Source organism: Miscanthus floridulus, chromosome 7 (assembly GCF_019320115.1).
Source record: "Miscanthus floridulus cultivar M001 chromosome 7, ASM1932011v1, whole genome shotgun sequence".
NCBI lineage: Eukaryota > Viridiplantae > Streptophyta > Magnoliopsida > Poales > Poaceae > Miscanthus > Miscanthus floridulus.
In genome coordinates, this window is record NC_089586.1 from 118065805 (window position 1) to 118136454 (window position 70650).

The following is a 70650-nucleotide window of genomic DNA, read 5'->3' on the forward strand; positions in this document are numbered from 1 at the left end:
CATGTCCAAAGGATCACTTTTCTTTGCCACGCATAGACCAGATAGTCAACTCCACCTCGGGTTGTGAGGGACTCTCCTTTCTGGATGCCTACTCGGGCTATCACCAGATCGTGATGAAAGAATCTGATCAGTTCACAACCTTGTTCATCACCCCTATGGTTTGTACTGCTATGTAACCATGCCTTTCGGCCTAAAGAACACTGGCACCACCTACCAAATGTGCATGTAGCAATGCTTCACTGACCAAATCGACTTACTTGATCAGTCTGATCAAGCCGAGCGGCCGAAACCAACAATCACCATCTATGTCGATGACATAGTGGTCAAAACGGCTCAAGCTTGCGACCTAATCGCAAACTTAGCCACAACGTTCGCAAACCTCCGAAGGTTCAACATCAGATTGAATCCCGAGAAATATGTTTTTAGGGTTTCAAAGGGGAAGCTGCTAGGATACATTGTGTCCGAACATGACATCGAAGCCAACCCCAAAAAAATCATGGCCATTTCCAACATGGGCCCCATACGCAACGTCAAGGGTATGCAAAGGCTCACCGGCTATCTGGCCACTCTAAGCCGGTTCATCTCTCAGCTTAGCAAATGAGGGATGCCACTCTACAAGCTCCTCAAAAAGACAGATGCCTTTGTCTGGACCGAGGAAGCTCAGTAGGCTCTAGAGAGCCTCAAAGCGTCCCTGACGTCGGCCTCAATCCTCGTCGCTCCCAAACGGGGAGAACCCCTCCTCCTCTACGTCGCGGCTAGCAACCATGTGATAAGCGTTGCCCTGGTCGTCAAGAGGGAGGAACCAGGACACCACCTTAAGGTCCAGCGGCCCATATACTTTATCAGGAAGGTACTCACCGATCCCAAGGTCCGGTACCCATAGATGCAAAAACTCCTATACACCATTCTGATGGTGACCCGGAAGCTTTTGCACTACTTCACTGACCACAAAGTTGCCGTCGTCACTTCATACCCGCTCAGAGACATCATCCGCAACTGTGATGCCACGGGATGGATATCTAAGTGGGCACTCAAACTCATGGGCTATGACATCGGATATATCCCTCATACCGCCATTAAGTCTCAAGCTCTCATAGATTTTTTTGCTGAATGGATGGAGGTCCAGCTACCGACCCCGGATGTCACCCATGAGTACTAGACAATGTACTCCGACGGTCAGACATCCATGTACTAACGGTCAGGTCGAGCGTGCCAATGGCATGGTCCTCCAAGGACTTAAGCCGCGCATCTTCGACTGACTTAACAAGTATGCTAGGCGATGGGTTGCAGAGGTCCTAGCGATCCTCTAGAGCCTGAGAACGACCCCGAACCGATCCATAGGGTTCACACCCTTCTTCCTAGCATATGGAGCTGAAGCAGTATTGCCCTCTAACCTCAACCACGGCGCCCCAAGAGTGAAGGCTTTCGACTATAACCGAGCCACAGAGGCTTAGTAAGACGCAGTTGACCTACTCGAGGAGGCTCATGAGACGACCATCATCTGCTCCGCTCGCTATCAACAAACTCTCCATAGGTACCACGAAAGGAAGATCAGCGGGAGGATCCTCAAAGTCGGTGATCTCATACTCCAGAGGACCCAATCAATGAAGGAAAAACACAAACTCTCTCCACCATGGGAAAGATCCTATATGGTGACCGAAGTGATCCGATCGAGCACCTACTGACTAGAGGACGACAATGGCAACATTCTCACCAACACTTGGAACATTGAATAGCTATGTCGTTTTTCCCCTAAATTTGATCTTACCACTTTTTAGTCAACACTTGCTCCTGTAAAGCACACCAGCTCGAACACTTTTAGGCAGGGTCGCTGGGGGCTCCATGAGGGTACAATACTGAATACTACCTCTCTTTTTTACTATCACATGGTAAACAACTTCATCCCCAAATAGAAGCGCATTCTATTCCTTTGATTGCCCTATGTGACTTTGTTTTTACTCCTAACCGAACGCACCCCTCCATGACCTATGGTTACGAGCAGCTGAGCCCTGTGGGCCATGCCCAGGTTCTCAAAGGCTGCAACCTATGGAACTAATGGGTAGGTATGAAAAAGAAAGGATAAAAACAAAAGCTATGCTAGGATAAAAAATAAGGAACGGATAGTGGTTCTATCACAAAAACAGAACTGATGTATTTATTGATACAAAAATTGTTCACACGGGGGCTCACCCATGAACTCAACTATTACATTTTCTAACTACTTCTACTCCAAATACTACTACGACCGCTCGACGACATCGCCTAACACCAAAGGAAAGGCCACGGCACACGCCGCCGGACATAACCACCGCCATAGGGGCCCCGCCCGGTTCCGCTCCCTCGACTTCGGCGAGTGCAACAGGTACATCAAGGGATCCACCTAGTTCTGCTCCCTCGACTTCAGCGAGCACAACAGATACCTCAAGGGCATTGCACCCATAGATGCTCAGTAGAAGAGCATAGAGCTCTGGACCTTCTCATGCGGTCAAGGCAGCTCCTAGGCAAGGATGCTACCACCAAGGTATGGCCATCATGGCTAGAAGAGATCTCATCAAACTTTATGAAGTGGCCAACCTAAGCAGCTATAGGCACGGAACCCTTCAACAGCATGATCCTGGGCAACTTCCCCTCTGACAAGGCTTGCCCGGTGAAGATCCACCAGAAAAAATCCACACACGGCTCCATCCTAAAAAGGCCTCGTAGATGAATCCAGCGCGCCACTTCCTTCGGTGGAAGCCACCCCTTCTCAGGCAAAGATGGCCAGCACTGCCTCGAGCAGCCTCTAGCTTGACATCACGCTCCAGATTCATGATAGGATCTATAAGTCCTCCTCCTCGCTTACCCTCTCTCTCACTTAGGAACCACCGTGGCATACATGCACTCTTGGTGAGGAGGAAGAAGGAGGAGAGGCAATAGTCAGAGAACATACAAAGGACTATGACAAAAAGGCCCCTCCCTCCCCCTATTTAAAGAAGAAACATGATAGCCAAAGAAGGGCAAAGGATCAGAGTGAAAAACTCTCTCACTTCCCTCATTCAATGCGGATGGGAAATGATGGGACGCATCCTGACCGAGGGGATGCACACTGACCAACGGAACGATGCCTGGTCAGATGAAACGATACCTGGTCAGACGGGACATGGCCTGGGTATGGCCCACCACTACCGCACGTTGGGCGCAAAAACCAAAGCGTCGCCACACGCAGGTGGCTCTCCGCCTCCCTAGGTGGGACTTGGAAAACCCAAACAAATGGGATCTCTGCCAGGACAGACCACTGGGCTTCCTAAGTCGATCGAATGACTTAGAAACACACACCGAGAGATAGGTAAGAAGCAAAGGGACGCCCCACATAGGCCATGCTGACTCCATCATGAACAACGAGCATGGGTCCCGGTCGGACATTTTCGACTAGAGCTCTTCAAACCCTATCACTCGAGTCATCAAGGTAACACTACCAACCCTAGCTATTTCTTTATATAATAATCCATACATTCATACACACATTCATTCCATACGCCCGTACCCCTCGAACGATTCGAGCCCTGAATCGCCTGGGGGATCGGGAACTAAGCCATCGCACGTGCAGCGAAATGCATCACAATGCTCCGTGTTGCATCACGAAGCGGCAGTTGCCTCATTCGACATGAGCAACGACCGACTGAGGTTTGAAGGCCGGACCACAAAGGGCTTGAGGCCGCCCCATGTCAAATAGAGCCAGGGGAGAAAATGCAGATGAGCCTCGTACGGTCCTCGCCTAGTCTACCCTAAAGCAGACAGGGTCATCTCAACCTTCTTGTTTGATCCTAAACCTCTACCAAGCCCACAGAATCTCCATCGAGGGAAGGCCAGTAGGCTACCTGGGTCGGTCTCTAGAATGACCCAGGCATCTACCAGGATTGCAGGTAAAAGAGCAGTGGAATGTCACAAGAGGGCTATGCTGACCCCATCACGAACGACGGACCTAGATTCCACTCGATCATATCCTGTTAGCGAGCTCACCGAGCGCATCACTTGAGCCTGAGCGATCGAGGCAAGCGATAAAGCTCAGCCCCTCTAGTTATGAGAAACCGAGGACTGGGGTAACGCACACAACTCAAACCTGACCCCTACCAAGTCCCTAATGGGGCTCGGGGGCTCAAGACACCAAAACACCTAGGTCTATGACCCAGAACTCGCCCCATCCCTCGGCTATGCTTCGACTACACACCAAAATGCCTAGGTCTATGACCCCAAACTCGCCCCATCCCTCGGCTATGCTTTGACTGCACACCAAAACACCTGGGTCTGCGACCCCAAACTCGCTCCATCCCTAGGCTATGCTTCGACTGCACACTAAACACCTAGGTCTATGACCCCAAACTCACCCCATCCCTTAGCTATGCCTCGACTGCACTCCAAAATGCCTGGATTTGCAAGCTCAAACTCGACCCATCAGGATCCGCGAGCTACGCCTTGTCCGATCCCTAAACTAATAGACTAACTGCCTCAGCTACGCGGGCTACACCGAGGCTAGGATCCATGACTCTAACTCACCCGATCCCACAGTGTGCATCGATGCTAGGACCCACAAGCTCCATCTCGTATGATCCCTAAACTAACTACCTCGCCTGATCCCATGACGCGCACCGACGCAAGGATCCACGAGCTCTACCTCGCCCGATACCAAAACTAACCACCTCGGCTGCATAACGATGCCTTGGTTGATGACTCCGTCTCAACTAAAAAACATGCACACATGACCGCTGAAAAACACCCCCTAGATGATTTTGCTCGAATCGCTCGGGGGCTACACCCACGGGTGCGCTCGCGCGCACCCGCTGACGAAACAAAACTTCCCCCGCTTACAACATGAAAAAACCCCAGACGATTCTACCCAAATCGCCTAGGGGCTCGGGGGCTACACCCGCGGGTGCACTCGTGTGCACCCGCTGTCAAGACAAAAATCCCCCAGACGATTCTACCCGAATTGCTCGGGGGCTCAGGGGCTCCTGTCGGGTTCATAAACCTAGGGCCCCTAACGGACCGGCCTCCCAACAAAGGCCCAGCCCAGTAGGCAATGTTGTAAACAAACATGCAACTCATGGGCTAGCCTAAATTACCTAAACAATAGGCCAGAAGGGCGATCCAATCACCGACTAGAAGGTCTGGCCGAGGAGGCATGGTGCCCATTTCTGACTCTGGCCACCTCTTCGACCGGAGCGCTCGCTTCGGTCTCTAGCCCGCCTTCGGACTACCTCTCCAACTGAAAGGCTTGGCCAAAGCACTACTTCTGACTCCGACCCATGTCTCCGACTGGGGATGCATGAAACCCCTGTTCACTGCACTTCTCCAACTAGCGCATTCAGAGTCGACTAGAACTAACTGACCGGGGATGCCCACTCGGTAAGGACTAGGGAACGGACAGAGAAAGTAAGGTAGGGCGCATAAGTCAAACCGTAATACCAGAGACCGTACCCTACGCACCTGCCAGGTAATACTCTGCAACCTCCCTAGCACAACAGAACCCAAACAGTATTATAGGCACTAACATTTTCCCCTACAGTATTGTGGGCGCCATTAAATCCCATACGGTAAGGCTCCCCCATATGCCTCTAAGCATCGACAATGTTGTGGGCGCTGGCATTTACCGTACCAGGTGAACATGGTAAAACCTCTTACATGACTCCAGGTATCAATAGTGTGGCAGGCACCGACATCTGCCATACCCGAAGAAGACAACATAACCTCCCATGTGCATCTGACATCCAACAGTGGTGTGGGCACCTACCATCATCTTGTACCCGCCGGTATGGGAAGCAAGACTTAGCAGCGAATGTACTCCCTCTCTCTCACTTGTAAAGCCATCCCTTTCATCTATAAAAGGGGATGCGCCCTCTTTCAACAAATAGGATTCATTAGATCGATCAAGTTCACTAGTCCACAACAACAGAACCACCAGGTTCAAACCACAAAGCACACGCTTGAACACTTAGCTCATAGTGGGGCTCCTATCACTCTTGGCCCTTCCGACCGAAGTCTGACCGGACCTCTTGTACCCCCCAACTTTCTCCTTCTCGATTATAACCCCACTGCAAACTTTGAGCACCTAGGCTCAATAACAAAGTCATCGATCGACTCAAACTATACGTAGGGCACATTGCCTGAACTAGTATAACCCCTGTGTCATTGAGTGCTAGGCCACCTCTAATCACAACATACGGCAAAACTACAAATATTTACGTGTTGGTCACTTTCTGCACCGACAGGTAGTGAATTCAAGAACACTAGAATTGATGAGTTATATGATGAATTTGGAATTAGATATCAATTCTCGGCCAAGTATACTCCACAATCAAATAGCCTTGTTGAGAGGAAGAATAGAACTTTGATTAACATGGTAAGATCAATGTTGAGTGAGTATAATATGAGTCATTCATTTTGGGTCGAAACAATCAATATGGCTTGCTATTATAGCAACCGACTCTATTGTCACCCCATGATGAAGAAGACACCTTATGAACTATTGAATGGAAGAAAGCCCAACATAGCATACTTCCGGGTTTTTGGTTATAAATGCTACATATTGAAGAAAGGCACTAGATTGAGCAAGTTTGAAAAGAAATATGGTAAAGGTTTCTTGCTTGGTTACTCCACTACTAGCAAGGCATAGAGTTTAGAATTTGGTTAGTGGTACTCTTGAGGAGGTTCATGATGTGGAATTTGATGAAACAAATGGTTCCCAAGAGGAAGATGAGAATCTAGATGATGTAAGAGGCACTCAATTGGTCAATGCAATGAAGAACATGGACATTGGTGATATAAGGCCTAGAGAGGTAATTGATGTTGAAGATGATAAGAATCAAGTGCCCTCTAACTCAAATATGTAAGCTAGTGGTTCTTATGATCAAGTTCAAGCAAGTACTAGTGATGACAAAGTGAAAGATCAACAACAAGTGGGTAGTTCATCATCTCAACCAAGTGATCAATTAAATACAAGCAATCAAGTGCAAGTACTTCAACCAACCAATATTGTAAGAGATCATTCATTAAACACTATAATTGGTGATATTTCAAGAGGTGTGCAAACTAGATCAAGATTGGCTTTATTTTGTGAGCATTTCTCATTTGTATCATCCACTGAACCTAAGAAGATAGATGAAGCTTTGAAGGATATTGATTGGATCAATGCTATGCATGAAGAGCTAAACAACTTCTCAAGAAACCAAGTATGGGAGTTAGTTGAGAGGCGTAAGGATCATAATGTGATTGGAACCAAGTGGGTCTTTCAGAACAAGCGAGATCAAGATGGGATAGTAATAAGGAACAAAGCCAGATTAGTGGCTCAAGGTTACACTCAAGTTGAAGGTCTTAACTTTAGAGAAACATATGCCCCGATTGCAAGATTGGAAGCAATTAAGATCTTGTTAGCCTATGCTTATGCCCACAACATCAAGTTGTACCAAATGAATGTGAAGAGTGCATTTCTTAATGGGTACATCAATGAGCTTCTGTATGTTGAACAACCTCCCGGTTTTGAAGATGAAAAGAAACCCAACCATGTTTATAAGTTGAGAAAGGCTTTGTATGGATTGAAACAAGCACCAAGAGCATGGTATAAGAGATTGAGGGATTTTCTACTCTCTAAGGGGTTCAAAATAGGAAAGGTTGACACCACTCTCTTCACTAAGAAGCTTGGAAATGACTTGTTTGTAATGCAAATCTATGTTGATGATATCATATTTAGGTCAACAAATCAAGATTTTTGTGAAGAGTTTGGCAAGATGATGACAAGTGAGTTTGAGATGTCCATGATTGGAGTGCTTAGTTACTTCCTTGGTCTTCAAATCAAGCAAATGAAGAATGGCACATTTGTGAGTCAAGGCAAGTATATCAAGGACATGCTCAAAAAGTTTGGAATGGATGATGCTAAAGCTATTAGTACACCAATGGGGACAAGTGGAAGCTTGGATAGTGATGCTAGTGGCAACATGGTGGATCAAAAGATCTATCGGTCTATGATTGGAATCCTACTCTATGTATATCAAGGACATGCTCAAAAAGTTTGGAATGGATGATGCTAAAGCTATTAGTACACTAATGGGGACAAGTGGAAGCTTGGATAGTGATGCTAGTGGCAACATGGTGAATCAAAAGATCTATCGGTCTATGATTGGAATCCTACTCTATGTGACCGCATCAAGGCTGGATGTAATATTTAGTGTATGTATGTGTGCTAGATTTCAAGCCTCACCAAGAGAAAGTCATTTGAAGGCAACAAAGAGAATATTGAGGTACTTGAAGCATACATAAAATATTGGATTGTGGTATCCCAAAGGAGCAAGATTTGAGTCGATTGGATATTCGGACTCTGATTATGCGGGATGCAAAGTTGAGAGAAAGAGCATATCGGGCACATGTCAGCTATTGGGAAGATCACTTGTATCTTGGTCAACAAAGAAGCAAAATAGTGTAGCACTTTCAACCACCGAAGCGGAGTACATTTTGGCCGATAGTTGTTGTGCTCAATTACTTTGGATGAAGGCTACTTTAAGTGACTTTGGAATCAAGTTCAAGAAAGTGCCATTGCTATGTGATAATGAGAGTGCAATCAAGTTAACCAACAATTCGGTTCAACATGTAAGAACAAAGCACATTGATGTTCGTCATCATTTTATAAGAGATCACCAACAAAAAGGGGGACATTTGTAATGAGAGTGTGGGCACCGAAGATCAACTTGCTGATATCTTCACCAAGCCGCTTGATGAGAAGAGGTTTTGCAAGCTAAGGAATAAATTGAACATACTTGACTTCTCCAGTATGTGTTGATGCACCCCCCATTATATGGCATGCCTCTCCTTCAAGCAAAGCAAGGTAAAGTTGATTGACATGTCATACATCCATTGCTAAGGACTTGTTTAGTGCATCTAGTCATTCCTATCATGTCCTAGGCTCATTCATGAAAATTAAATAAATATGATCCTTGTATGGTACCACTATTGCTTGTATGTTTAAAATAATCTAGTGGTAGCATATGACATGTTTGTGGCTTGTAAACCTAGTGTTTGATCTAGAAAATAAGCTATAAGTGTTTAAACTCAACATGATACAAGATAACCCTTATTTGGAGGTGTGAAGAAGCTTGTCCTTGGATCAAACCGAGTTAAATATCTTTTGCAAGTGATCTAGATTGAACCAAATTAGGAAAATAATCCTCATTTCAAATGGTTTCACCCCAACCTATCTATAATTTGAGCTCACCTTTTGTGCTAATTATTGACAAAGGGGGAGAGAAATTCACAAAGATAGTAAGATAGGAGGAGCAAACAAATGAAATAACATTGTAAGGGGATCAATAAAAAATGCACACAAGTAGGGGGAGCAAGCTCATAAACTTGTATGTTGCATTTGAATGTGCATTTCATATATTTACTTGCATGACACAAGTTTTAAATTTCAATATCTATGCTTGTGTGGTGTATGCTAGTTATATGCTTGAATGGTGAAATAAAAAAATTAGCATGCATAGGCTAAAGTAACTAGACTTATGTTCATTTTATGGAAACTAGACCCTTACTTGTAATATTGATCTCATGGGGTATTCTAGTTTTTGTGTATGTCTAGTTACTAATAGTGCTAAGGATGGTATATTGGTGCACTTCGATTGGTATCACACATTAAAGGTCCATCTCTTATACCTTAGCATCATTTGGTAGACATTGTCTCCTATATTTCCTATATAAGCATATGTGCAAGCTTCAATCCAAACTCTTAGCACATATGTAGGGGGGAGCAATTGCTACCATATGAGATTCAAGAAACTTGTCCATATCCTTTTACATATGATAAATATGCTTGGGCAAGCAACGTGGATTCAATTAAATCTCAATTCATATATTTGTGTAAGGGTTGTCATCAATTACCAAAAAGAGGAAGATTGAAAGCTCTAGTTTGATTTTGGTTAATTGATGAAACCCTAAGTGCTAACCTAGTTTATCAAAGTGATTATGAGATAGGTAGCACTATTCCAAGTGGTGAAGCAAATGAAGATCATGACATGATGATGGTGATTCCATAGTGATGATCAAGTGCTTGGACTTGGAAAAGGAGAAAGGAAAACAAAAGGCTCAAGGCAAAGGTATAAGTGATAGGAGCCTTTTCGTTTCGGTGATCAAGACACTTAGCGAGTGTGATCACATTTAGGTTCGATAGCCATACTATTAAGAGGGGTGAAACTCATATCAAAATACGGTTATCAAAGTGCCACTAGATGCTCTAACTCATTGCATATGCATTTAGGATCTAGTGGAGTGCTAACACCCTTGAAAATGTTTGTGAAAATATGCTAACACACATGCACGAAAGTGATGCACATTGTGTTTAGCACTTGGGAGCAAGGGTTTGAAACTCCATCGGCGCTCTGTACAGAAAAGACAGGATTTCATATAGTGCACCGGACGCTGGTCACACAGTGATCGGACGCTGGGGTCCTGCGTCCGGTTAGTGGAAGCAGTGAAGACGCTGGCGTCGGTCTTCGACCAGACGCTGGGTCACTTAGTGACCGGACGCTGATGGGGTGCGTTCAGTCCTGCTAATGTGGCAGCACACAGTGAAGAGGGTGACTGACTAGACGCTGGGTGAGTTCGATCAAGGGTGACTGGACGTATCCAATCGTGAAAAATTATCTCTGGATCCTTACTAGAAATGACCGGATGCTGAGGTCCTATGTCCGATCACTTCGAAGCAGCACGTCCGGTCACAACTTAAATGTACTGATGACCGTTGAGATCGAGCGATCAACGTTTGAAGCAGGGGCCACATGGCGTGCATTGTGCGACCAGACGTTGGGGTCCAGCGTTCGGTCGATCTGGATGGCGCGTCCAGTTGCCCCATTTTTTAGTGGACTGAGGAGCCAACGACTCTATTTCGTGGGGGCTTCTATTTAAGCCTCATGGCCGGCTCAAGCTCACCCACTTAGCCATTTGTATTGACATAGCAACCTTGTGAGCTTAGCCAAAGCCCTCCCACTCATCTCCATCATTGATTCATCATCTTTGTGAGATTAAGAGAGAATCCAAGTGCATTACTTGAGTGATTGCATCTAGAGGCACTTGATATTTATGTTTCGCTGTGGGATTCACTTGTTTCTCTTGGTGGTTGCCACCACCTAGACGGCTTGAAGCAGCGGAGGAGGATTGGCATAAGTTGGTGATTGTTCATAGACATCTCCGGTGATTGTAAGGAGACTTGTGCCTTTCCCGATAGAGCGCCAAAAGGTAACCCTAGTGGATTGCTCGTGTCATTGAGTTACCTCACTTGTGGGTAGGTTCTTACGGTGTCCAATTGTGTGGACAAAGTTTGTGCAACACCTCTTAGCCGTCGAACCACCAAGTATTGGTCGACACAACGGGGACGTAGCGTGTTGGCAAGCACGTGAACATCGGGAGAAAATTAGTTGTCTCTTGCCCTTTGGTATTCTCCCAGTGATTGATTTAGTATTCATCTTGTGATTGGTTCACTCCTCTATACGGCGGTATAATCATCCTACTCACTTATATATATTCTCGCAAACTAGTTGTAGCAAGCTCTTTAGTGTAACTAGATTTGAGAGCTTGCTTTATAGTTTAAGGGTGTGTTTGGTTGAGCTGTGTCTGTGGAAAAAAGCTGCTGTGGGCTGTGAGCTGTGAGAAAGCTATTGTGGGCTGTGAGCTATAGAAAAGCTGAAAGTTATTTGGTTAAACAAGTATAAAATATACATTCTATCTTTATCTCTCTTGAAACAACTATGGAAGAGCTTTTTATTCCACCAATTTCGAAAAGCAAAAAGCCAAAAACCAAAAGCAGGGTCAAACCAGCTTTCAAAACTGTACTACGAAAAAGCAGCTGCTTCTGAAAAAGCTACCTGGAAAAGCAGCCCCTTTGGTTGGACATTTGGCTTTTGGGGCCAAAAGCCAAAGCCAAAAGCCCAACCAAACGGACCCTAAGTTCATATAGTGGAGCTCTTTAGTGTAGCAAGTGTAAGAGCTCTTAGTGAATAGTGACATAGCAAATTGTGTGTCTAGTGATCATAGTAACTAGAATTGTTGGATAGGTGGCTTGCAACCCTTGTCGAGCTAGAGCAAGTTTGTATTTCGCTATTTGTTATACTAATTAAATTGCTCTAGTTGATTTATATATTTTTAAATAAGCTATTCACCCCCCTTTAGCCATATTAGGACCTTTCACTCGATGGGGCTAGGTCGCTGCCATGCAGGGACAAACCCTAGTACCCCACAGGTTAGACTGACTCCAACAGAGCTACCCATACCCAAAAATGAGTCTCGCACAGTGCTTTGCCTATCAAATACCGGCTCCAATGGGTGACCCATCCACACGACGCATTTTGGCTACCAACCCAAAGGAAACGCAAAAAAGTGTCCTTCTCTCTCCTCGACCCATATCTCTGCGGTGCAACGGTGTGAAGGAGTCAAGGTGGGAGCGGGAGTCCGACGCGACCGCATAGGGGAGGGAGCTTGCCGGTGAGGGGGGCCCAACGACGACGGTGAGGCGGGGAGGGAGTCGGGCGGCGCCGTGGGAGCACCTCCAGAGCCGCCGGCTTGGCTGCCTCGCCGGATCTGGGAGTGCCCTCGCTCCCGTCGCCCACCTCCAGGGTCTTTTCTCTTGATTTCTTCATTTTTAGTGGGTGGATGAAGGGAGGAGGCTAGTCCTCATCTTGTAAATATGATGCCTTCGTGATTTAGCTGTGCTTGTTGTCTAATTTCGTGCTAAATCTTTGATTCCCGTGCATTTTTCTTTTTCCTATTTTTGGAGCCCTTTTTGAGGGAATTTTTGTTCTTCGTGTTTGAGCCCGAATCTCATGGAATTGGTTGAGGGAAAATGTTGCTAGGACCTTAGGGAGCATCTTTGATATGATCCCCTCTAAATCCCTCACGAATTCGGCTTGAATTTTGAATTTCGTTTTTGGGGACTTTTTCGTGTTCTTGGCCATGATCTGTTTTTCCTAGAGATTGAGATTGGTTTGAGCCATGATCTTCTAGGAGTAGCTCGACAACTTCCTTGTGATGGCCAGTGCAAAGTTTGGGAACGAATCATTGTGATTTGACCGATTTTTGGTTGATTTTGTGTCCGCCATTCTCTGTTTGTTCTTCGGTTCGTGCGTTGTCTTTTCTGTTCGTTCTTTGCAGCATCGTTGTTCTTCAGTGGAGGCATCGCTGTTCTTCGTGCCGGATCTCGCAGCTCGGTGGCCGGCCGCGGGGAAGACGAAGACGGAGGAGCAAGCGGCACCGGACGGGCGTACCAATTTATTATCTGGTGGATCTTGTCTGTTCTTTCGAAAGTGTTTCTACGAACGAGTGAGGTAAACCCATCTCGGGATATGGGGACTGTAGCTTCGACCATGTCAAGATGCTCTCGCTGCTGCCAGTCCTTTCACCGGTGAATGTTGTCATGCGCTACTTCCCGAACTCCAGAACAGGCGTGGCGGCGTCCCGCATCGGGCCTCCGCGATCCGCGTGACGCAATCATGAACCGCACGCTTGGTCGTCTTGTTAGCTTTTGGTCGAGAGTCAAGTGGAGTGGGATGATCCCGTTCCGTCTCTAATTTGTGGAATGGGGAATGGGACGAGGATGCGACGGTTTCATTTTCTATTTAATTGATAAGGGATGAAATTGACCCGTTTTGTGTTTGTTCGACAGGATAAATAAGGATGTGATGGACGTTGGATTTGACATCATTAAAAAGTAAGGGTGCGTTTAGATCCAAAAAATTTTGGATTTTGGCTCACTGTAGCATTTCGTTTGTATTTGGTAATTAGTGTCTAATTATGGACTAATTAGGTTCAAAAGTTTCGTCTCGCGATTTCTCGACCAACTGTGTAATTAGTTTTTTTTTCGTCTACATTTAGTACTCCATGCATGTGCCGCTAAATTCGATGTGACAGTTACTATGTAAAATTTTTTGGCAACTAAATCGGGCCTAAGTAACTGTGGGTCCAATTTTATTTTAGACAGCCTCACCTGTCATCCTCAGGGATTTATGACCCAATTTTTAACGCTGCTACTACTAGACCAATCTAGCAATACGTGGACCCTACCTGCCATTGTCTACAGTAATAACTTTCTAGTTTTTTCCCCGGTCGAACTGAATAACCGTGAGTTTTCTTTCGGCCGCATCTCATCTTCTCCTCGGAGCGCCGCGCCTCCAGCCGCAAGCTCGGGCCCCCATGAGAGAGGAGCCTCCACGCCCTCTGCCCCTCCGCCCACCGCCGCCCTTCTGCCGCTCGCCCCAAGCGCCGCCGCGGCCCGCTCCAGGCCCCGCTCTGCTGCTTATCCTGTTCGTCGGCGCAGCCCCTTCCCCAGCGCAGAGTTCGCCGGCCAAGCTGCCTCGGATCTGGCCAAGCGCTTCTTCTTCTCCCCACGCCCTTCTTCTTCCCTGCGCCCTTATCTTCTTCTTCTTCCCACGCCGTCGTGCGCCCGTGACGACTCGACGCCCGCTCTCATTGCAGACGGCGTGAATCGGGGATGACTCTGTCCCCTCGATTTTGAGGGACGGGAGTCAGCCGAATATGCTCAGAATATTCCAGGCAGATGACTCTGCCCCTTGCATGACTCTCATTCAAACAGCCCAAAACCAGGTCCATCTCATCCCACCAAATCCTTCCGACCAAACAAGATGGCTGATCCGTATCGGGAAGAAAAAGTACCGCCGGCTGAAAAAATACTGTTTTAGCTAAAAATTTACGATCAATTATGATAAATCACAGCCAAATAAACAGGCTTAAAAAATAAAAAAAGAGGTTGGAGGAAATCTGTCAGGCGAGTGCACCAAACCGGATTGGAGGAAAAGCTATTGATTACTCCTTCCGTTCTAAAAAAAAATATCATTTTTAATTTTAAGATATTTTGTTTGATTATCCGTTTTATTCAAATTTTTATCTAAATATTATCTATTTTGTTATGATTTATTTTATTATTAAAGATATTTTAATAATAATTTTTTGTCTAAATATCTCGTTTGCTGATTACAATTTAGCTAAAACTAGCTGATTTTACGAGAGAAGAAATATTATAGCGACCGGTTGATGAACAGTATTTTATGAGGCGAGTCAGTCGGCTGGTCTGGACCAGCGAACGCGCCCGCCCTACCGAGCCATGCCGATGTCCCTATATCAGCTCATCAACCATTATTGGGTTTGGACTACAGGCTTGAGGCTTCCTCGCAAGTCGCACGCAATGATGCTTGCTGTCCTCTTGGTGTCCACTGCGGTGGCAGCAGCATCCTCCCATCCCCACCCGCTCGACCCACTCTCTGCCGCAGAGCTCACGGCTGTCCGCGCAGCCGTGCTTGCCTCTCCGCTCGTCCCCGCCCGCCCGCTCTACTTCCACTACGTCGGCCTCGACGAGCCCGAGAAGCCGGAGGTCCTCTCCTACGCCTCCGGCGCCGGCGCCTCCGCCACGGCCCTCCTCCCGCGGCGCGCGCTCGTCATCGCTCGAGCCGATGGCCAGTCCCACGAGCTCCTCGTCGACGTCACCGACGCCTCCGCGCCGTCCGTCCTCTCGCACGCCGTCCACCGCGGCGCAGGCTTCCCGATGATGACGACGGAGGACCAGATCGCGGCAATGGCGCTGCCGCCCACGTACCCTCCCTTCGTGGACTCCGTGCGGCGGCGCGGGCTCAACGTCAGCGACGTCGGCTGCGGGGTGATCTCCAGGGGGTGGTTCGGCGCCGGCCAGCCGGCCTACGGCGGCGGCAGGGTGGCGAAGATGCAGTGCTTCGTCACCGCCGGGTCGGCCAACTTCTACGCGCGGCCGCTGGAGGGCGTGACGCTGGTGGTGGACCTCGACCGGGTGGCCATCGTCGGGTACCGGGACAGGGTGGTGGAGCCGGTGCCCAAGGCCGAGGGCACCGACTACCGGGCGGACAAGCTCGGGCCGCCGTTCACCGGGCCGGCCACGGCGCCCGGCGTCGTCGTGCAGCCGGAGGGCAGGGGATTCCACATTGATGGCCGTGTTGTCAGGTACAGTGTCACATCAACTACTGTTCATGATAGGATTACTATTGATGAATGGACAGAGCCCACACCGTTTGTGATCTACTCCGTACATGTCCCTGCTCTATTATTATTACTATTTTTCTATGGAGCACGCAACTGTTGCATCATTCAACAGTAAAGGGATTTGCAAGTTGCAACGACATTATATATGGCCATCCTGCCGGCCCGGCATGCCCCGGCCCGCAGCCCGCAACTTCTCGGGCCGGTATGGCACGTCGTGCCGGTGGGCCATGTCAGCACGGGCGGCCTAAGCACGGGTCTGCGGGCTGATTTTTGGGCCGTGCCAACCTGACCAGCCCGACGAAAATATCGGGCCGTGCCAGCCCACAGCCCGTAATTCTATAAACACACCAGTAAATTCAGTTCTAACTTCTGTTTTTAAATTTGAAATCAAATTTCACAGAAAACATAAAGGATAAGAGATCACAGATTCACAATCGCAACTCACAATCACAAGTTCACAACTAGACCGAATTCAAAGATAACAATTAACAACTAGACCATTGACCAGTGACCAATCACAACTCACAAGTAAGAAGTATCTTAACAGATTCACAACCCACAATCATAAAATAACAATGCACAAATAGGACTTAAAAAGATAATTGAGGTGTGTGTAATGCTGCCTCATTAAAAACCTTTCTAGGTAAAACTCACCCTTGTGAGAAACCCTAGAAAGGAAAAAAGAATGCAGCACAGCTCTTATAATGATAAGTTCAAAGTTCAGATACAAATGTCACTCTCAGTTTCATCTCAACTCTCATCTCTCCTCTCAATCTCAAGTTCTCAACTCACTCTCATATCTCATCTCTCAACTCTCTCAGAACAGAGAACACTAAGTATCGGTACAAGTAGATGCAGAAGCCACTGATGTACCAGCCGAAGGAGCCCTAGATGCACTATGAATTTCTTCATCAAGATATTGATACTCGAAGTAGCTTGTCAACTCTTGGTTGTCTGTTGAATGCTACAGTCTTCGTTCTCCCAACTCCCAATCCGTGATGCAAGCAAGCATCTCCACATGTTCTGGCAACAAGTGTCGACGCCGCTCTTCAAGTATCCTTCCTGTCAAGCTGAACCATGATTCTAAAGACACAGTAGACACTGGAACAGACATTATATCTTTTGCCATTATAGATAAAACAGGAAATGTTAGTTTGTGGTCACGTCACCGGAGAAGCAAATCAAAATCATTTTCATATGCAGTGACATTGTCACTGTTCAGGTAAGCTATGAGCTCACAACCAACAGATGCAGCATATGAAGTTGGGGTAGGGGATGGACCAATAACACCAAAGGCTCTAGGGCCTCCAAATATTCTTTCCCAAGCCTGTTTTCTCTTACCAGTTTGGCCTACATGACGTGTAGCCCTTCTATTCTTAGCTGCACCAAACTTGCTGTCATACTTGGCAAACAACTTATAAAGTTCAGTTTTAACAAAAGCATAATATGAACTGTAATCAACACTAAGGTTTTCTTTTAGAATTACCAGGACATTAAACAGACCTCTCATCTTAGCTCTTGGATCAAGAATGAAAGCAAATGAATACAGTAGAGGTATATTTTCCCAGTATTTAAGAAATTTTAGTTTTATCGGATACACAACAGCTATCAAATTTTGATCCTTTTTACTTTCATGCAAATGAGCAGAAATCTCAAGCAGATGATGCAAAACAAGAGTGCTAGTTGGATAGTACACACCAGAAAGAACAACAGTTGATTCATAAAATACTTCCAGGAATTCCAATACATTTGCAGCTATATGCCAATGCCTTGGAGTTAACAATTCAGCCCCAAAATTAGCATTAATGAACACAGAAAAAACTTCCTTATATGGTAGTAGGTGTTTAAGCATAAGGTATGTAGCATTCTATCTAACATCCATATCTAAACCAAACTTCCTAGGTCTTAAACCTTGAGCATTGCAGTAGTTCTTAAATATGGCAATTCTATGATTAGAAGAATTCAAGAAGTTAATAGCAGTTCTAAAATCTTCTGTGTAAGATTTGAACATCTTTAAACCAGATTTAATAATCAAATTTATGATATGGCAAGCACAACGTTGATGAACAAGGTGATAAGTTCTTTTATTAGGATCAAAAGGTGTAGAGGCTAGATCAGAACCCAAGTATCCTGCAAACAAAGGTGTCAAAGTTTTTATTACTTTTGCATTAGAAGAAGTATTATCTAGAGTAACAGAAAAGTTCTTGTCAATCAAACCAAATTCCTCAATCACAGAACCAATTTTTCAGCAATGTTCCGACCAGTATGCTTCACCTCAATCAATCTCAACCCAATTACCTTTTTCTGTAGCTCCCAGTCAGCACTCATAAAATGAGCAACTACACTGATGTAGTCCTCCTTAGCATTACCGGACCAAATGTCAGATGTCAAACCAACAGCTGAAGCACCACGCAAAATATAATTCTTAAGCATATTACGACGTTCAGTGAATAACTTACTTAGGTCTCTAGTGGTGGCCTGCCGAGAGACCCTAGTAAAAATAGGGTTATGAGCACGTTGAATGTACTCCTCCCATGCATCAGTGTCACCAATACCTAACGGAAGATCAAGCTTAGCAATCAAGCGACGTAGCTCCTGTCTAGCTACATCAGGTTTATAGTCCCAGTTGTGCAAACCATCAGAATTAAGCGCAAGCCTAGACTGAACAGCAGCACGTTGATTAGTTTTTTCCATACATGATTTCTGGTGCCTCATCAAGTGCCCAGTTCCAGAAACAGATCTAGCAGACAAAGTAGCCTTACACATTTTGCAAATAGCTGTAGTGCAAATTCTACTGCTGTTTACATCCTCATAGATCTCATCAAAGTCAGCCCAGACAGGAGATTTACGCTTATCAACTCTGGTTGCATTACTAGAAACAGATGGAGCAGAGCTGTTGGTGTTGGAGCCAGTCCCAGCCGTCGTCGCCCCTTCACCACCGCCGCCGTCCAGATCGATCGAAGCCTAGCTGGCTCCGAGATCGACACCGAACAAGGCAGGCTACGTCCTCTTGGAGGTCGTCGCCGTCCTCGCCCTCGGGGGCCATGCCTGGTAGGACGGCATCGTCATCCGCCATGGCAGTGACCGCTTCAGCCCCGTTCCTCGACGGTGTGGGTGGCCGTCGAGCTCGCTCTACGCCGCAGCTAGAAGAGGAAGCATCGGCTACCGACCTGCAGATCAAGAAACACATCAGATGACAGAATCAGATCAAGAAAGAAGATGCTAGGGTTAGGGTTAGGGTTTACCTGCGTAACCGGAGCCCGGTGCTGGAGAAGACGACGACCCCCGCAGAGAAGATGACAAACCGTTAGCAAGGACGGCGAGCGGCGGAGGAGGGATGACACTGATAGGAACACGAACTCACATATCACTAAGAGGGGAAGGGAGAGGGGAAGAGGAAGGAGATCAGGGAGGAGAAGGGAAAGGCTGGCCGGTGGCGGAAGGCAGATCAAGGTCACCGGAGTCGATGAGGTCGGACACCGAGGAGACAGCGGCGCGGCGAAGGCGAGGCGAAGACGAGAGCGATGTGGGCGCTACGCGGCGGGTGGAGTCGAATGGATTAGCCGATTAGGGTTAGGTGAGGAGAGGGGGCGACGGGCAGCCGCGGCGTGTCCCTTATATATGAAGGGAGGGGCCGAGTGTGGGCTGGTGATGGGCCAAAATGGTCGTTGGGCTGGCGGTGGCGGGTAGCCGTTGGGGGGGGCTGGCTGCCTCGGGCCGCTGTTGGGCCTCCCTCCATTTCTCGTGCCGGGCCGTGCTGGCCCACGGGCTTGGGGGTCAGCCCAAGCACGGCCTGAGCAGCGGGCCGGGCCAGCCCGGGCCCTAGTTTCATCGAGACGTGCCGGGTTCGTGTCGGGCTTTTTTTCGTGCTTTGTGTCGTGCCATCATGCCTCGTGCTGTATGGCCAAGTATAAACGAGATACAAAAGCGGTTTATAAATGAATATGTAATTCAAGTGCCCGCTTTTATGTCATTGTTTTGCACGATATAAGCTAAATGATTTGAGGATAAAGCCATTTTTTTGTCTAGACTTATAATTTATTTCGCACGTTAGCTTTATAGAAATGGGAGGTCAATACCAGATTCTAGAAAAAAAAAAGTGGAGGTGAAAGCAACAAAGACGAAATGGGCAAATATAAATCGCCTAAATTTATGTCAGCCTAGCATTGGTGTCTTCACAGCCCCAAACTCTGCACCAGTATAGTCTTCTCTTGATCCTCTGTCTCCGGATCCACTAACCGTCTATCCTGAGTTAGCATTCTCTCTGTTTCAAAATAATTTAATATCTAGAGTTGCAAAAAGTAAGTTAAACTATTTCAAATTTACAGAACTTATAGAAAATGCACAAATATCAATGAAATCAAAATAATATCATTAGATACACTACCAAATATATTTTTCACTGTATGTTTATTTATTGTCATAGATATTGAGACTCTTCTCTATAAATTCAACCATATATAAAATATTTGACTTAAGACAACTCTAGTTATGTATTCACACCAAACGCCAAATAGAAATCCAAAAGTTTCCTTCGCTTGCCGACTAGCGTTGCACCTCTTTTTCCTCTACTTCATGCACCACCCAAAAGCTAGTTTTACTCTAACTCAAATCATCTTACATTCTTATGTTTGATCAAATTTACACAAAACTGATATTTATGATACTTTAATCATCATTAAGTTCATTATATAGATAATATTTTCACTAGCCCTTCAATCTGTGTTCATGTACGTCCTAGAATCTAAGGAGAGATGAGTATGAATTTCGTGCTTAGTATCTACAATTAATCAAAATGATTTATCTATCCATGTCCGCTCTCTCTATTCATTTCCTAATATAATAGAATATATATTCAATGTTATCTTTACCGGTTGCGATGTACTTATCAATTACACTCCATATGTTTTTTCCCTGTCGACAACCATATTTTTTCTACTCTATGTCACACAAAATATGTTTTCAATATGAATTTAGTTGAAACCAGAGTTATAATAGCTCTCGTTTGAGCTTTGTCCTATGTCAAATTTATCTAAGTTTGACAAAAAATTAAAGAAAAATATATCAACATCTACAATATCAAACAAGAGCGCAATCAAAAATATGTTTCATATCTAATGAATCCAATTTCATGTTGTATCTTTTCATGTATTTTCGTATAAAATTGGTGAAAGCTAAAAAAAGGATAATTTGGCTTAGGACAAATCTTGAAGAACTTATGATTTGAAATGGGGGAAGTATAATTTTTCGTTTGCAAGTTAAGATGGAAATCTTGTTCTTAATATACCTTTATTCTAAATCCTCCTCCTGTATTTTTATAAAACACAATAATTTTAGATCCTAAATTGCACTCTTAATTATTACTATGATGCCATAAATGACGGTGCGAAGAAACTTGATGAGAAATCCAGAGATCACCCCGTTTGTGAGGGATGGATGTCGACTCGTCGAGGGGGCCAACACGATATTACCATTTAAGCCACCTTTTTTTAGCACTAACCTTGGTCCTATTCGTTTCGTTGAAATTTAGCTTATGCTGATGCTTACGCTTACGAGAGAAAAACACTGTTCATTCGCTGAAAAATATTGCTGAAGTAGTGCTAAAAACACTGTTTATCAAAATGTTGAACTCTCTTTATATCAAATAAGTATATTTGTACTTGTGTTTTTTTATTAAAATATAGATATGTCATTATAGTGCAATTTTTTTTCGCGTGCAGGCATATATGCCCGAATTTCATTAAGAGGACGGGAATGGTCAATAGACCTTACAATAAAGCCGTTAGCTGATGGTGGCGAGATGACCATCACCAAAGCAAACCGCAGCCTAGCTACTGGATTACCAAAAGTCGTATTACAAGACCACCTAGGTTCTGCGACCATAAGCTAATCAAGTGAGCCAACGAAGAGTACCCTGCCTCGCACCAGCATTGCGCTTCTCTGATCATCCTCCTGTGCGATTGCCGCCAAGTTGGACGTGATTCGGTTGAAGACCCTATTGTTCCGCTCCTTCCAGATTGTCCAGGTGATGAGCAGTAGCAGGGTATCGAACGGTGGCCGGCTGTCAGCACTCAGCCGTTCTCTCTGTCTCAGCCACCAAATTCCCAAGCTTTCCTCTGTCAGCTGGCGTCAAGTCCTGTAACCCCAAAGGTAGAAGCAACCTATACCAGAGTTGCCTGGTAGTCACACACCCCACGAACAAGTGATCACACGTCTCGGATGCCTGGCTGCACAGGTTGCAGTCATCTGAATCCTGTAGGCCATGCCGCAATCGTCGATTTGCAGTCCAGATCCTGCGGTGAAGCACCAACCACAGTAAAAAACTTGACCTTCGGTGGAGCTTTAGTCTTCCCTAATTCCTTGGCACCAAGGAGCGCAGTTGATTCCTTCGAAAAAAGCTCTATAGGTCGACGACACGCTGTACTTCCCATCAGGCGACCACTTCCATGTGAATCGGTCTGGCACATGCGGATCGAGAACGACGACGCGTAGGATTGCCCACACATGCAGGTACTGAAGGAGCACCTGCACAGTGTCCGCACCATGAATTTCACGCGCCCACCGGTTCTGGAAGAGACCATCGTTCAGAGACATCTTCTTTCCTCTCGGTGAGATGGCAGCGAACAACTGAGGCGCAAATGAGCATAGCGAACCAACATTGGACCAATTGTCCGTCCACAAGTTTTGCTGAGGCCCCATCGCCGATGATCACAGTCATGCTGGCGTCTGTCATTGCGACTACATTCTTCTCAGCACGTGCCGGCAGTGTAGCCCAGCAGCGATCAGGCTCAACTCTGCTTAGCCATTCCCAACGTAGCCTGAGGGCCAGCCCAAAGAACCTGAGATCCAAAACACCTAGGCCGCCCAGAGATGTCGGACGACAGACAGTAGTCCAGGCCAGTTTGCATTTTCCTCCTAGCGCTGTGTCAGTACCGCACCAGAGGAAAGCCCTGCGACGTCTATCAATCTGCTCAATGGCCCAGGTCGAGAGGCAACACGCAATGCTAATATGCACCGAGATCAGCCGACAACGTGACCTTGGTCAGTAACACTCGTCCCGCGTGCGTGAGCAGTCCTGACTTCCAAGTCGGGATCCTCGCGGCGACTGAATCCACCAATGCTTGCTCCTCTGCACGTTTCAGCCTCTTTAGCGACAGCGAAATGCCCAGATACCTGCACGGGAACGGGGCGACAACACATGGGAAGGCCGTTTGCACATCCAACATCATTTCTTCAGTGCAGCGAATCGGCGAGGCGACACACTTATCAATGTTGGCTATTAGTCCAGACGCCCCCGCAAATAGCAGCAGAATCTGCTGAAGGCAGGTGAGGTCCTCAGCAGCCGGCGTGACGAAGACAACTAAATCATCCGCGTAGAGCGAGGCCCTATGCTTGATGGATCTTCCTGGCAGTGGAGCGAACGTGCGGAGACGATCAGCCTCCCGAATCAATGCATTCAGCGGCTCCATAACCATAACAAATAGCATTGGCGAGAGGGGATCCCCTTGCCGTAGCCCCTGCGCGTGTGCTATTCTCCTTCCTGGGCGACCATTGAGCAGCACCTTCGTGCTAGCAGTAGACAACAAGATCGAAATCCAATTAGTCCATCTTCGAGGAAAGCCGACATGTTCGAGGACGTGTAAGAGAAACGGCCAAGCCACTGAGTCGAAGGCTTTGGCAATATCGACTTTGATTAGCACTGCTAGGGAATTTCTTGCTATGCAACCATCGACAAGCAAGTTGCACCGATCTGAAGTTGTCGTGGATGGATCTTTCCTTGAATGAACGCGCTTTGATTCATCGCTACAATATGTCCCAGTCCTTGGTGCTAGCCTCCTCGCCAAACCCTTGGCGAATAGCTTACTGAAACTATGTATTAGGCTTATGGGCCTATAGTCCTTTAGTCTTGTCGGTGCCGAGTTCTTCCTAAGCAAAACCATCAGAGCGTCATTCAGCAGGTTGAAGCTCTGTGCATCCAGCGACCAAAGCACGTTAAACGCGTGCACGACAGTCAACTTTGATGGTCTCCCATGAGGCCCTGTAGAATGCCCCGCAAAAAGCCATCTGGCCCGGGTGCTCGGTCCAGCGGCATAGCCTTGATGGATTCCCAAATCTCTTGTTCAGTGAAGTAGGCATCGATGCCTGTAAGGTCGAGCCGTGGCAGCAGTCCATCAAGAACCAGCCCATGCGACCGCGTGAACGGCGTACCCAGGATGCTGTGGTAGTAAGTGTAAATGAGGTCCTGCTTGGCTTCATCAGCCGAGAACCACTGCCCCTCATGGTGTATTGCAGGAATGTGGTTTTTCCGACTCCTGTGGCACACCTGTAAATGAAAAAATTTGGTGTTTGCGTCTCCATCCTCCAGAAACCTGATGCGTGAACGATGGCGTGCAATCGTTTTGGCCAGTGAGGTGAGTCCCAGGCTCTGCCGCTTTAGGCCACTCCTGAGAGCAAGTTCATCATCAGTGAGTGCCCTCTCCTCTTGCGCCTTGTCCAGCTGCGCGACTATCTCCCTTGTCTCGAAGAGCTGGGTGCGCACGCAACCAATGTTCTTTGCACTCCAGCTCCTGAGGGCTTTTGCTGTAGCTCTCAGCTTGTAGTCCAGCACACGACATGCGTCAGCACCCGGCAATGTGCAGGACCAAGCCTGGTGAACGACATCCTCATATCCATGTTGGCGTATCCAGAACGGCTCGAACCGGAAACAGTGGCACTGGCCCACGGCTCAGTTCGTAGCTATAGCAGAAGAGGTGCGTGGTCGGAACAATCCGAGGACAGGGTCCTGAGATGGTGACTGGAGAAAAGGTCCAGCCACTGAATGTTGGCGAACGCTCTGTCAATACGTTCGAAAGTCGGGTGCCTTCGTTCGTTGCTCCACGTGAAAAGCCTACCATGCAGGTGAATTTCCTCTAATTGCATGCTGTCAATGGCACGCCTGAAACGCCGCATGCAGCGTAGGTTCAACCTGTCATTGCTCTTATCTGCGGCCTGATAAATCAGGTTGAAGTCACCACAGATGAGTAGTGGCCCGACGATAGCGGCGTTCAGGTCAATCAACTCATCCAGAAACGCCTGCTTCATCCCGTCGAGCACTGGCCCATAGACGACAGTCATCGACCATGGCGATGCGTCATCTGCCACCGGCTGTAGACAGAGCGTGATCGAAAAGGAACGACAGACAAGGCTGGAGACAGCCCAAGCATCAGTTTGCCACGCAACAACAATACCCCCAGAGGCCCCGACGGCCGGCAAGCACACATAATCAAGCGCCATTCCCATTAAGTCATTGGCCATAGCAGCCGACATTACAACAGTTTTTGTCTCCATGAGACAAGCGACCATGGCCGACTCCTGCACCACAAACTCCCGTACAACATCACGACGCGCTCGCGAATTTAGACCGCGAACGTTCCAAATCAGAATGTTCTGAGCTAACATAGCTAAAACATGGAAAGGACGACTCAGGCGTGCGTAGCCCTAGACCGCGCCCGTTACCTTGGCCGGCCAGCAACCTTTCCCCAGGTAGTACGTCTACATGGCCACCCTGGTCTCTGCCAGTAACGGCGAGGTGAAGGCGGTGTGGAACTCGTCAAATGATGCTGTGCCTGGCTCCTGCATTTCCACCTCCACCCCAAGCTTCTTCATGAGGATCTTCCTTGCCTGCGCTTCGGGCTTGGCCTCACGGAATTTGCTCTTTGCAGCTAGCCTCGCACTCCTCTTGGGTAGCAGGTCCTCATCATCGATTTCCCTCCCCCTTATTGGCCTCGTGGTTCTGAGGTTAGGCGTGGAGAGAATTGCCTGAGGAAGCGGAGCCCTGAATCTCGCAACGAAGTCATCCACTGGCACAGGCACGACTGCGACTGCTCCATCATCAGGTTCCTGGCCCATCAAATCCTGAGGGGCCGTGGTCTCTGGCTGAGAGGGGATGTTGTCATTCCCGGGTGACTCCGAGCTAAGGCAAGAAGTCACTGGCCCCATCCCAGTAGCGGCCCAAGTTACATCCCTGACCTTCAAGCCCGCCATGAGAGCGCACTCCTCATCCAAGCTGGCCCCAAGTAGCCGCTTCATGGCTTCAGCTGACACGTCCACCCTACAATTCCAAATCTCAGCTACATCATCGCGCATGCATGCCGCATGGCCCGCAACCATTAAAAAGTCATCATCAAGCATTCTCCCAACAATCCCCTTTTTCCGGCTGCTCAGGGCATGGGCTACCCCCGGGTCGCAGTCGATGGTGAGGACCCCCGGCTCCCCCTGGTCAGCCAGAGCTTTCGGCATGCAGCAGAGCATGGCCTCTGTGCACATCGGGTCTTCAACCAACATCTTGACAGGAGAGAGTGAATGGTCAGCTCCTGGACCGAGGTCAACTTCTTGGTCCATGGCCTCGTCGACACGTGTCCGGACCTGGCCAGAATTCCGGCTGCCAGGCGCTGCACTGGAGATTGCACCCAGCTACGACATGACTGGGCACTCCACCTGCCCCACCTCGATGATGTTGTTGGTCCCACGCGCTCGAAATTCTGGGCCGGACCCGCGACCGAGCCTCGGGTCGCCGTCGCTGCCAAACCTCATGGTGCGCGGCCGAGCACCGGCGCCGCCGCGGTCGGAGAATCCCGGCCAGTACCCATTGAAATTGTTGTCGTCACTGTCAGAGTCGGTGTCGTCGCGGCGCCTATAATCCTCGTCGTCGGACGTCGGCGGCGTATGCCAGTCTTGGTACTCAACGACGCGCAGACGCACCAGGTACCGAAGCATCGGTACCTCAGCATGGATGACCTCCTCCGGCCGGAGGAAAAGGGGAGGCCCAGCATCATGTTGTTTTTCCTTCTCCGGGATCGCCATGATCTTCTCATCAGGAATGAGGTCGGGGTGAGCACACCAGGTGGCGACATATAGCTCGCGCTCGTCGTCAGGTTCATCTACGGCGCCATCATCGGCCAGCACGACACGGACGCAGGATGAGCCGAGTATCGTCTGGGCTGTGTCCTCAGATCTGGCATGGGACGGGATGCCCTTCATGGCCACCAAGACGCGGAATCAGAATTCCCCAGCAGAGGCCATGATCATCCTCGACCATGGCCGCCACCGCAGACTGAACGGGCCACCCACCTGCGGCGGCATCCCAGGGACGAGCTCAAGGTCCTCGCGGTGACTGAAGCGAACAATGAAATCATCTGGCCAGAAACGGCGCACCGACGCCTGATTATCACCGATGCTGAAGCAGTCACGCAGATGGTCCCGCACCATGGCTGGGGAAACCGGTGGCCACGTCCCAACCACCAATGCCAGCAGGGCGAGGGAGGACAAGGCATCCTTAGCCGCCTGAATCGACATAGAACGAGGGACAACGACCATCTCCAGTAGCGGTTCCCGCGCACGTGTTGATGGCGATGCTGGTGGCTGGTGTAGCTGCCGCGGAGGGGGGATGTGCTCGACGTGGTCCAGGCCAGCGACAGGTGCGCTCGGCGCGTCACCACCCCCCGCGAGACGAGTCTCGTCGCCCCCAGAGGCCGCCTGCACCTGAGGGTGGCTGTCCTGCGGCTCGCAAGCAGGCGGAGACTGGCGACGAGTCTGCTCCGGCGACGATAACTCCGGAGCGCCGGAGGAAGCCCGGTCCGTACGAGGCACACTGGCATGGCGGCGGCTGGTAGGTGAATGGCGATGACGACGCGCCACATCCCCACGTCCACGCGCACGCGAAGGGGACCGCCCACGCTTTCCAGCCCAGCTGTCCGTGTGGATGGCGCGGGGACAGTCGCGTGCTTGGTGGCCCTCCTGCAGACATGAGAAGCACCTAGAGGGGAAGGTGCAGTTGACTCGCACATGGTCTTTGCCCAGGCAATTGAAGCACAAGCCGACCAGGTGATGCGGCACCGGGCGAGCCCTGCTGGCAGGGGCTGCGCGGCGCCACCGCCTCCGGCTCTCGACCTTGCGGAACCCGTCAGCGTCTGGCTCCACACTCAAGCGCGCAGGGTGCACGACAACAGACTTCAGCTTCTCCTGCGTGGCTCTGGCAGGGCGGGGCACCTCCCGGCATGCCGCAGCCATGAAGCCAGAAGGCTCAGCACGGCGGCTGCGGTCCCTGCGCTGGCGACGAGGACGCACAAGGGCCTTTCCTCGACAGGGGGAGGCGGGGATTCAGGCTCCTCCAGGAACTCCTCAGAGTCGGAGAAGCGGAGCCTCCCTCCCGGCGAGGCGGAGATTATATAAATTTATCTAAAGCACTAACTTATATCTGTACTTGTGTTTGGTAAAATCATTTTTGTATTATGTTTCCTTGACTATGTCCCGCCATCCGGCCGCTCGCGCGCGACTGCAGATGGGCCAACTGGGAGTTCCACGTTGGCTTCGACATGCGCGCCGGCATGGTCATCTCGCTCGCCTCCATCCAAGACGCCGATGCCCCAGGGGGCCAGCTGCGCCGACGGGTGCTCTACCGTGGCTTCGTGTCGGAGGTGTTCGTGCCCTACATGGACCCGGTGGAGGAGTGGTACTTCCACACCTTCATTGACGCCGGCGACTACGGCCTGGGCGTCTCGGCGGCGCCGCTGCTTCGCGGCGCTGACTGCCCCGCGAACGCGGTCTACTTCGACGGGTACTATGCCGACGCGGACGGCAAGCCCGTCGAGGCCATGGACGTGATATGCCTGTTCGAGAGGTACGCCGGCGACGTAGCGTGGCGTCACACCAAGTTTGGGCCGCGTGGCCGCGTGGTGAGCTGCCTTGGTTTTTTGCTGGCTCAAGCTTTTTTATGGAGTTCACGCGCGACGGACATTGTTTTATATGCATGATGATTTGCATGCATGTGATGCAGGAGACGGAGGTGAGACCAGACGTGACATTGGTGGCGAGAACTGTGGTGACAGTGGGCAACTACGACTACACCTTGGATTGGGAGTTCAAGACCATGGGCTCCATCAAGTGTGTGGTAGTATAATATATGCCCTGTCTGCTATCTATCTTGCTGTCCCTTTGTGTCACGTGATGATGCAACCAAATACGCACTCTCATCATGTGGATATGCATGCGCTGCAGGTGTCACTCAGCGGCATCCTTGAGATGAAGGCGACGTCGTATACACAGGTCCAGCAGATCAAGTCAGACGCGCACGGCACGCTGATGGCCGAGAACACGGTGGGCGTCTACCACGACCACTTCATCACGTACCACCTGGACCTCGACGTGGACGGCACCGACAACTCGTTCGTCAAGAACACCATGGTCCCCGAGCGCAATACCGGGGACCCCGCCACGGGCGGCGCTGACACGCCAAGGAGGAGCTACTGGACGGTGCGCCGCGAGGTGGCCGAGACGGAGGCCGACGGCCAGGTGAACGTCAATGGCCCACCGGCAGATCTGCTGTTCGTCAACCCGAGCAAGAAAACCAAGGTCGGCAACGAGGTCGGGTACCGGCTGGTCCCGGCGGGGGCGACCGGCGCGTCGCTGCTGGCGGACGACGACTACCCGCAGCGCCGCGCCAGCTACACCAAGCGGCAGGTGTGGGTGACGCCCTACGATAGGTCGGAGAAGTGGGCAACGGGGCTGTACGCGGAGCAGGGCACCGGAGAGGATAGCTTGGGTGCCTGGAGCAAGAGGAACAGAGGCATCAAGGACCGGGACATCGTGCTGTGGTACACGGTGGGACTCCACCACATCCCCTACCAGGAGGACTTCCCCGTGATGCCCACGCTGAGCGGTGGCTTCCAGCTACGTCCGGCCAACTTCTTCGACAGCAATCCGTTGATTCGGACCAGGCCACCGGCTGATCACAACTACCCAAACTGCTCCTGCGGCGTCGCGTCCATGTGATAAGGTTATGAAAGAATCTCTTCATCTAGTTATTGACATGAGATGGGAATTTGTCTGGATCCTTTCATTTAGAGAAATTGAAATGTACTTAATAAATTAGACTATTCTGTTTGGAATTTGACAGTCCACCACTTTACAAAGTTCACATATAAGCCTATCTCAAATTCGTAAAGTGGGAGATATAAATTGATTCTATAAATCACCGTTCTATGTTTTAACTTTGCAACTTATAACACACTCTTCAACTCGACAACATATAAGTATCTATCTCGAATAGCCAACAATAATACAAATATAGTCTATATACAATCATATTAACTTAACTAAATTATGATTATTAAAATAAATTCAATTCCAATGATCAAACGGGCCTGAGATTTTTAACTCATGTAGGATTACAAGAATATCTTAAATGCATCACAAGCAAACTGGCAGAATAGAGAGTTATAGTGAGCATGGTTATTATGGTCTGGACTTGTTTGATTTAAGTTCAAAGACAAATTTGAATTATGTGCTTCAACATAATTATCATTCATGCTTCATTAACACTTACGTAAGAAGTGATAATTGTCTACAAACATGTCGCAAAGATCAATCTCATCAAACCATCATCTTTTGTCATTGTCTTGGTACATGGCCCCGTTCGCTGGTCTGAAACTTAGCTGAAACTGGCTGAAAACACTGTTCCGGCTGAATTGTTGTGAGAGAAAAATACTGTTCCGGCTGAAAAAAGAAGCCGAACAAGTCGAATATGGGGTAAGCTGAACATGGCCAATTCACGTGCAAAATCGAATTACTATGGTCTTGATTCTGGCCTAGCAACCAAACATCTTGTTCAATATTTTTGTTGCTCCCATTCCAACACATGGACAATCGCATAATAATGAATTAACTCTTTAGGGCATGTACAGTGGAGTGACATCGTCTGTTTAGAAAAGAGAGGTGCCACATACGAAGAGAGAGAGAAAAATGTCGTATAGTCATTAACATATTATTTGGAGCAGAAGAGAGGTATTTTACATAGCAGCACTTTTTACATTGTGGAGATATTATCTATTTTTTTAAGGCAAAGATATTATCTATTATATATGGTCACATCACATATCATTTAACAATTAGATGCTATTTAGATTGCTCATAGACAAATTTATACATTAGCTTGTCTATTATATTATCTATGGCTGATGATATGAAATGATTATATAAAACAACAGTTGTCAGGCCCACTGTATACATGTTTAGAAAGGTTGAAATAGGAAGATAAACTCAAGGAAATTACTTAAAAGTAGTGGAAGAGGGTTGTTGGGGACCATTGACAGAGACCTTACTAGCGCCCCGGACAACCAGTCAAGTGCGGCCATCGTCAGTGCTGGCCAGGTGCTATGACCGCGCCGGTCCGGCCGGCCAACTTTTACCCAGAACTGAGGCACCACATCGCCAACCAGCCCAGTGACCCATCGTGATGTCCCGATTGAACTCGACGGGAAAGGGCACACAGCAACAACTCATGGAGTATCAGTCATGGGACGCGCCCACTCGGCCACTAAGCGAAAAGTCAGGAGGTCGTTTTGCCCTCTTGCGCTGGTTTGCCTCGATCCTTCCAGTGCTACGCCAATAGCAATTGTATGGGTATGGCCTCTGACACACATGTGCAAAAAGCAGTACAAAAGTTATATATTGAGCTAGGGGTACAGCATTTGGAATAACAGATCGCACTTCGAATGAGTACGAGATAAGGATGGACTGCTTGCAAGCATTAGTTAAAGGTGAGATTATATTCCATGGTTCTGACCGGATCACAAATCAAATGAGATTATCAAAGTCAAAGGAGGCGTGGCATATATTATTCTATCTAGATGATAGGGAAGCTACAAACATATATGTACTACCTTGGAAGAAGGCGTTCCTTTCCGTGAAGTTTACTCCATATTACATCGAATGTTTGGACACACGTAGAAAGTATTAAATATAGACTAAAAATAACTAATTACACAGTTTACGACTAATTTACGAGACGAATCTTTTAAGCCTAACTAGTCCATGATTTGACAATGTGGTGCTACAGTAACATATGTGCTAATGACGAATTAATTATGCTTAATAAATTGGTCTCGCGGATCGCTGACGGATTCTGTAATTTTTTTTGTTAGTATCCGAACACCCCATGACATCCGAGATGACACTCTAAAACTTTACACCTAGATTTAAACATGGCCAAAAATAACAATGATCAGTCAAGAACGCTCGGGCAAACGCCTGTTTAATAAGTATTTTCAGATCAATCATCAATACTTCAGTAGCAAAAAGAACAAGCCAGATTACGTACTGTCATGCAGTGATCTGTCAAATACTCCGTACGTACGTAGCTATTGTCGAGTTCGAGTCAATCAGTAACAATGATGAAAAATAAATAAACTCGAGAAACCTGCCATTGATCCGACAGTAATTTGTCTCTTTCTATCTGTGAACAAACTACTGTAGCCACGGTATGTTCGCTTGGATTTATCAGCCGGTTTATCAGCCAGAATCTATAATATTTTTCTCTCATAACAAATCAACTTTAATCAGCTTATCAGCCAACTTTAATACCAGCCGAACAGACCCACCGGTTCCTCTTGAATTTATCGGGGGGAACCAGTCATGGTCTCGTTTATCATGCATGCATCACCATCTATCTATCGTCACTAAGGTGGTGGGAGAGGTTGACAAGGAACAACATGCCCTGTGTGTTTATCTTATAATCCGTCTTTTTCAACTTGTTTTTCAGATAAAATAGTATTTTTCTCTCACAACAAATTAGTCAGAACAATGTTTCGGTTTGTTTTTTCAACGAAGCGAACGGGGCCAGAGGAGAGGTGTAGGCTAGGCCAACTAAGTTAAAAATTCACAGCCAAAATAAATTCATAAATCAATATTTTTGCTTGTTAGAGAAGATACTCCCAAATTCCGCAGCCCTCGCCCATTGTTTCTGTGGACATCATAAGCTCGACGCCCTACGGCATCCGACGCGCCAATATCTCGTGTGCCCAATCAAAATAAAAAATATCTCGAGTGCCCCCACATTCTGACAGACACTCCTTCTCTCACTGACATCTCAGTGGGCCATAGCCCGTCCATCCCATCCATCCATAGAAAAAATTGAAGTTTGTGCTATCATCTCGGCTGCGATAGAACTCTATTCACTTATTCAGAGAAGAAGATCAGTTGGTGCAAAACAGAAGATCAGATGATGCATGGCTCTGGCTCGCTAGCATTTTTATTCAACGATCGATCGCTTGTTGTCCACGGCATATGCAGGGCCATAACCGTGCATATGCGTGCGCAACGTTGCTTCCTCTGTATAAAAAGCTAGGAGCATGGCCTTCGCCCCAGCAGCAACAGGGAGTTTGCCCCACAGCCATTCCAAGCACATATTCCCGGCCCGGCAGCTCACCAACTACCTTGTACTGCAATTCATCTTATCACGGCACATACAGATATATAGATTCATATAATTAGTACCTAGATGCTCATTTAGCTGCAGGCGCCACGATTGGGGTGAGCATTGTCAGTTATTATAAGTCTCTGATCATGGTGCTACTGGCGCTCCTCGTCTGCGTCAGCCTGGCTGCCTCGCCGGCGACGGCCGCGGCCGGCCGGGCAGAGGAGGTGCACCTGGTGCCCGCGTTGTACGTGTTCGGCGACTCGACCGTGGACGTGGGCAACAACCAGTACCTGCCGGGGAACTCCGCGCTGCAGCTCCCCTACGGCATCGACTTCCCGCACTCTCGGCCCACCGGACGGTTCAGCAACGGCTACAACGTCGCCGACTTCGTCGGTCAGTGAATGCACGTTAATTTCACACGAACTGGCTGCCATTGTTTTCTTTGCAACCATGCATGAAACTGACAGATTTGCAAACAAAAATTCAGCGAAACTGTTGGGTTTCAAGAGGAGCCCGCCGGCTTACCTGTCCCTGACGCCGAGAACGAGCCGTCAGATCTTGAGAGGCCTCCGCGGCGTCAACTACGCGTCCGGAAGGTCCGGCATCCTCGACACCACGGTAAGTAGCAGTACACCAGATTTGGTCGTGAGTCGTTCTTGATCATTCGGTCATTACTTATCTTGATCGTTTGTAACGTACACGTATGTCGACGGACCAGGGGAACACCATCACGTTGACGAAGCAAATCGAGTACTTCGCGGCCACCAAGTCCAAGATGGTGGCGCACAGCGGCGGGCAGGGCTCGTCGTCCGTGGACGAGCTGCTGTCCAAGTCCCTCTTCCTCATCAGCGACGGCGGCAACGACATGTTCGCGTTCCTGCAGCGGAACGGGACGGCGAGCGAGGTGCCGTCCCTGTACGCTGACCTGCTGTCCAACTACACGCGGCACGTGCGGGCGCTCCACGACCTCGGGGCGCGGCGGTTCGGGATCGTGGACGTGCCGCCGCTCGGGTGCGTGCCGTCGGTGCGGGCCACCTCCCCCGACGGCGCGTCCAGGTGCGTCGACGGCGCCAACGCGCTGGCGAGGGGCTTCAACGACGCGTTCAGGGCGGCGCTGGCCAACCTCACGGCCTCGGGCGTGCTGCCGGGGGCGCGCTACTCCGTGGGGAGCTCCTACAGCGTGGTCTCCTACTTCACGGCGCACCCGGGCGCCGCCGGGTTCAGGGAGGTGGCCAGCGCGTGCTGCGGCGGCGGGCGGCTCAACGCGCAGACCGGGTGCACGCCCAACGCCACCTACTGCTCCCACCGCGGCGAGTACCTGTTCTGGGACGGGGTGCACGGCACGCAGGCCACATCCAAGAAGGGCGCCGTGGCTATCTTCTCCGCGCCGCCGCAGATGGGGTTCGCCGCGCCCATCAACTTCAAGCAGCTGGTGTCTTCTTGATGCTCGGAATACAGAGCTTTCAACTGATGACGCAAATCATTACAGCTACCAGCCTAGCACTACCAAAAGAGCTTTTGATTCTTTATTACACAAAAAATCAGTAGAGATTCATCAAACTAATAAACCAGGAAATGTAGAGCCGTAGAGGGAGGGAGCAGCATATACAAAGATTGAGTCCAGCGAGGCAAATTTCTCGCCATGTACGCTCGTGAATAAACTAGCAGGTTGCAATATTTGGGGCGCTGTGCCTGTGCTGACTCGACGACTTCCGTCCGCTGCAATTGCGTTCGTGTCGCGAAGTTGATTTCGAACTACTCTTAATCTATCTATCTTCTATCTATCATCGTACCGCCCCGCTCTACTCAGCTCGTCCCTGGTTTTTTATTTGACTCGCTCCTCCAAACCAAAATTGGATTCCAAATCAAATCAAATTGTTCTATGTATATATAAATAAAAATCCTAAAAAATATGCAGAGGTATCGTCGTACCGTCCCGCTCTGCTCAGCCCATCCCTGCCTTTTTTTTTTGTCTCGCTCCTCAAATCAGAATCGGATACCAAATCAAACCAAATCATTCTAAATCCCAATTGGAAAAAAGAAAATGGCCCTGCTCGGCTTACCTAATATTTAGCTTGTTCGACTTCTTTTTTCAGCCGGAACAGTATTTTTCTCTTAAAACAATTTAGCCGGAATAATGTTTTTCAGACAGTTTCAGCCAAGTTTCAGACCATCGAACGGGGCCAACATGGAACCAAATCAAATAAAATCGGGGAAAAAAATATAAGTCAAATACGCAGGGTATCGCCGTACTGCCCCACCCTGCTCAGCTCGCCCCGGATTTTTTTTGCCTCACTCACCCAAATCAGAATTGGATATCAAATCAAATCGTTCCAAATCCAATCGGAAAAAAGAAAATATCAAACCAAATCAAATGAAATTGAAAAAAATACAAGTCAGCGGCGGTGCTTGGCGCGCGGTGCCGAGGAGGCTGAGGTCATCGCTCGATGTGGACAATGGCCTGTTGCTGCAACTGAACTCGAACTCGATCTCGCGTGGCCTACACGAGGACTCGTGGACCGCCAGGTTTGGGTCCAACGCCACTGTAAAAATAATAAGAGCATGTACAATAACAGTCTAATTCGACTGCCATGTCAGCCATATGCTCGCAAAAAAGGAGAGAGAAAGCTATGCTTGGCGCTGGTTTCGTCGATCAGCTCGTCACGCATGCCAAGACGCTTTCTCGACGCAGAGGTTAACTCTTCCCTTCCTATCCTTGTATATTGAATAAAAAACAATATTTAGACTATAGAAGGAGACTAATTGTTATATGTGCAAGACTCTAAACTTGTCCATTGATGACTTGGCTTGGCTTATAAACAAGTTTTATTGAACTTGCTCTGAAACGCGCTCTCGCACATGACCCGATCCGGTCCCAAACCCGAGACCCGTGGGGCGAAAAAAATACACCCCTGACTTAGCAAACAATTGCGCCTTGTCGCTACCGATGTGAAGCGGAACTATTTTGTATGGTTGGAGAAAGGCGGAGACAGCTTTATATTTTCTATATAAATAGATTTATAAACTTCTTAATATGTAAACCATAACTCACGTATGTCGATGTATTTGTACATTAAATTCGTGATCCTCGTGTAACACATGGACATATATCTAGTGAAATACATACGTGCCTTGTCGAAAAAGTTTCCGGTCCATTAAAAAAACTAGATGAATTCCCCGCGTTGCCGCGGGATTTAGAGATTAAATTACAGTATGAAGGATAAATACTAAAGAGGTACAATATTCTGTCAAACTCTTCCTAAGACATACGAAGCCCAAAGTCTGCCTACAAACACATGCGTGAAAAAATTTCATAAAACCGAGTTTGACATAGCTGTTATAAAAGTGGAGAAGGCAAATCAATGCATGGTGCTGGTGGAGCATTTTGGTTGGCCTTAAAGGGAAGTGGGAGCGGTGATAGTATTGTTAATGGGAAAATATTATTTTTGGTGAAAGCTGAATTGATTAATGATGGGGAGTTGCATCTCGTCAATTTTGCATGAAAATTTTGTAATGTTGTTGTGACTGTAGAACATTTAAATATCAATTTGAAAACAAAGAACGAATGAAAAAAATGAGAAAATGATTGACTGAATTGCCTTGTCTTGTGCACGACAGGCTGTGGCCTGCTCAATGTCTATCTATTCTTTCGGAAACCTTCTTTTCCTTTTGTGAGGAGGGAAAAAAAAAGAAAACGAAAAGAGGATACTGGGCCACAACTCACTGCACGAATGTGCACCTCTTGGGCTTCGGCCTTCTTACGACCGTGAGTGCCTTTGGACGCCACACAGATATATCATGCTAAAGATCATCGATTCTCCGATATCTACTCGATCAGACGAATAGCCGTCCCCCGTCCGATACTCCTGCATCTGGCGATAGGGGTCTCCTGCATCCGGCTGGTGGGGAGGTGGGGATGGCTCGTGCCTGGCGGGCGGCCGACGGCGTGCATCCGGCTGCAGCAGGCTCCTGGATCCGGCCGGAGGGGAGGGGGCTCCAGTCGCCTGGTGGCAGCGGCCGACCAGCATAGCGCCATCGTCGTCAAACGGAAGCGAGGCGGCTGCACCGATGTAGGACCCATTGTCAGCAGTAGGACGCGGGCGCTGTGCTCGTCGTAAACTGCATCTGTGTGGTACTTCTCTGTGCCCTCCTTCTCTGGCTCTTCCGTCCTCTTATAGGAACGTCCAGGTTTATGGCAGCTCATAGGAAGGCGAAGTGGAGCAGACAGAGGAAGGCGAAGTGAATCAAGCTGTTCAGTTCGTGTACCAAAAACTAATATATGGTTGTGGCCCTCTCTGAATGACGTGGCTTTAGTGGGATTTTGTTTTATAAGAGTATATAAGATGCGGCCCAACAGAGGATATCTTCTGTCCTCGAACTAAAAAAAAACTTTCGGCTCGGCCCAGAAAACCCAGTGCGCAGCGTCTACTATAACTACACGTAAACGTCACATGACGTACTAGATTACTTCAGGTTCGTTCTTTCGTGGGCGGGGGGGAAAGCCCAGCTGCGAAACTCTGGCCGCGAACTTTCCGGCATCTTCGTGCCGGCCTCGAGCTACCCACGTTCCACGCACGGTCTCGAAGCCCAGCACCACGTGACCACGAGCCGCCCTTCTCCGGCGGCGTTGCGGTGAGCCCAGCATGGCCATGCTGCTCCGCCGCCGACTCCCGCTGCTCCGCCTCCTCCGGCTGCTGCACGCTGAATCGGCGGCTTCGACCTCCTCGTTCTCCACACCTCCCCCGTCTCTCCAGAAGCCTCACGCCACCGCCGTGGGGCCAGGATCACGCCGCCTGCGGTTCCCCAATGCCACGCCCGTAGAGTCGGTGCGAGGGGCTTCGAAATCGTCCTCCGCTGCCGCCTATCTCGCTATCGGCGCGGCCGCCGCTCTCGCGTCGTTGCCGGTGGCCTACGCAGACAGCAATGAGCAGGTTTTGTTCATTGGCTTCTCTATTGCTCGGTTTTTTTTGCAATTCTGGGAGTGAGATTTGCATGATTTGAGCTTGGTTTGTGTTTGCAGGGTGCGGTCGACACAGCAGCGAGTGCTGATCCCGCGGAGGGGGAGGATTTGGCCCGCAAAGAGAGGAAGAGGATATTGGAGCTTGTCCAGAGCCGAGGGATGCAGCGCGGGTCATACCCGCAGTTTGATGTTGCAGTGAAGGGCCAAAAGGTTGTTCTTTCCCCCAAAATTTTCTGGCAATATATGTTTATTAGCATTTAAAAAATCGTCCAAATTTTCCTCCTGTTTTCGTGGAATTAAGTATACTGTACACATTATATGGTAGAAAGAACAAAGAAGAATTGTAGGAGGATTGGGCATGATTATGCGGCAAATGTAGAAACATGTGTGCTTATTTGAGTTCAGTGTGAGTATCAGTACACGAATACTGTGAAGTAGGAAGCTTTCAAAATTTTGCATGGTTATTATTAGAGCACAGCATGGCTGTTCTCTAGAAATGACATGCAATCTGACTATCAGTAGTTCAGTACCCTAGCAAGTTAGAAGCATAGCTTATCTTTTCTGCTATCACTATCAATAGCAGCCATGTTTAATCGCCACTTGATGATAGCGACTATATTTCTTTGATTTGGTTTGTTTTTGACCAGGTGGTTGTTAAATTCAACATGCCATCTACTTGCAATGTGTCACACCTTATTGTTGATCTTGTAACGCACATCGGACTTGAGGCAGAACAACTTGGTGGTTGTTCAGAGGTTCTAGTGCGTGCTTGGGACAGGTTAGGAAAGAAAGTCTCTTTCATCAGAAATGTATTATGCAATTACCTTTTGCCATTCATGGCAAGCACAAATCACAAACAGAATTTCAGCTTCAATCTTCATGCATCGTCCTGTGGATTTATATGCTCTATGTATACTGGTTTTCAGCTTCTGATAATCCACATCTCTAGGCCTTCTGTTTATTCTTACATTAAAGAATGAATCAAATCTCCCCAAGTAGGATTCGGACCTACTACCAGTCAGTTAACAGCCGACCACTCTACCACTGAGCTATTGAGGAACAAGGGGAGATTCGACCTCCTAGAGTTCAACTCCCGCTCTCAACCCGTGAATAATATGAGTCCGAAGCTTCTTTCGTAACTCCCGGAATTTCTTCATAGTGGCTCCGTTCCATGCCTCATTTCATAGGGAAGCCCAAAGTGGCTCTATTTCATTCTATTTCACTTCCTAGCACTTCCTATCATTTAATATCCATCCCTTTGGTCTTATTGAGAAGGGCGGGCCTGGTGCAAGCGGTAGAGTCTTACCGCCTGTGACCGGAAGGTCCCGGGTTTAAGTCGCGGTCTCCTCGCATTGCACAGGCGAGGGTAAGGCTTGCCACTGACACCCTTCCCCAGACCCCGCACAGAGCGGGAGCTCTCTGCACTGGGTACGCCCGCCCCTTTGGTCTTATTGACATAAGAGATGTCATTTATAGTGCACATTGTTAATTGGGTGACTGAAGAGGATTCTATTAAATGATGTGATCCATTTTTGTTGATGAATTCTCCCATCCATACAAATCCCTAATCCCTGCATTTTTCTCTTTCCTATCCCCCTTGATAATGTTTGCTCATGATAGTAGAATAGCAAATCATTGCCAGTTGTTCTGAGAATTGCATTATAAGCTTCTTTAATAGAATATTTTCCCCGCAAATGGCCTTTGCGATTTCGGTCCATTGCATAGATATAGGGTTTCCCAAGTCTTATAGGTGTATATGGTATACCAATATATTTTATTTACTCAAGTGCTTCTTTTCCAGTCCAGCTGCACGTCAAATCACACTGAACCCTCCCAAGAAGACTAGCACCGGGGATGACAATGAAGATGGTCTCTGTGTTCTGATATTTGAGCCACTCATCGGATCAGATTATTCTGTTAGTTATTTTCGACCCTTCTTTGACGACTTTTGAAAGAAGTTTATTCTGTTATTTCTCTTTATATCATGATCCTTTTTTTCAGGAAATTGAATTCATCAAGCGTGGGAGTTTCAGTTTGAAAGAACTTGAGGCTTTGATCAGTGCTTTAAAAATAGCCGGTGAAAAAAATGTTAAGGGGTCATCAGGGAAAAACACACCAAGAAAAGGAAATGGTCAGAGATCTAAGCATGTACCCTCTTTGGAGAAAATTGTATCTGATTTAGAGGCTATGGGTGTTAGAGTCTATGGATTTGATGAAACATCAAGTGTTCCAATGGATGGCACTGTAATCTGGGAGAACCTTGCAGGATATGAACCTCAGAAAAGGTATGTGCCACCAGTTTGCTATTCCTTTCCTTTTTTTTTTACCAGCTTCTTAATCTACCATGAATTAGGATAACTGACAAATTTCCAATAACTCAAAACAGTAAAGTTCAAATATTATCCAACGAAATATGTATATACATCTGTGTCTAATCAGAAGGAACATTTTATTTACAGATATTCTTTTTTTGCTGACTTTTAGAGATGAACCCCCAAATTCATTGTTGTTATATTTTGGCTTCCTGTCATGGATTCCTATTAGCCTTATTACTTACTAGACAAATGATTTTGTGTACTCCATTCTGAAATCGTTGTCTTTAAGCTTGAAAAGTGTTTCTTCTCCTAATATAGGGAAATAGAAGATACCATACTCTTAGCTTTACAGAGTCCTGAAGTGTATGATGACATTGCTCGTGGTACGCGCTGCAAATTTGAGACAAATAGACCTCGAGCTGTTCTTTTTGAGGGCCCACCTGGTGAGTTGCCTGAATCGCACCTTGATTAATGCCTAAAAGCAGGTTTTGGCGGTTATCTTGTTTACTGTGCTGAGAGCTGCAGTAGAAGATAGCTTCATTGAGTTTATTTCTCAATAAATAAAGCTTACATGTTTTGTTGATAACCCACTGAATATTTATACGAAGAAACCACAAGAGCACCTTGCAAGCAAGACCTGATGCTGGCCACACGTTCCTTTTTATGCACCACTAGCCTGATTGCTTGCACTCTCAGGTTGCTGTGTTCACACACTTACCATCTATCGCTCATTATTTTAGGGACAGGCAAGACATCTTCAGCTCGAGTTATTGCCAAACAAGCAGTAAGTATTATAGTTTTTGTATTGTCCCAAAGTAATGTTTGGATAGGCATTTCTTGAATATGATGAATATTTTATTCTGTTAGCCTTTGATTTCTTTTCTGCAAATTTATAGCTGATGCCAATTATCTTTTTAGTAGAATTAATTTGTTATTTGCTCATTTCTTATATTAGGGAGTTCCACTACTATATGTGCCACTTGAGGTTATTATGTCAAAATATTATGGTGAAAGCGAGCGTCTATTGGGATCTGTTTTTTCACTTGCAAATGATCTTCCTGAAGGAGGTATTATATTCCTAGATGAGGTATATATCGTAATCTTTGTAGCATACACACTCAAGCCATTGCAAAATGTATTGAACATCGTGTGTGTATGTGTGTGTGCGTGCGTGCGCGCTGTTATAGGTGGATTCTTTTGCTATTGCTCGAGACAGCGAAATGCATGAAGCTACACGAAGAATCTTGTCAGTAATTCTGCGACAGGTAGGGTCCTTGTTTATTTTCCTTGTAGGGGAAAATAACCTTTGCTTATTACTACCTCCTGATTTGCACATTGTGTAGTCATTGGTCAAGAAGAAATCAAAAATAAAATTAGTTCTCTTGGTGAAGAATAATCCAATAAAGTCACAGCGCTTGTTAGTTGCCTCCCCTCCGGAAGTCATTTTGTCCATTTTAGGGGGCACCTTTTCCATCTATGGCACATCAGCATCCATTAAAGTGTCTCTGTATCACGTTCCACTGGACAGAAATATCACTGTTCTTTGCTAATGTGTTGCATACGGCTATCCTCATTCACCGGTGAATGTGGAGACCGGAATATTTCATATTCCTTAATCTAAAAAAAAATGCTGTGTGTTAAATTTGATACCCCGCAGTTTCCTAACATACAACTGAACATGGTCTGCAATGATGGTTACTGCTGTCGGCATACGTGCACTTGGTCTCTTAACATAATGCTTACTGTTGTTAGTTCCATACAGAACATCTTTCTATGATACTAAATATGTATGCTTTGTAGATCGATGGATTTGAGCAGGATAGACGGGTGGTAGTCATTGCTGCAACAAATAGAAAGGAGGACCTTGATCCTGCTCTCATCAGGTGCAGTTTTCTATTGGTGTGCCCTTTCTTTCCTTGCAAGCAGTCCCAAATAGTTTTGGCATGGCCAGCTGATTATTGTTCTCTTGTTGTTTATTTTTTTCCTGTTTGCATATTTCCTAAGAGGCATAGATCTCAACGTTTAAGCTGCTAGTGAACCAATAGTTCAACATTGAACTAAGCCGCCTAACCTTGTGGCATTTCTAAAATTTGAGTTCTGACCAATTCGTTCATATCTCCCGTACATATTATTCTTGTAAAAAGGTACCTCTAACTTATTTCTTTTTCTGGTGCACCATTGCAGCCGTTTTGATGCAATCATCTGCTTTGGCTTACCGGATCAGCAAACTCGTGTGGAAATAGCTGCACAGTATGCCAAGCACTTGACTAGATCAGAATTGGTTCAATTTTCATCGGCCACTCAAGAGTAACAACTACAATTTGAACACAAGATTTAACATGTTTATGTTGCATTTGCAAGCCTATATACCATAAAATTGAATGGACACATAAAAGTCTTGATGGTTGATTACAGTTTTACAGATTCGTCTCTACCCATATTCTTGGTTAGCTGGTGAGGATGCATATATACAGTGTGGCGCCATATCTGGTGCAACCTGTGATTAGAGTTAGAGATGTCCAGAAAACCAGTACTAGTTTCCAGCTACTTCTGGCTTGTGTTCAGCCAGTATGGAATTCCAGGCCTAATCTCTTGAATTCAACCTTCACATCTGGTAGTTAGTCAATTTCTAAATTAACAGTACATCTGGTTATGAAGTTTTCCCAGTCTTGTTTAACTGGTGAAATTATGTGTTACTATGAAAGATCTAATTAAGCGACAGTCAAAAGAAAATGGGGATTTGTTGACAACTTGGATGTCAAATTCAGATGTTTGTATAATTTTCGATAGATCAGTGCAATAGTTATGTCTTGTTTCATTATTATTTTTTACCTTTTATGTTCTTAGCCATTTAACGTTTTAACCATGGGAACTATATTATGGACGACTACTCAAAATAATGTTATGGAGTAGAGAATATCTTATGCATATGATTTGATGTTCTGACCATCCTGTAATTCCGAGTAACAGTACTATCAACTTGATTTATGGGAAATTGGGAATCGATGCACTTTTCTGAATTCAGTCGGCTACTCCACTGTTCAATAATCATTTGAGACAACTGGTCTGTATGCAGTATGCAGTTGTTGAGTTGTGACTAGTTCTGAACATTGACTGCAGGATGTCAGGAAGAGATATCAGGGATGTGTGCCAACAAGCTGAAAGACACTGGGCGTCAAAGGTTTGGAAATTGGTCTGCAAAAGTTCCTTTTCTTTTGATGCTTTCTATGATTAGCGTTTCACCTTGTCATTTTGTATTTTTTTATTATAGTTAATAAGGGGGCAGGTTCCAAAAGATGGGAAGGGAGAACCGAGTCTTCCTCCAATTGACGAATACCTTTCCTGTGCTGAACAGAGACGGAAGTCCTTGCCTGATAGAACAACGAGACGGACATCCAGGTCCCCTGCCCTTAAGTTAGCATGAGGAATCTACTTACCAGCTTACCTTTACATGCTCATATAGCACATAAAGTACTACCGAATGTAGTTCAAATGGAAATGTGTGTAGGCTTTGCTAAACAGTTTTTTTTTATGCGACCTATGCTAATACTTAGGAAATGTGACATCTATGATCTATCCAAAATTTGACGGCAGCACACCTGAAATTTTGGAGAGGAAAGCTTAAGTGACAGATAAATGGCTTTCTTGTATTGTTTTTCTAAACTAATGTACAGAGATTATCAACGCACAAGTGAATATTATGTTTAAGTGCCAATACCATCTCTTAACATGAACATTTGGTAGATTTTGACATACAGTAGTTTTGACAGACAGAGTGCTTTTTCTGGTCATTTTTTGCAGTCATTGCTCATATATCTTTATTTATAGTTTTATACATATTAGATTGGACATAAAGATGATAGGTGTGGACTTGTCTCGAAAGTCATTCCTGGTGATCTTAATTTGGAGACCTGTGAGTTGCAAAAGGTCTCCTGAAAAAAAAAGGCCCTGTTCGTGTGCCCTTAAACCCGGCTTGATCCGTTTTTTTTTTCATCCGAAACAGTGTTTTCCTCTCATAAATTCCTCTAGATTCATCCAGAATTCCTTCAAACGAACGGGGCCAGAATAGGAAAACTCCGGCGTGTTCTTTTTATAATAAATCTATCATTATTTCTTGTGGCATCAAATTTCTTTATTGAGTACTACCAGTGGTTATACAACCTGTTCGCTGGTTGGTTTTTAAGCTGATAAGCCCGGCTGGTGCTGATTTGTTGTGAGAGGAAAACACTATTGGCTGGCTGATAAACTCTGGCTGAAACCAACCAGCGAAAAGGCAGATAGTTTCAAATGTTGACTATTCTGGATCTAATGATTATGAAAACAAGCTCTTTTTTATAGAATAGGATAATGAAAAACTAGTCCCGGTTTCATGCTCTTAAGAAGAGGCACCATCAGTCTACGATTACTCCAAACGACTAGCACATGTAACAAAACTAATCCACCCTTCGTGAAGGTAAAAACTACGGAGTACACAATAAAAGAGTTCCGTGAGCTCTGGCCATAGCTCTCAAATCATTGCGAGTTTTAGGGCAGGGACGTTTCTTGCTCTTGTGTGTGTATGAAAGAAGACAAACAAAATATATTCCGTGGATTTGATGATCAGAAAGCAATTGCCTACCGGTCAGCGACTTAACACCACATTAGGTGACCGACCGACATGCAACCGGAATGATCCTGCATTTCCTCGTTTTTACCCGACCCAACCGTGTAATATCCTCCTATTTTGCAAGTACTATTATTACTGCTTCCCCCGGCAGCTGGTACTCGGTAGCATAGCAGTATGTTTGGAAATCACAAGGCGACACCGGCTGCCCGGCCGGAACAGACGAAGACGACGGCGACGCTCTGCTACCGTGCGACGTGCTATAAGCAGCGACGGCGACAGCTCTGTCCGCAGGAACTAGCCTCTGACGCAGGTCCCCCCGGCCCGACACATGATCGGCGGCGCTAGCATGACAAATGCTAATGATACTTGCGTCCACTGGCCCTCAACGCCGATTTGGCCAAAGACCGCCGTGCGGTCCCTGCCACACGCTGACACGCGCGCCGAGTGTGCAGCGCGACCGAAAGAAACGGCCCATCCGCCCGGCCGGCAAGCAGTGAGGAGGGGCTGGTGCACGTCCGCGACGGGGTGCGTAGGGCACGCTCGTGGGGTTGACCCGTCCTTCTTTCGAGTAGCGGGTGCATGTCCTGATCGCCCGCGCGGACACCGTCCACGCACGCGCACGCTTCTTCCAAAGCTACTACACGCCTGCAGCCATCCTTGGTGGTGCCCCAGTGCCCAACGCCCGCGGCGGCGCGGCGCACGACTCTGCCCCGTGCCACCGCGCGGAGGCAGACGGTCCAGAACTCCAGATGCGCGGCGATCTTTCTCCGTTGTCCTGTTCTGGCTGAGCAGCGTGGCGAGTGGCGTGGGTGTGCGTCGTCCGGGCCCGGGCGGGCTATGAATTCCGCGTCATTCATCTCTCGCGACCGAGGGTCACGAGCCGTGGCAGCGAAGCCTTCAATCCGCCGTGCTATTTGTCACGGCGTGGTGGTGAAGAGGCCGAGCGCACGTACACGCATTCTAGTGCTTCCTCTCCTGGTTCATGAACGCATTCAATTCGAATTTTTATTACTACCCGTCTGACGTGTAGCAAAACGTGGTAACATGTCCGCCTCTACTTGGATGGCCACGTAGGTTTGCCTTCCTGCAAAGGGTTCGTTTTAAAAGGTTATTTTTGCTAGAATATTTCTGTATTCTCGGTACAAATTCGGAAGTGATATGTAAATGCACAACCATACATACAAGCACAAAAAGCTAGGGAGATCATCCAGGCGCCAATGTTACAGACACACCGGACTAAGGGGTGTTTAGATGGGTCTGCTAAAGTTTAACTGGATATTTTAGTTCTATTTAGTCACCTTTTACCTAAATACTATGATTAAATGAGACTAAAGGGCATTTAGCCAATTAGTCATCAAGGGGTTGCTAAATTGAACTAAAGTTTAGCAACTGATTTAGCTGTCTAAATTTTTGCAGCTTCAATTTAAACCGGGCCTCGTACCAAGAGTAAGGCCCCGTTTAGTTCCGATTTTTTTTGGGTTTTGGGTACTGTAGCACTTTCGTTTGTATTTGGTAATTAGTGTTTAATTATGGACTAGTTAGGTTTGAAAGTTTCGTCTCGCGATTTCTCACCCAACTGTGCAATTAGTTTTTTTTCGTCTACATTTAGTACTCCATGCATGTACCGCAAAATTCGATGTGACGGATACTGCGCAAAAATTTTTGACTTCTGGGGCAACTAAACGGGGCCTAATTACGTTTTGCGGTGGACTTCATTAATAGATGGGCATAAAATTAGTTAAGCTGTCTTTCATTTCATGTACTCCTGGTAATAAAGAGTACAAAAGGTACCACTCCATTGAGTTGAGAGCAAGCAAAGGTGGCACGCTTAATCAGCACTAGGATACGCAGTTAATTAGCTTGTCCTACGCTACGTGTGCCTTTTCTTGTAGGGAACGCCAGCTACCTCTCATATTTCGACTTAGCGCGTGTTTAGTTGTCCAAATTTTAGAATTTGGGTTACTGTAGTACTTTCATTTTATTTAGTAAATAGTGTTCAATCGTGTACTAATTAGGCTCAAAACGTTCGTCTCGTAATTTCCAACCAAACTGTATAATTAGTTTTTTTTCGTCTATATTTAATGCTTCATGTATGTATCGTAAGATTCGATATAATTTGTACTGTAGCACTTTTTTGAATTTTGAGGTGAGAACTAAACACACCCTTAGCAAAAAGGATTTCAACACACTAGCCCTTCTTGCGGCAAGCCTCTAATCTCTCTCCGTACGCATGAATTAGGTGAGCAGCACGCATCAACCTACCTACTGCGCCCATAGACTTCGCCTCGATTTGTAAGGGCTGTTCGACAGGATTTATTGCGATCGCGGCTGATTTACGATGAGAAAAAACACTATTCCATAGCTTAAAAAATATGACTGATTCTAGCTGATAAGCTCAAACGAACACAGCCGTAATCTCTGCTCACCGAAGGATTTCAACACACTAGCCCTTCTTGCGGCAAGCCTCTAATCTCTCTCCGTACGCATGAATTAGGTGAGCAGCACGCATCAACCTACCTACTGCGCCCATAGACTTCGCCTCGATTTGTAAGGGCTGTTCGACAGGATTTATTGTGATCGCGGCTGATTTACGATGAGAAAAAACACTATTCTACAGCTAAAAAATATAATTAATTCTAGCTGATAAGCTCAAGCAAACACAGCCGTAATCTCTGCTCACCTAAGATCGAAGGTGAGGTCAATATCAGTACACAGTGGTAGCACGTACTACGTGTCCTAACCGCCACCGGCCCCGTTGACTTCTTTTTTTCAGTCGGAACAATATTTTTCTCTCATAACAATTCAGTCAGAATAGTGTTTTTCAGTCAGTTTCAGCCAAAATTCTGCCAGCCGAACAGTGCCAGAATGTTTCTCTTTACATTGTCAAAAAATGGAGCTAGCTAGCTTGCGTTTTTACACCACAGTTGTGTTTTTCTGAATAGCACCGTATATGTTTATCAACGCTAGTTACGCTGGATACATGATGAATAGTTAGCCAGTGATGGCTCGACTGGACAGCACGGTGCTTGGTGCTTTCAGCCTCCACGTCAGTCGCAGCTTCGGTTCGGAGAAGGCTGTCACGAGTACGATGTATCTCCAGATTTAGGAATGTGCACGCATCGTCCTGTAGGGTAGCACGTATAGGATCGCTGAACCTTGAATCCTACGGGCCGGTGATGAAGCAGAGAAAAGCAAAACAGGCAGTAGGATGGATGACCAATGGTCTCAGCTCAGGCGGTAACACCTGGGCCGACAGAGCATTGCTTGGCTCCTAATAAGCGTGTCGACTAGCAAAGGGTCGTTAGAACCCTACTATCGCACAGCGCTGCTGCAGATCTCCATAATTCACAATCATGCGCCATGTTCGTTTGTTGGTTTCAGCCAGTCCAAACTAGCCAGCCAACAATGTTTTCCTCTTACAATGAACCAGCACCAGCCAGCCCAAACAAACTCAGAAACCAATCAGCGAACAGGGCGATGGACGACTCGGTTTCATTCTTTTTCCTATGCGCGACAAAACCACGACGAACAGGGTTGCTTTTGACTAAGACCTTTTATAGTTCCTCTATATCCCATCGAATGTTTAGACATATGTATGGAGTATTAAATATAGACTAAAAAATAACTAATTGCATAGTTTACGACTAATTTACGAGACGAATCTTTTAAGCCTAATTAGGTCATGATTTGATAATGTGGTGCCACTTTTAGAGATTTAGGCATTTTCATTATCAGTTTAATCCAGAAAAATAACATCAGCAGGTTCGTGACGACATATATGTGCATATGTATATCTTTAACGAACGCTACAGCATGCACAGATGCCATACAGATAAATACACTAAAAGCGCAGATTACAGTAATAAGAAAGATTAGACTGTACCCAGCGGAGGGTCCCATGCCGAGGGCATCAGAGGCTCCATTCGCTGTAATCGACATAATGCGCTGCTCAAAGTCGGGGAACACAGTCGATGCATGACGATGTTCGCAGTGCAATCCCACGAACGGATCACTAGGAAGAAGACGCATTACTGTTTCGCAGGCAGTCATCGGGAAGAAGACAGGTTCCGAGAGCAATCACCGCCAGGAAGAAGACGTACGTGGACGAGCAGTCGCGGATCGCTCTCCAAAAACCTAATCGACGCACACCCTGTGCAAGGTTCTCAAGCGAACGAGGGTTCCGAAGGCACCGCTCTTCCACTGCTCCGTGCGCGCAGAGGTACGGGACGGAGAAGCCAGAAGACTGCTGAGATGTGGTTTCTCTCGGGAGTGGTTGTGGAAGATCTAGATCTGGACTGACGAAGGACTCAGATATATGGGTGCGACGGGAAGGGAGAGAGGCAACGGAGAATCCCGTGGAAAGGACGGTAACTGACGCAATCAGTTCGCCTCCACCATCAAAGGGAGTAACTCCCGTGATTATGTGGATTAAGTGGCAAAAGACTGGCCACGCCCGCCCGCCTGCCTCATCACAGCCTCGGCCTAGCCCGACCGGCGACAGCGCACGCATGTGGCACGTCTTTGTCCTTTTCTTAGCTTCTCAATTTAGATGAATAATTTTCAACCATATAAGCTAAGTCAACGTTCAGTCAAAATTCCGTATGGTATTAAACCATAGAACGTTTAATGTTACGTACCGTAGAGTTTTATTTGATTTATTAAATCTTATATGGGCCAAGCCCATATTATATCTGTCGGTGTTTCGGACCGGGGGTCCTCAACCAACCAGTGAATTAGAACTGCGTGCCCCTAATCCTGGATGGTGATGCAAAGAGACACAAGGTTTATACTGGTTCAGGCAATCGACGCCCTACGTCCAGTCTGAGAGATCGATCTTGTATTTCTTACACCGAAGTGCTCGTAGTAGGGGGTTACAAGCTAGGGGAGAGAGGGAGCTAGTCCCAGGTCTCAGCAAGGTGTCATGTGGGCCGTCTGAGACGTTGCTCTCAGGCGGCAGAGATGTGTGCGTGTGTGTGTGTGTGTTACAAGGTGTTCTTCTCCGTCTGTCCCCCTCTAAGTGGCCCAAGTCCTCTCCTTTTATAGCTGAAGGGAGGACAAGGACAGTACATGTGTTAACTATGCGGCGTCATGCCAACAGGGGCGGCATGTCCGAGCCCTATGGCCTGTTCCTGTGGCGGCGTGGCCATCGGAGTGGTCTGTCCTTGGAGCACTGGGGCGGCGTGACAGTCCCATCCGATCCTGTGCGTCGTGAGAGCCCTGGGACTACCTTGGAGTGGGTGCGGCGGTGGACGTGCAAACCACTGTGGATGGACTGTGCGCGAGGCCGAGGCTTGATCGGCGCCGAGGCCGCACCGCAGTGGGGGGGTCTCGGCGGGCACGAACCCCAAGATAGCCAAGACCTTGGTGTACAGTGCCGAGGCCTCGAGTGGGCGACTGATCTGATGCGTCGGCTTGGAGGCGGTGATGACCTGGGCCAAGTTGTCCGTGCGATGTTGTTTTCGAGGCGGGGATCACGGTACACAGTGTAGTGTGGGCGCTGATCGTGGGCACAGTGTTAGGACACAGTGGCCGGTAATTCCCGCCGTGCCCTGTCCCAGCCGGTATGGCGCTGATCGTGGGCACAGCATTAGGACACAGTGGCCGGTAATTGCTGCCGCGCCCTGTCCCAGCCGGTATGGCGTTGATGCGACCTCAGGTCCTGTCGGCCATTCTATGGCGTCGAGCCATCGTCCGGCTGAGATTGCGGGAGTGGTTGAAGTATTAATGAGACATGACGCGCTGTCGGGAGGGTCGGCCGAGGCGGGGGGCGACGGGCCACGGACGAACCGGCCTTGACCGACATGGAGAATGAGGCCTCGCACGAGACAGAGGTCGGACTCCTTGCCGAGGCCTTCCGCGAGAGGCCTCACGCGACATGGAGAATGTACCCCCTGCCGAGGCCTTCCGTGGGGAGCCTCGCATGAGGCGGAGACGGCGTTCCCTACCGAGGCTTTCCGTGGAGAGCCTCACATGAGGCGAAGATCGTGTCAGGACGTCGAGACTTCCTGCGCGAGGCTTGAGGCGAGGCGGAGGGCTTGGTGGGCTCGGTCGTGTCCGATGAGGGGTCCACGGCTTACCTTCTAGCTTTATTTTTTATGGGACTTTAGCGACCCCTTTGATGTTTGCTCAGGGTACCCCATTCTAAGGTACCCGACGGTAGCCCCCGACCCTCGGGGGAAGTGCGTGCACTCTCCCTGAGGGTTTTGCCGAGGCTTTGGTTTATGCCCGCTTCGTAGGAATTGGGTTTTGTTGTTTTTTTAGGTTCCGGTGGGTGCGCGCGAGCACACCCGCCGGGTGTAGCCCCCGAGCCCCTGGAGGAGTGGAGTTACTCCTCCAGGGGCTTTTTTCATTTTCGCGTTTGAGTGAGTAGTTCTTATAGCATTTGCTGAGCCCATAAGCGCAAGTTCAGGTTGCGGGGGTCTCGGTGAGGCTATAGGAAGAGCCCTCTAGCCTCCGCACGGAGCGAGAGATTCGTCAGGGGTCCCCCTAACTTTGGGTACGACCCTCATGCTTCCTTTTCGCTTGGAAGGAGGGGTGGAATGTGCCAGGCTACCCTCGATGGGCACGAGCGTGGACACTTCCGGTGAGCTATTATCGGGTGAGTCCGAGTGGAGGCCCATACCCCGTTCGCTAGGGGACGGCTAGTGGTCCAGAGACGCACTCCAAGAGTACCAGAGGGCTTCTCTAGTGGGTGTCGAGGCCATTCGCTGGGCCTCAGTGGCTCGGTGCCTCCCTACGGTGGGATCCCATTTAGAGAATTCCCTGACGGTCTCAGACACGACTTAGGACGCCCCGGGCGACTGTTCGCTCGGGCCTCAGCCATTCGTAGGCTCGCCCCAAAGCCATCCCTAACTCTGTTGCCCTGGGGCGGCTGTCGAAACCTCTTGGAGGCCTAGCCTTCGAACCCCTGGACCGTAACAGGCTCGGTGCCCTATATCGTGTTTTGTAATGAAACCTCTAGCGTGGGCTTGGACCGTTTGTCTTGGTCTTGGGTGCAAGAGGAGCCCCCGAGCCTCCGCCTAGAGCAAGAGAGCGGTCGGGGGTCCCCTAACTTTTTTGTCTGACCCTCACACATCCTTTTCGTTTGGACGGAGGGTTTGTTTGCCGAGCCCATTCTGGTCTCGGCGAGGTTGCAGGAAGAGCCCCTAGCCTCTGCGCGGAGCGAGAGGGCCATCGGGAGTTCCTCTGGCTTTTTATACGCCCCTCGCGCGTGAGGGTTTGTTTGCCAAGGCCCCTTTTGGGCGTGAGCCTGGGTTGCGGGGCCTTGGCGTATTTGTAGGAAGAGCCCCCTAGCCTCTGCACAGGGTGAGAGGGCCGTCAAGAGCTCCCCTATCTTTTTGTACGACCCTCACGCTTCCTTTTCGCTCGGAAGGAGGGTTTGTTTTGCCGAGCCCCTTTGAGTGCGAGCCGAGGTCGCTGGGTCTCAGCAAGGTTGCAGGAAGAGCCCCTTAGCCTCTGCATAGAGAGAAAAGGCCGTCGGGGGTTCCCCTGACTTTTTGTGTGACCCTCATGCTTCCTTTTCGCTCGAAAGGAGGGGTGGAATGTGCCTCGCTACTCTCAATGGGCACGAGCGGTGGCACTTCCGGTGAGCTGTTATTGGGTAGTCCGAGTGGAGGCCCGAACCCCATTCGTTAGGGGACGGCTAGCGGTCTAGAGACACACTCCAAGAGTACCAGAGGATTTCTCTAGTGGGTGCCAAGGCCGTTCGCTGGGCCTCGGTGGCTCGGTGCCTCCCTACGGTGGGATCCCATTCGGAGACTTTCCTGCCGGTCTCGGACATGACTTTGGGCGTCCCAAGCATTTCGCTTGCTTGGGCCTCAGCCCCGTATAGGCTTGCCCGCTGTCGTCCCTGACTCTGTTATCTTGGGGCGGCTGTTGAAACCCTTTGGGGCCCAACCTTCGAACCCCTAGATCGTAATAGGCTCAGAACCTGGTTCCTTCATACGAAAGGAATAGGCCGTGGGGAATATCTTCCCTATTGGCTTGGCAACGGGGGGTGCGCCTTTTGAGGCGGTTTCATGGGGAGGCAAAACGATGCCTGCTACTGTAGTGGCCAAGCATGACGTGGTGGATGGGACATAACTATCCTCGCATTTAATGCGGGAGACGTGGGCGCATGGGCCAGTGAAATTGGCTCGTGGTTAGCTGCGCCAGACGGGGGAAAACCTTCCTAATTTCGTCGCCCGTTCGTTTCTCCTCCTCCCTGCATAAATACTCGTAGAGTCTCGCCCCTCCTCATCTTACCTTACCTGCATTAGCACCGCCTCCGTCGAGCCATCGCTAGAGCAGCGAGTGCCGGGAAGAAGAGGAGAGAAAAGCGAGCCTAGGGAGAAAGTGAGAAAAAAGCAAGAGCGTGGGAGGGAGAGAAAAAACTCACCGCCGCACCTGATTCCTCCGTCGCACCCATGGCCGGTGACATCGTCGTTGTCAGGGCGGACTCCTAGGATCCGTCGGACGTCACCAAGGAGATGCTTCAGTCGCTTGTCGACGGTGGACTCCTTCGCCCGGTGACAGACCCCACCAGGCCAGAGTGGATTGCTCCGTATGGCGAGCCAGAGCCGAGGCCTCACGACGGCTATGTCGTGAGCTTCGTCTCCTTTCACGAGCGTGGCCTTGGTGTCCCGGCAGACCAGTTCATGAAGGCGCTCCCGCACTACTACGGCGTGGAGCTCCACAACTTCAATCCCAACTCCATCGCTTAGGCGGCTATCTTTGTTGCCGTCTGCGAGGGGTATTTGGGGATTGCTCCCCATTAGGAGTTGTGGCTACACCTATTCCGAGCGGGGCATACTACCAAGCCAACGGGCATGTCGGGTAAGAGGAAGGCGACGAGGGCCAGCGGCTGCACTCTCCAAGTGCGTCAGGACCGCCTGCACCTCTATATCTTGGCCCAACTCACGTCCTCCAATCACCAGTGGTACACAAGTTGGTTCTACCTCCGCAACGATGACGGAGGACTCCCCCCCTACACTGGGCGGATTGTGGAGAGTTGTCTAGAGAGATGGAAGTACGGCGTCCCGAAGGACGACTAGCCCAAGCTGCAACCGCTTCTGGAGGTGCTGGCGAGGCTACGGGGCCACAGTCTCACCATGGCCGTGGTCGTGGCCACCTTCCACCGCTGGAGGGTGCTGCCGCTTATGGCTCGATGGCAGCGGCTGTTCAAGATGAAGCCGGGTGAGCCTATTGAGGGCACCTGGATATCCTCCTCTGCCCTTTTCGATGAGGAAATTCTTCGCCGGGTGGAGGAGACGGTAGAGGCGAAGCTGAGGGGTGGCAATTTGACCCCTATCGCGATGCGACCATTGCGGGGGTTCCTCTCTCTGGTAAGTTGTGTGCCGCTGTAGCCTCCGAGCCTCCTCAATCTCCCCTTACCCCTTGTTTCCTTATGCGCGTCCGTTGTTCCAGTAGGGTATGAGGGACGTGCGCTCCTCTCCACCGCCCATCCCTAAGGACGCGAGGCAGCGGGCGATCAACCGCGCGCATGCCGATGCGTAGAAAAAGCGAAAAGACGCCAAGGCGGCGAAGCGCATGAAGCAAATCCTCGCGCACAAGGAGCTGGATAAGCGCCGCCGCCAACAACGGAAGGATGGTCTCCCGTTGGAGGAATCCCCATCGACGTCACTGTCGACGGAGGCCTCAGACGGGGATGACGGGGGTGAGATGGGGCGAGGTCCCCTGGACCACCTTCCTGACATAGTGGAGGTGGCGCCCGGGGCATTAGCAAGCAGCCCAGCACTCCCGGGAGGAGGAGGAGAAGCGAACCCGGGGGCAGTGATCGCTCGCTCCGGGGCCAAGGCCGACACGCCCGAGGCACGGGCATTGGGCAAACGCACCGTCAGCCCGGTGGGCTCGGTGGCCGTGGTGGAGCGAGTGGCGGTGGAGTGTACGCCACCGCCCACGCAGAGGACCGAAGGGGCGCCGGGGTCCATTGAGGACCGACCGGCGCCGATGGATATGGAGGCGACGCCTTTGCCGCCGCCTCCGCCGTTGCAGATGAGGTTTGCCGTGGCGAAGCGGTTGCCACCTCGTTCAAGGTAAGTGTATTTTTGGCGGGGTCATAGTGCATTCCGCTCGCCTTTTTGGTCTCGCGCTGACCCTGTAGGTTATTTTTCCTTAGTCGGAAGCGGCCTACGGACGAGCTCCCCTTGGCGCCTCTTAAGGCGCTTAAGGCAAGCCCTGGCTCCTCCGCCCACTGGGTGGCGGAGGCACAAGCCACTATCCAACGCGGCGCGGCGTTAGCGAGGGTCGACCCAAAGGAGCCGGCCACCCAAGGAGGGGCTGCCGAGGCGACCCCTACATAGACAAGGGAGGGAGTGCTTCCATCCCATGGGGGCGAGGCTCATGAGTCGGATGGGGCCGGCGTGCCCTTGGTTGCCGGGGCCCCCGGGGTCTCTGAGGCTGAGGCGATGGAGGACAGGGCGCCCAAGACCGCTGAGACCGCAGTGGCCGCGGTCGGTGTTTCTACGTCCTCTGAGGCCACGATGGCGGAGGCTGGAGCCCCCGAGGCCGTCGAGGCCATAATTACGGAGGCCGGAGCCCCTAAGATCACCAAGGTCATCGCAATGGTGGCAGGGCTATCCGTTCAGGAGGCGGAGATGAAGGCGGCAGAGGCCTCAGTGTCGTCCTTGGTTCAGGGGTCGTCGTTGTCGCGAGAGAGCGCCCGGGAGGTGGAGGTCTATCCAATCTCCTCCGACGATACTTCTCGGGCGCGGGAGGTGGCCGACGCCGAGGATGCCGGTGTCGTGGAACAGCTGGCGCTGGTCTTGGATGAGGGAAACTTGGCCCTTGTGCAGGCATGACCTGATCCTCGGGGGTGGGATCACCCGCGGGTACTGTGGCGGAGCCGGGATGACCCTGAGGGGGAGCCTCTGTTCGCCCTCGAGGACGCAGCCGAGGGCGGGCGTTGGGGCACCTTCGAGCAATACCGCCAGCTGGCAGAGCGGTCGCTGCGGACGGCGCTGTCTATGGTGGCCGACGAACTGCCTGAAGTCGCCCAGGAGCTCAAGACCCGGTCCCTTGGGAAGTCAGTCTTTCTCCAGCGGGAGAGGGGCATCTGGGACCAACTTTAATGGCAGAAGGGCCTTCTTGCCGACGCTAACGAGCTCCTATCAGTGCGAAGTACGGAGGTGGAGGACCTCCGCCTTCGTTGTGCCAACACGAAGGTCGAGGCGGCCACGGCCCAGACGCAGCTCGCCCCTCTGGCGGCGTGGGTCAAGGAGTTGGAGGAGGAGCTTACCCGCGCGGTCAGCGATCGGGATGCCTTCAGGTCCCGGGCCAAAGAAGCAATGGCCTCGGGCAAGGCTCTCACCGGGCAGCTGGGGGCAGAGGAAAGTGCGCACCAGCTGACAAAAGGCGCTCTGAACGAGGCCCTTGCTGCAGTTGAGGCCTCGCAAATCGAGGCTATGGTTTGGAAGGGGACGGTCAAGGGTGAGTTTCAGTCCCCTTGTTTTGTTTCCTTTTCCTTATGTTCACTCCCTAACTTCCTTGTATGACGCAGAGCTGGGGAGTGAAGCTTCTAGGGCGGCCGAGGCTTCTCGGGTCGAGGCCCAGCGGTTGAAGGAGAAGGTCGAGGCCTCCTGGGCTAAGGCCCTACGCTGGAAGGAGAAAGCCGAGGCCTGTCAGATCGAGACCCGACGCTTGGAGCAGAAGGCCAAGGGTGAGTTCCGTGGGCTTCCGTCCCTAACTTAGGTTGTTTTCCCCTTGCTCGGCCTCATTCCATTTTCCGTGGTGCAGAGTCAGAGGCAGAGATCACTCGGGCCGCCGAGGCTTCCAGCGTGGTGTAGATGGTGCTCGAGACCAAGATTGGGGAGCACGAGGTGCTGAAACGTGCTGCCCTTTCTGCCTGCGAGGCCTTGGAGGTTGAAGGGGTTCAGTCAGGCAGCTCCCTGCAGAGCCATCTGATCGCGCTGAGCAACCAGATGCGTGAGCGGCTCCGAGGAGCGCTGCACATGGGTGTCAAGCGCGCGCTGGCCGTCATCTCTTATCACTACGTCGGTGTCGACCTCTCGGCCATCAGTGATGGGTATGACCTGCCTGATGATGACAAGGAGGCGGACGCGGTGGTCACGAAGCTGATGGAGGCGGTGGAGGGCCCTAGCACGGCGCTCGCGACGCACTTCGAAGAGGAGGTGGTTCCTCCCCTACCATCTGCCAGTGCTGAAGGCCCTGAGCCTTGATCTGGGCCTCGGAGGCTATGTAAAAATAGAGTAGGGGTTATTTTTGTATCGTAATGCTTGTGGCCATCGAGACCTTTATTTTTGAAGTATTTGTGTTTCTTAATTGTTTTTCTAATATTTCCGAGCCTCTGACCTCTATTGCTCCTGATCAGATTTCGTTTGCAAAACACCCCCTTGGGGCCTAAGCCATCCCTTGAGTGATAGGTAGTGAGGGAGTGCCATAGCCTGAAGGTGTAGGCCGTCTCGCGACTCTACCGACCTCTTGCTTTAGGAAACAGACCTTGGTCCGAGGAGTTTTTACAACTGATTCGTTAGAGCCTGCTAGAGTCTTGGCGTAGGAATTTTTGTGAAAAACAACTGAAGAATGGTGCATGGGACCTAGGGGGGAGTCCCCCATCTAGCCCCCGAGAGAGGCTTGGTTCTACCGAGGCAGAGCCGAGTCTCCCTTGGCGTGTTACTGTACTACCGAGACCTACGATGGGCTCGGGGGGTTTCTCGAAAAATTAGACCAACTAAAGAACGCTTTTTAATTGTATTTTGAGAAATGACATATACAATGCTTGGAAATTTAGGGTTAAAAGCGACATAGCCATTCTATGTTCTAAGCATTGGTGAAGACTTCGCCCTTCTCATTGGCCAGCTTGTAGGTCTTGGGCTTCAGTACTCGGGCGATGATGTACGGTCCTTCCCATGGCGGGGTCAGCTTGTGGCGACCCTTGTTGCTCTGTGCTAGCCTCAACACTAGGTTGCCTACCTTCAAGTCTCGGCCTTGGACGTGTCGGGCCTGATAGCACCGTAGGCTCTGCTGGTATTTGGCTGAGTGTAGTAGCGCGACGTCTCGGGCTTCCTCCAGTTGATCAAGGGCGTCCTCTCGGGTGGTGCGGTTACTTTGTTCGTTATAGGCTTGTAGCCTCAGGGAACCATATTCCAAGTCAGTGGGGAGGATGGCCTGGGCCCCATAGACCAGGAAGAAAGGCGTGAACCCCGTGGCTCGGCTTGGGGTGTTCCTTAGGCTCTAGATGTCCGATGGGAGTTTGGCGAGCCATTTCTTGCCAAACTTTTTCAACCGGTTGTGAATCCTTGGCTTGAGGCCTTGTAGGATCATGCCGTTGGCATGCTCTACTTGGCCCTTGGTCCTTGGGTGTCCTACAGCCGACCAGTCCACACGGATGTGGTGGTCGTTGCAAAATGCCAGGAACTTTTTGTTGGTGAACTGCGTCCTGTTGTCGGTGATGATGGTGTTGGGGACCCCAAACCTATGGATAATGTCAGTGAAGAACAGCACCGCCTGCTCGGATTTGATTCGATTGATCAGACAAGCCTCGATCCATTTGGAGAACTTGTCGATTGATACTACTAGATGGGTGTAGCCCCCGGGGGCCTTTTGCAGAGGCCTGACCATGTCGAGCCCCCACACGACGAATGGCCATGTGATGGGGATGGTTTGCAAGGCCAGGTCCAGGAGATGTGTCTGCCGAGCATAGTACTAGCATCCTTCGCGGGAGCGTACTGGCTTGGTAGTGTCGGCGACCACCGTCGACCAGTAGAACCCTTGGCAGAAAGCATTTCCTATGAGCGTCCGAGGCGCCGCATGGTGCCCACAGGCGCCTGCGTGTAAGTCCCAAAGCAGGGCTTGGCCCGCCTCGGCAGTGATACATCGTTGGAGGACACCTGAGGGACTTCACCTGTACAACTCATCATTGTAGAGGGCGTAGGTCTTGGCTCAGTGCGCAAGCCATCGTGCTTCGGTTCTGTCGCTAGGAAGGTCCCCCCAATCGAGCCAATCGAGGAACGAGATTCGCCAATCTATGTCCTGATCAGTCTATAGAGGCTCGGTGTTGACTTCCATGACATCAGGCTCGGTCGAGGGGGTCTCTACAGCAGAGGGGGCGTCGAGCTTCGCCATGGGTTCCACAGGTGGGCCCTCCTCTATTGTGTAGCCAATGGAAGGTTTGTGGAGGTCTCTGGTGAAGACGTTCGGGGGGACTGGGGCCCGTGCTGAGGCCATCTTTGCCAGCTCGTCGGTGGCCTCGTTGTACTTCCGCGCGACATGATTTAGTTCGAGACCGTCGAACTTGTCTTCTAGGCGTCGTACCAACTTGCAGTAAGCCTCCATTTTGGGGTCGAGGCAATTCGACTCCTTCATCACTTGATCTATGACGAGCCGTGAGTCGCCTCAGACGTCGAGGCGCCATGCCCCAAGTTCGATGGCGACTTGTAAACCATTGATGAGGGCCTCGTACTCTGCCACGTTGTTGGAGGCGGTGAAGTGGAGCCGCACTATGTAGCGCATGTGTACTCCGAGAGGCGAGATGAACAGCAGACCCATGCCTGCCCCAGTTTTCATCAGGGATCCGTTGAAGTACAGGGTCCAGCACTCCGTCTGAGTTTGAGCCAGCGGTAATTGGGTGTCTGTCCATTTAGCCATGAAATCGGCCAAGACCTGAGACTTGATCGCTTTTCGAGGTGCAAAGGTCAAGGTTTCCCCCATAAGCTCGACGGCCCACTTGGCTATCCTGCCTAAGGCCTCCCGGTTATGAACTATCTCGCCTAGTGGGAAAGATGATACCACAGTCACTGGGTGCGACTCAAAGTAGTGACGCAATTTGCGCTGGGCTAGGACCATGGCATAGATTAGCTTCTGGATGTGAGGGTAGCGTGCTTTGGTCTCGAAGAGCACCTCGCTGATGAAATAAATAGGACATTGGGTGGGTAGAGCATGCCCCTCTTCCTGCCTCTCGACCACTATGGCAGCGCTGACCACTTAGGTCGTTGCGGCAACGTAGAGTAAGAGGGCCTCATCCTTGGCTAGAGGTACCAGGATGGGAGGATTTGTGAGCAGCCTCTTAAGTCTGTCGAGGGCCTCTTCGACCTTGGGGGTCCAAGAAAAATGCTTGGATTTTCTCAAGAGTCGGTACAGAGGCAAACCTTTTTCACTGAGGCGCGAGATGAAGCGGTTCAGGGCCACAAGGCATCCCATGACCCTCTGTACTCCCTTGAGGTCTCTGATTGGTCCCATGTCAGTTATGGCTAAGACCTTCTCCGGGTTGGTTTTGATGCCGCGTTCCGAGACTATGAACCCCAAGAGCACGCCTCAGGGGACCCCGAACACACACTTCTCAGGATTGAGCTTGATGCCCTTCTCTCTAAGGCATTTGAAGGTTATCCTCAAGTCGTCGACGAGATCCTCGGCCTTTCTAGTCTTGACCACGATGTCATCCACGTAGGCCTCGACGGTCCGCCTAATGTTGTCGCTAAAGACCTAGGTCATGCACTGCTAGTACGTGGCACCTGCGTTTCTGAGGCCGAAGGGCATCGTCACGTAGTAGTACATGCTAAATGGTGTGATGAAAGAAGTCGTGAGCTGGTCAGACTCTTTCATCTTGATTTGATGGTAGCCGGAATACGCATCAAGGAAAGACAGGGTCTCGCACCCTGCAGTGGAATCAATGATTTGATCGATTCGAGGTAATGGGAAGGGGACCTTTGGACAGGCTTTGTTGAAACCGGTGTAGTCTACACACATCCTACATTTCCCATTTTTCTTCTTGACTAACATGGGGTTAGCCAACCACTCTGGGTGGGACACTTCCTTGATGAACCCGGCCGCCAAGAGTTTCTATACCTCCTCTCCGATGGCCCTGCGCTTCTCCTCATCGAAGTGGCGCGGGCATTGCCTCACCAGTCTAGACCCGGCCTGAATGTCCAGGGCGTGCTCGGCGACCTCCCTCGGTATGCCCAGCATGTCCGAGGGACTCCATGCGAATATGTCAGCATTCGCACGGAGGAAGTCGATGAGCATGACTTCCTATTTGATGTTGAGGGTGGCGCTGATCCTCAGCGCTCGGTCATCGGGGTAGGTGGGGTCGACCGAGACGAGTTTGATGGCCTCCGCGGGCTCAAACGCCCCTGTGCGACGCTTGGAGTCAGGTGCCTCGCCACTGAGTTGGTCGAGGTGGGCTATGAGGGTCTCGGCCTCCGCAAGAGCCTCGGCGTACTCGATGCACTCGATGTCGTAGTCGTATGCATGTTCGTACATGGACTCAATCGTGATGATACCACTGGGGCCTGGCATCTTGAGCTTGAGGTAGGTATAGTTGGGCACTGCCATGAACTTGGCGTAGCACGGCCGCCCTAGAATGGCATGGTAGGCTCCCCCGAACCCGACTACCTCGAAGGTAAGGACTTCCTTGCGGTAGTTGGAGGGACTATCGAAACAGACAGGAAGGTCGATGCGTCCGATGGGTCGCGTGCGCTTCCTTGGCACGATGCCGTGGAAGGGGGTGACATCGCCTTGGAGCCTCGACCGGTCGATCTCCAAGAGCTCCAGGGTATTGACGTAGAGGATGTTGAGGCCACTGCCTCCGTCCTTCAACACCTTAGAGAGTCAGGTGTTGCCGATGATCGGGTCGACAACCAGTGGGTACTGCCCGGGATTCGGTACATGGTCAGGGTGGTCGTCTTGATTGAAGGTGATCGCCTCCCAAGACCAATCAAGGTACCGAGGGGTGGCCACCTTGATTGAGAAGACTTCTCAGCGCTCCCTCTTGCACTGCCACGCCGTAAGACACGCCGAGGGTCCACCGAAGATCATGAAGGCGTTGCGTACCTCGGGGAAACCATCATCCTTGTCCTCGTCTCGATCGTCGGTGCCCTTCTGCTTGGCGTCGTCGTCGGGGAGCCCGAGCCTGGCATAGTAACGCCATAGCATGGAGCAATCCTTGAGAGCATGCTTGACCGGGCCCTGGTGGTAAGGGTAGGGTTTCTTGAGCATGTTGTCTAAAGGCCTAGGGCCTTTGAAGCCTCGGGGGTTCTTGCGTTCTGCGGCCATGACCAGATTAGCCTCTAGGACCTCCTGCTTTCCCAGGCACCCCTTTTTCTTTCTCTTGGGGTGGTGGGAGGCTGAGGCCTCAGGGGCCTCGTCCCTCCGCTTACCCTTGGTGTTGCTGTCGGGGAAGATGGCTCCAACAGCTTCTTCACCCGAGGCGAAGCTGGTGGCAATGTCGAGGAGCACGGTAGTAGAGTGCGGTACGTTCCGCCCTAACTCTTGAACTAGGTCTCGGTAGGTAGTGCCGGAGAGGAAAGCCTGGATGATCTCCGAGTCACCGACGCTGGGCAATTCAGTGCACTGTTTGGAGAAGCACCGGATGAAGTCTCGGAGAGACTCGTCCGGCTTCTGGTGGTAGCTCTTAAGATCCTAGGAGTTCCCAGGGCATACATATGTGCCCTAGAAGTTCCCGACGAAGATCCTAACCAAGTCATGCTAGTCGTGGATTTGTGAGGGAGGAAGGTGCTCGAGCCAGGCTCGCGCTGAGTCCAACAAGAGTAGAGGGAGGTTGCGGATGATGAGCAGGTCATCGTTCACGCCACCTAGCTGGCAGGCCAGGCGGTAATCGGCGAGCCAGAGTTTAGGGTTGGTCTCGCCGCTGTACTTCACGAGATTGGCTGGTTGCCGAAACCGAGCGGTGAAAAGAGCAGCGCGGATGGCCCTACTGAAGACCCGAGGGCCTGGCGGTTCAGGGGAAGGACTGCGGTCCTCCCCGCTGTCGTAGCGACCGCCTTGATGTGGGTGGTAGCCCCGAGTGGGCCCCTTGTTGTCGTGGCATTGTCGCCTGCTGACCACCTCATGGTCTCCCTGTACCTCGCGTCGATTGTTGAGGCAGTCCAGAAGCACAGGGACCCTGTGGGCTATCAGTGCTCAGTCAAGCTTGGGACGAGCCGAGGCTTCCTTGTCCTACCGAGGCGGTGCCATGGGTAGGTTCGAGGCGCCCCTGTGCCATCAGGAGGCGGAACTCTCGGCCTGCTGAACCGCGGCGGTCTCTAGGAGATCCCAGAGCTCACCGTAGACCCACCGCCCCTCCATGGTAGAAGGCGCAGGCATTGCGCAGACCAGCATTGCCACAGCCACGACGTTCTGGCTAGCGCGATTGAAGACTGGGGGTTGCTCACTCCCTTCGTTGTCATGGATGCGGTGATGCACATCGCGGGCTGTCGGGCTCCCCCGCCTTCGCCGCGACCTTGCTGTTCCTGTTCGAGAGAGTCTCGAAGCTGTTGCAGAAGAAGTTGGTCTTGTTCGACCTTGGCCTGGAGCTCACGGAGCTGTTCTAGGTCTAGGCGCTGAGGTCACGCAAGAGCGATGTTCTCATTTCGTGCGGCCGGCAGGACAATGCGTGGAGGTGTGGCGGCGCCCGCACCTGGGCGAAGCGGGGAACGGCTACCTGCCCCCTCATCCTCCTCGCCCGCCCTCGGCATCCCAAGCCCGATGTGGAAACACTCGCGAGTGGGGTCGTAAGCACCTTCATTGTCGGAGTTAGAGTAGCCGAAGCAGTAGTCGCTTACGGTCAAGAAGCGGCGCATGGTTTCAGGGTCACGTAGTCTAGAGAAATCTGCCCCAGCCCATGCCTCGTCCTCCTCCGAGGAATTGGCATAGGCGTGGGTCGACTCGGTGGTGTCGAAGTCAAGGGCGAAGCGCTAGCGACGTTCCGAGGGATCCTTGTGAGCGACAGTGTAAGCGTAGGCATGAGAGGTGGCGGCATTTCTCAACCCAAAGGGGTATGGGGATGGTGCCGTCACCCGACTCTGCTCCGCTAGGATCGGCTCCTCAGGGAGTGGTGGAGCGGATCTTGACGACTGGGCATCACCGCGTGCCATCGGCGATATTCCTTTGTCCAAGCTTAGGCTAGACAGGTCCCTAGCCAGGGACCCTGTGCCAATAGCTAGTCGTAGGATATCGGTAGGGAGCGACGTGCCGCCCCGGATTCACGTAGCGTTGGGGTGGTCTTGCTCACGCCGTGCCTGGCAAGCGCGGCGAGAGCGGCCACCCGGGCGCCGCCTGTGCCTGGGCTGACGGTGAGTGACTTCATCATCGGTTGGTGGGGCTCAAGGAGTGAGGAGTACCATGTTGTACTCATGCCCTAGGGACATGAACTCTAGGCTCCCAAACCAAACCATCGTGCCGAGACGCAATGGTCGTACGGGGTCTGCCATTCGGGACCTGCTGGGATGACGAAACTAACATGCAGAGGCCCCTACCTGGCACGCCAACTGTCGGTGTTTCGGACCGGGGGGTCCTCAACCAACCAGTGAATTAGAACTGCATGCCTCTAATCCTAGATGGTGATGCAAAGAGACACAAGGTTTATACTGGTTTAGTCAATCGACGCCCTATGTCTAGTCTGAGAGATCAATCTTATATTCCTTGCACCGAAGTGCTTGTAGTAGGGGGTTACAAGCTAGGGGAGAGAGGGAGCTAGTCCCAGGTCTCGGCAAGGTGTCGTGTGGGCTGTCTGAGACGTTGCTCTCAGGCGGCAGGGATGTGTGCGTGTGTGTGTTATAAGGTGTTCTTCTCTGTCTGTCCCCCTCTAAGTGGCCCAAGTCCTCTCCTTTTATAGCTGAAGGGAGGACAAGGATAGTACATGTGTTAACTATGCGGTGTTGTGCCAACAGGGGCGGTATGTCCGAGCCCTATGGCCTGTTCCTATGGCGGCATGGCCGTTGGAGTGGTCTGTCCTTGGAGCACTAGGGCGGCGTGCCAGTCCCATCCGATCCTATGCGTCGTGAGAGCCCTGGGGCTGCCTCGGAGTGGGTGCGGCGGTGGACGTGCAAACTGTAACACCCCTGGTGTTAGGCTTGCCTAATTACACTTACATTCCATGAACATGAGCATCATTCATCCATTCATGAGCATATATCACGTGAAACATGTGAAACATGACTATGAAACAAAAGTATCATTTCAATTGTTTTTCATCATTTTAGTACATTCAGTGCTTGATTCTTGTATGACAAATGTGTGGTATGGCTAAATATATTGTTAAACAACTTAGCTATACTTAGAAGGTCATTAGGAACAATGTTCATGTTGATCATTTTGCCTAATTAAGTTTCCAAGTCATGGTTTGACTTGTTTTGACCCTAGGACTTTTTGGTTTGACTATTCAAAAAGTACCACTTAGAATGTTTGCATGTCTGAGCAACCTAAAACAAAGTTGTAGCAAATTATATAAGGAACAAAAGTTATTTTGTGACCAAGCCATGAAAATGTGCACAACATGCTCTAAATGGTCCCACAAGTCAGAAATTTGGGTTGGGTTCAACACTTAGAAATTTTCTAAGTACAAAACTCCACTTTTTAGTTTCTTAAACACGACTTTGGCATGATTTTACTCTCTGTCCTTTGTGAATTAGACATTGATCTCTAAATGAGTTTTGTAGCTGGCATGTAGGTGTACAACTTTTGTTTTGATTTCTTTTGCTAACGATCAACGGATTAGGAGATAGAGCATCACTATTTGGCGCTGTCAGTCAGCTCTTTGTTCTCTGAATCGCGCTATAGTGTTTCGGCTTCAGACCGTTCATGGCCGACCGAGGTCAGATGGCGGTCGCCGCATGTCCGCCACACGCTCAGCTCGCCCTGACCACACCGCGCGCTGGCTGGCTTGAAGAGGAGCACGCCCTGCTGCCCTCCACACGTGCTCTGCCCTCATTCACTCCTCCATTGCCTTCCCCATTCACAGCCGCAGCGCACCGCCGGCGGCATCAGCTCCGCCGAGCTCGCTCGAGCTCGCCGCGGTGCCACAGCCACCACCATCCAACCCGTAGCTCTGCCATCGCCTCACGGACCTCGTCAGCGCCCTCACGGACCCAGCCAAGCTTTAGGTGAGCGGCATTGCCGAACCATGCACCACCGCGGCATGGCCGCCATGATCGCCGCCGGTGATCTCACGCGGTCCCGCCTGACCGCTTCACCGTAGCCGTTAGCCGTAGCGTAGGAAGGTCCGTCTTGTTCACTGAAAGCTTACACGCGCCTTGTCTGGCCACCAAACACCGGGGTTCACCGGAGCACCACCCTGCGCCATGGGCGAGCCGCCGTGGGCCATGGCCGACGTCCCTAGAGTCCGCTAGAGCTTAGGATTAGTAGGTCTTTTGGCTTGGTAGGTCATGGCGTGCACGAAGATACCCTCTGCGTCGCCGGTGAAGCCACCGCTGGCGAGCTACGCCGTCTTTCGCACCGTCGGAGCCGCCTCCTCTGTTCTGGTGTGGATGACATGTGGGCCCGATTTGCTGGAGGGCCCCAGCTGTCAGCGGCTATGGAATGAAAAGCTAGTGCATTTGTTTAGATTTTGAGGCTATTTTGTGAAATTTGTATCTCAAGTTTTGTAGATCCAATTTGAGTGAGTTTAATTTTGTTAGGATCTGAGTGGAGTCTAGTATTTAAGAAAAATATAACATCAGCACTTATAGTATAATTTTTGGATGAATTAAATAGGAACTCGAAATGTATTTTTAGATGCATGCAAACTTGTTTGAATTTTATCTGGAGTTTTTGTGGTCCAAAAATTATGAAATTTTGTGGGTATGCTAGTATTGCTTAGTAGAAGCTCTGGTAAAAATTTGAGAGTCATTGCATGTATGGTTTTTGAGTTAGAGATTTTACTTTTATCATTGATTAATACTTGTGTGAATTTTCATAATTTTTCTATAGATCCAGTAAAGGTAAAATTTGGTGAGTGCTATTCTTATGCTAGAATGATACTAGGAAAAATATGAAATCTGTTGTTTGACACTTTTAACTAAGGTTTCCTATTTATGCCTTTTAAAGCATTTATGCCTTGTCATTTTTGTGTAGGCTATTTAATTATCCAACTGCCATGAAAATTTTATGGTAGTCTACTTAGAGTAGTACTATGGTACTGTAATTTTCTCAGATTTTTATGAGCACCAGAAATATATGTTGCTGTGGTAGCCCTAGTTAAAATGAAATAAAATAATCTTCTTTAATGCGAGTTTAGTTGATAATGTTCGCTTTGGTGTATCTTTGAAGCATCTTAATTTGCTATGGTGATTTGTCATGTTAGTATAATGGTTGTCATAGTAGATAATAGTACATGTTCTTGGATGATGTTGACTACCTTGTAGAAGAGCTTTGCTACGACCTATACATGCTCCTCTACATTTCATGCATCATAATCATTACATGTCATCTCTCCGGTGCACCTCTACATTAGCACTTATGCATCTGCATCATGCAGGATCGCGGGAGGAGTTGCTAGTAGCAGCTTAGGAAGAGCAGACCGAGACCGATCCACAAGAAGCCCAGGCACCGGAGGTGCCAGATGAAGAGGAGCAAGGAGAGGACTTGCCGGAGTGCGTGGATCACCAACCTAGTTCGTTCGAACGAGGCAAGCCCCGGAGCATTCTAAGTCTCCTACTTTATGAAAGCAATTATTTCTATATATATATGAGTTTACATATTGTGCATTAAGTTGTAGGAGTTGATTGAAACCGTTGATGCATTCCTTACTATCCTTGCCTACCTTATTACCTTTTCCCTATTAGGTCAGGATCGAATAACTGCTTAGCCTTGCTTAGACCGGTAGCGATCGGTGATACCCGATCACCTACATTATAGGTGGTTACTGGAAGAAATTGGCTATGGAAAGAATGATATCCTAGAATTAACCATATGTGATGGAAAACTGGAGACTGGACGGAAAAAGTTGGAGGCAACCAGATAGGGTTCTGGGGTGCTATTAGTTTCCGTCTGTGTCGATTAAGGACCGATCGTTGCTCGTCCCTCTTGTCATGTTGAACGCATGCCTTACATTTAGCTGGCCGAATAAAGTACTTTTCGACCGTGAAGCTAGTGGCACTATTTAGGCCAGGATCTACACGGGTGCGCGTATGGGTGCTGATGGGGGTATGACAGGGGCGTGAAGAGTGAGCCCAAGGGCAGGTGTGACCTGATTCCTGGCAGTCGGGCGGTCCCTAGGTACTGCGGCTCTAGATTGTCCCATGGCTACCTGAAAAATGTCATTGGTGATCTGTAGCTCACTTGATCGGTGGGTGTGGTTTGTGTGAGGAATAAATCACCAGCTGGTTAGGAATCAATTCGAATCACCATCGCTTCTAGATAGTGAGCACTTGACTCGAGCTACGGCATCGTAGTAATTATTATGTAACAATGATGGTTATCTGGATGGTATGGACATGCTAGAGCTAAATTGGTAACTGGATGTTAATGGTTAATCATGTGATTGCTATAGTACAGGTGTTTACCTAGATGAATAGGTTATAATAAAGAGGATGTAAAGTATTTAAAATGATGTTTTCAGGATAGCGTATGCTTTTCGCAAACAAGTCAGCTAGTCCACTAAAGAAAGCCTTGCATAATCCTTGGTGTCGCTTTATTTTGGTTTAAGGCGGGTAAGTCTAGCTGAGTACCTTCTCGTACTCAGGGCGTTGTTCCCATTGTTGTTGCAGATGGTCAAATATACTACGGCTATTGCATTAACTGCCTATACCCAGCGATGGGTGACAACTAGGACCAAGGGCAATTGGTCACTCTGTATCTCTCATCTGATGCTTTTGTTGTAGATGACTACCTACTGGCATGATATCTGAACTAAAAGTGTGTGTGTGGCTTTAAAACTATTTACTTCCGCTATTTCTGTTGAACTTGGTTTGTCATAACTTTATGTTCTACACTCTGATGTATCTACTGTCGTTGTAAACTTTATGTAACGTGTGATGGTACTTGCTAAACTTGTGCGATCTTGGTTTGTATGTCGATTGGTTTGAAATCCTTCGTGGTTTCATGGACTATCGGGTTATACGGGCTTAAGTTCATTAAATTATCTGCTTTGGCAGAAGATTTTCTTACTTAATCTTGTATAATTAGTCGGTTCTGTTAGAGCTGGCATGAGAGCAAGGTTTAGCAGGTTACTGTTCATGCGTGTATTTAAAACAAAAGGGTTTTGTGTTACAAAACTAGTTACGAACTTATAATATATAGGTGTTTCAACCTTTAATTTAAAACTTAAGAGTGTGCCAGTGGTCATATCCTGTATGCCCAGTTAAGGACTTTAGGTGGCTTATTTAAGTACTAACTTGGGGGTCTTTGCATCATATTTCTATTTCATCGCTCATACGGCGTGCTATTGTATGAGTGCCATTCACTTGAATGGTAATGAATGGATCCAGTGCCTCTATGCCTCGGTAAGTGAGAGTTGTGAGAGCATGGTCGGACACACTGTCGATCTAGGAAAGTGCTTATATGATGCCGGATTATTTACATGCCATACGCGTGTTTGTATGAAGGTATCTAATGTGTGGGGAAAATTCTGTCCTGAGGTGACGATGCCGTAGTAGGACGATGTTTCGGGTAGTTGCTACCGTTGTACGCGTAGCTAGGAATACGTGTAAAACGAGTAGATTACTTTACTGCTTCCATGCACAAATTTCATAATGTCGGGGTTTGGGCTGAAGTGGATCTTTTGCAGGTACATAACAGCGCTATCGTGTAGTACGTATTAGCTACGTTATGAGAGATCATTGTATGCCACCGTCTACGCCGCTAGCCATTTTTATTTTCCTAAGTTTGTGAGAACGTACGGAACGTGCATGCATCATGTTGTTACATATCATTCATGGCATTGTTCCTCCCCTTATAAGTTGATTTTCTAATTTGGATAAAAATGACAACTTAACCTTGTTCTCACATGGGTGATAAAACAAAATTTTGTTACAGATGGTCCGCATGAAGCAGACTGCCCGTAAGTCCACCGGAGGAAGAGCACCTCGATGTCAGTTGGCCCTGAGGGAGCACCGCACCACAGACACCTTCTTGAGCGAGTTTGGCATGCCGACCTTGCTTTGGAGAGTGCTCCATGATGTGGGGTACCCAGAGGGTCAAGAGCCGATGTACTCTTGGAATGAGAGCTAGTTAGCAGAGGATGGACTCACAGTGGTAGAGATCACCGTTCCTGCTCTTGGTGATGCTCCAGAGTGGGATGGTTGGCACTTGGAGTTTGAGGGTCGCACTCCTATTGAGGGTGTAGAGGGAGCAGCTTTCCATGTCATCAGGGACATCATGAGCAGATTTCCCAGAGAGCTGGCAGCAGCTCTAGCTGGCACTTTTCCTAGGGATGATCCTCATGATGCTATTTGGGTTTAGCCTCATGGAAGTGCTTTGGTCAGAGGTCCAGCTGAGGGACAGGCTAGCGACAACCATGCTATGAGTGCGATGTTTGCTGCTATTAGAGCGTACCAGGGTCTTGAGTGTACCTACTAGACTTTGACTAGTTTGTGTGGTGATGATAAGCTCAAGGCATGAAAGCAAAAGAAGCAGCAAGCATGTGCTATAGATAGTTTGCAGGAGCAGTTGGCTGATATGAGCTTACAGCGGGACCAGGCAGCAAAGAGAGGTAATAGAGCTATGCAGCGGGTGCATACGTTGACTCAGGCCAACAACAATGCAGACCGCATGATTGGATAGTTGGTTCAGGAAAGGAATGAAGCCTGGAACGCAAGGAACCTTCTGCGATAGA

The 70650-nt window shown here is 49.3% G+C and overlaps 4 protein-coding genes and 1 non-coding gene across 7 annotated transcripts; 3 read left to right on the forward strand and 2 right to left on the reverse strand.

Moving 5' to 3' along the window:
• The first annotated feature begins 15113 nt into the window (after positions 1-15113).
• On the forward strand, positions 15114-30013 carry LOC136467711 (primary amine oxidase 2-like). The gene is made up of 4 exons (XM_066466480.1): positions 15114-15993; positions 28352-28745; positions 28847-28960; positions 29068-30013. Exons 1-4 carry the CDS (start codon positions 15128-15130, stop codon positions 29839-29841), a joined length of 2148 nt encoding a protein of 715 aa, XP_066322577.1. The 5' UTR covers positions 15114-15127; the 3' UTR covers positions 29842-30013.
• On the reverse strand, positions 27070-28080 carry LOC136467712 (uncharacterized). Its single transcript, XM_066466481.1, has one exon. It carries the CDS (start codon positions 28078-28080, stop codon positions 27070-27072), a length of 1011 nt encoding a protein of 336 aa, XP_066322578.1.
• Positions 30014-33242: 3229 nt separating the features above from the next.
• LOC136464426 (GDSL esterase/lipase At1g71250-like) lies at positions 33243-34925 on the forward strand. The gene is made up of 3 exons (XM_066463377.1): positions 33243-33658; positions 33753-33883; positions 33984-34925. Exons 1-3 carry the CDS (start codon positions 33412-33414, stop codon positions 34707-34709), a joined length of 1104 nt encoding a protein of 367 aa, XP_066319474.1. The 5' UTR covers positions 33243-33411; the 3' UTR covers positions 34710-34925.
• Positions 34926-37744: 2819 nt separating this feature from the next.
• Positions 37745-44268, forward strand: LOC136464428 (uncharacterized). Of its 3 annotated transcripts, none has more exons than XM_066463379.1 (13): positions 37745-38196; positions 38286-38435; positions 38873-39003; positions 40027-40141; positions 40227-40510; positions 40859-40983; positions 41281-41324; positions 41496-41627; positions 41728-41805; positions 42341-42423; positions 42725-42790; positions 43661-43721; positions 43812-44268. In XM_066463379.1, the coding sequence occupies exons 1-13, from the start codon at positions 37909-37911 to the stop codon at positions 43962-43964; spliced, it is 1710 nt and encodes a 569-aa protein (XP_066319476.1). In that variant the 5' UTR covers positions 37745-37908; the 3' UTR covers positions 43965-44268. The 3 variants fall into 3 exon arrangements, with proteins under 3 accessions (XP_066319476.1, XP_066319475.1, XP_066319477.1); XM_066463378.1 differs by having other exon boundaries at positions 42725-42847; positions 43812-44267; XM_066463380.1 differs by lacking the exon at positions 42725-42790.
• Positions 39213-39284, reverse strand: TRNAN-GUU (transfer RNA asparagine (anticodon GUU)). Its single transcript has one exon. It is a non-coding gene; the product is annotated as a tRNA-Asn (tRNA).
• Positions 44269-70650: the final 26382 nt, after the last annotated feature.

Bases quoted from the DNA above. Each gene is read 5' to 3' on its own strand.
- LOC136467711 (XM_066466480.1), top strand. From the start codon at position 15,128: ATGCCGATGTCCCTATATCAGCTCATCAACCATTATTGGGTTTGGACT. The intron at 28,746-28,846 runs GTGAGCTGCCTT...CATGTGATGCAG, and splicing joins TTGGGCCGCGTGGCCGCGTG to GAGACGGAGGTGAGACCAGA. The intron at 28,961-29,067 runs GTAGTATAATAT...CATGCGCTGCAG, and splicing joins TGGGCTCCATCAAGTGTGTG to GTGTCACTCAGCGGCATCCT.
- LOC136467712 (XM_066466481.1), bottom strand. From the start codon at position 28,080: ATGGCTGCGGCATGCCGGGAGGTGCCCCGCCCTGCCAGAGCCACGCAG.
- LOC136464426 (XM_066463377.1), top strand. From the start codon at position 33,412: ATGGTGCTACTGGCGCTCCTCGTCTGCGTCAGCCTGGCTGCCTCGCCG. The intron at 33,659-33,752 runs GTCAGTGAATGC...ACAAAAATTCAG, and splicing joins CAACGTCGCCGACTTCGTCG to CGAAACTGTTGGGTTTCAAG. The intron at 33,884-33,983 runs GTAAGTAGCAGT...TCGACGGACCAG, and splicing joins CCGGCATCCTCGACACCACG to GGGAACACCATCACGTTGAC.
- LOC136464428 (XM_066463378.1), top strand. From the start codon at position 37,909: ATGGCCATGCTGCTCCGCCGCCGACTCCCGCTGCTCCGCCTCCTCCGG. The intron at 38,436-38,872 runs GTTGTTCTTTCC...GTTTTTGACCAG, and splicing joins TTGCAGTGAAGGGCCAAAAG to GTGGTTGTTAAATTCAACAT. The intron at 40,511-40,858 runs GTATGTGCCACC...CTCCTAATATAG, and splicing joins GGATATGAACCTCAGAAAAG to GGAAATAGAAGATACCATAC.